This window comes from Rhincodon typus, chromosome 11 (assembly GCF_021869965.1).
Source record: "Rhincodon typus isolate 14 chromosome 11, sRhiTyp1.1, whole genome shotgun sequence".
In the NCBI taxonomy this organism is placed as follows: Eukaryota; Metazoa; Chordata; class Chondrichthyes; order Orectolobiformes; family Rhincodontidae; genus Rhincodon; species Rhincodon typus.
The window spans coordinates 17,706,904-17,757,917 of NC_063342.1; the positions used below are offsets into that span (position 1 = coordinate 17,706,904).

Sequence of the window (51,014 nt, forward strand, 5' to 3'; positions counted from 1 at the left end):
CCGGGTAACAATCGATATTTCAGAGCAGTACTGAAGGAACATATTGAATTTCTAGTAATGTTGAGAATTTATTTTCTAGTAATGTTAGTTCAGTTGAGAAGTTAAACCTAGGGCCTGACTGCCCTGTCAGATGGATACAAAAGATCCCATGGCACTATTTTGAAGAAAAGTACAGGAGTTAGCCTTGGTGTTCTGACCAATATTTATTTATCTATCAAACAACATCACCAAAACAGATTATTATGTTCTTACTACATTGCAGTTTATGCAAGTGCTTTGTACTTGAACTAACTGCCACATTCCCTCTCTTACAATTGTGAGTATGTGTCACAAGTATTTAATTGTAAAGCACTTTCAGACATCCATAAGATGAAGGTCTTTCCTACCTCAGGTCTTCTGCACAAACATTTCAACACATGAAAACAATCTGAAATATCCTATGTGACTTTCGCTATGATGAACTATTCCTCCTCATACTTGTCAATCTGTTCGCATTCTTTGACATAATTGATTACACTATCTTTCTCCAGCATCTCTCCTCTGTTGTCTAGATGGACAGGACTACCTTCACCTGGTTCAATTTCTATCTATCCAATTGTAGATATGAACTCTTCAATGATTTCTATACCAGCATTATTACCGTTAGAATCCCCAAAGGATCAATCTTTGGCTCTGCCTATTTTTTCCTCCGAAGGTTTCCCCTCACCTGAAAACATGACAGGTTCCACATTTGCACAACCCTTCTCCCAAATTCACTGCCTTGAAATGCTACTTGACTTTTCTGATGCTCAAATGAGCAGAAATTTTCTCCATTTAAACTGGTATTCCTCCTGACCTTGCCTTGCCTTATCGGTTGCTGAAACCCTAACCATATCTTTCATATTCTAGTCTTGCCTATTCTGATGCTTTCTAACCTGGCCTCCCACGGCCACCATGTGTGAACATCAACCAACTCAAAAATCTGCAACTGGTGGCCTAGCTTGCATCATGTTCTATTCACCATCACCGCCTATTCTCAACGACCTACACTGGCTCCCAGAACGTTCCTCAGAACTTTCTGAGGAAGGGTCACCAGACCTGAAACGTTAACTCCGATTTTTCTTCACAGATGCTGCCAGACCTGTTGAGCTTTTCCAGCAATTTCTGTTTTTGTTCCTGATTTACAGCATCCGCAGTTCTTTCGGTTTTTACTCCCCAACTCTTACCTAGCTGCCGCCTTTCAAACCCCTGCCCACCTCCAAATCCAACTCCTGATTCTTTTTGTGAAACCATTAAGGGCTTGTATTTAGTTGCCACGACCTCCATCTGCCAAATTGTCTTTGCAAAACTCTCTTCCTCTTTTCCTGTAATGTGCTCCTTTAAAACATGATCTGTTTTAGCAAAGCTTTTGGAATCCTTATCTGATATTTCTTTGTTAGATTTTGTCTGATGACGCTACTGTATTCTGGACATTTTAAGTAAATCAAAGGTGCTACCTACATGTAGTTATTTTACAGACTCACATGTCCTTTTCAATCTTAGTTTGTTTGCTGCTTCAACTATCTATAGCGCCCAACAATTTTAAGTCAGTTGCCTTATATTTTGCAACTTTACAATCTCGACTTTTAAAAAAATTGTCGGCCGACAAAAATGTGACTTTTCCACCATCTCAACTTGTTGATAACCTTTTACCATCCACCTTAGCCAGTTTTCTGCTGAACTGGCTCACCTAGTGTAAAGTCCTGGTGCTTTTTCTTTATAATTTGAATACAGTACTGGCAGATGTTTTATATATCTTGATTTATCAATCTGCCCGCTTCCACGATAAGCCCCATTTCACCAGCTGGAAAGGAAATTGCTTGCTTCTGTTTTTTTTCTATCGATAAGCTAAATAAATGCATCCTCGAAAACCTTTACTGTTGATATTTACTCATCAGGGACAAAACTTTAGATGATTTAAAAATATATTCAAACTGCTCTAAAGTTGCACTAACTACACCTCTGCAGTTGCGGTCCTACGATCTTATTGGTTTGTGCTGTTCACTTGCCATATAGGGGAGGGTGCGCCACTCACACACGGCTGGGGAGCGGCGACGTGGGTGGGAAGGGGTATGATTGATGGGACGCTCAGCCACTCGTGAGCCGGATTGCCATCCATGCGAGAGCATTTGTGGTCGCTGGCAGCCAATCAGCGCGCGCCTGATGGGGAGGGCGGGCCTTCGCTCTCCTGAGTCGGGACTTCCCCCCGCCCCCCAAGCTGCGCTGAAGCTGCTTGTCTGTGCATGGGTGGGAACTTGCCAGGTTAAATTCGTTGCAGATATTTTCGCCTCCTTTGCTTTTTATTTGTTTTTTTTCCCCCTTCTACTTCTTTTGTCGGAGGTGTTGTTGACGTTGAGAGAAGCCATGGTTATCAAGGTCTTTATAGCAAGCCAGTCCGGTTCCACCGCGGTAAGTGAGACTTATTTTAAGTTTTTTTTTCCTCTTGTCTCTCTCCATTCACTGGAGGAGCAGCGTTTATTTTTATCTCCAGCACAGCTGATAACACATACCAGACCCAGACCAGCAATCAGTCAAACCCAGGCACTTCCCCACGCAGATGGTGCACAGCGAATCTTCCAGAACCTAAAGCTACATTTTTACTTTCTCATACTTCCGACGAAATATTCAACTAAACGATACTGCATTAACTTATAAATTTTCTTTCATTTAGAAGGCATTGCGTTTACTTCAAGACGGCGTGTTGTAACAAGGCGAGAACTGTCTACAATCCGTTTCAGGGAACAGCTCTAGGCTTCCACGATGCATAAGACAATGGGTGACTGAGCTGTACAAGGTTTCGCAATGTGTCATTGATCTCTGAATTGGTTGACCTCAGCACAGTTGATTCTGCGGGTGTTGCAAAAACTTTCAGTATTCCAGGGTTAGGGAGGAAAATCTCGTCTTTAGCGGGTCCTTATCCAGTGATCATTTTTGGCAGTGTATCTGTGTAACCGTGCCGAGTTATTTGATCTCAGCTCAAGTGATGTTACAGGGGAGAATGATGGCTTGGTTCAGGCAGAGTTTCTGTGCCCAATGATCACCTGTTAACCCACTCTGAAAATGTATATTCGAAGAGCTGGCTGTGGTAAGTTGGCTCGACAACTTGCACTGATCGTATTAATACACAGTGGCATTGGTAAATCATAGGATCATAGAATCCCTACAGTGCGGAAACAGGCCATTCGGCCCAACAAGTCCACACCGCCCTTCCGAAAAGCATCCCACCCAGACTCATTCCCCCCACCCCTGATTTCCCATGTCTAACCCACCTAACCTAAACATCCCTGGGCACTATGAAAAATTTGGCAGGCCAATCCACATCTTTGAACTGTGGGAGGAAACTGGAGCACCCGGAGGAAACCCATGCAGACATGGGGAGAATGTGCAAACTCCACACAGACGGTTGCCTGAGGCTGGAATCGAACGCGGGTCCCTGTGCTAACCACTGAGCCACCGTGCTGCCCCGTGCCTTGTATTCCATCAAGCAGGGAATAGTTTCAGAAGAGGAGGGAAAAATTGAGGTAAAACATAATTTTTAAAGCATTTTTTCATCTGTAAAATATCACTTGCGTCAAGCTTTTTCGGTTAATGGCATAAAGAACAGAATCCTTAAGTGAAGGATAAAGGATAAAACTCTTTTGCTGCTTGGATTCAACAGGATATGAAACTTCTTCTAAATTGCACAAGAAATTGCACTTGAACTTTTAAAGTCTTGGCTATGAAAGTGATCAGAAGGTGCCCAGCCTAAAAACTACATGACATCTGGTTATTGGGTTTGAGAGCAAGTTTGGGAAATTTGAAATAAACACAGAAAATGTTGTATAAACTCAGCTGGTCTGCAGCATCTATGGGGAGAACGCAGAGTTCATGTTTTGTGACTGATGACTCTTCAGGTTCTGATGAGAAACTGGACTCAAAATGTTAACGCTGCTTTCCCCCCCCATAGTTAATGCCAGGCCTGCTGAAGTTCACCAGCAATTTGTTTTTGTTTCAGATCTCCAGTTTTTTGTATTTAATTTCTAAAATAAAACAGTCCAGTCCTCTAGTTTCTCATCAGAACTCAGAGTTGCCAGTCGCAAAACGTGAACTCTGCTTTCTCCCTACAGATGCTGCCAGACTAGCTGGGTTTCTCCAACAATTTCTGCCTTCGTTTCAGATTTCTAGCATGTGCAGTTCTTTGTTTTATACTAAACTGTGGATATCACTGGCTGGGTCAGCATTTATTGTCCATCCCCAATTGACAGTGAAGAGTTAATTACAATGCTGTGGGCCTGCAGTCATTTGTAGGCAAAACCAGCTAAGGATGACAGAATTACTTGCTTAAAGAATAGTGGAAGCCTTTATAAGTCTTTCTGCAAGTTAATAATTTTTCCTAAGTTTGAAAGTGTAGCAACATGAGGACTCAAATTTGAATTCCTGATCCAAGACTTTGTGACTTCCAGACTTGATCTTGTTTGGCCTATCACTTTACGCCGTCCAAATAACAATGACTGCATTTTAAGATAGTTTACAGCCAATGAAACTATGTTGGTATATCCTGAGATCAGGAAAGTCTCTGTTTACTGACTATCATCTACCTTACACTAAGTCCCAATCACACTGTTCTCTGGCCTATTTTGGCTCCCAAATCCATCCCCAATTTTCACTGCTGTTTCAGTATAAGCCATAAATTCATCAGCTAATGCCTCAACCTATGATTCTCTCATTAAATACCTCCACCTCTCCCTCCACCTTACCTTCGGTCATTACTTCTATCTCTTTAACCATGTTCCTATCCTCATAATTTCTTTTGTGGCACAGTGTTGTAATTTCTTTAGAAGCCAATCCATGAAGTGTGATGGAATGGCTCACCATGTTAAAGATGTTATATACAATACAAACTGTTGCTGTAAGATTATGCTGTTTGTGGATTTTTATGGCAAATGGTGAAATTGGAATTTCAAAAAACTCTGGTTTAAAATCTAGCCTACTGTAGATCGTGCAACTACTAACAATTCTGACCCTTTCATGATCTCAGGATGTACCAACATAGTTTATAGCCAATGAAATAATCTGAAAATGCAGTCACTGCTGTTTTGATTATGTAAAGTAAGAGGCCAATCAAGATCAAGTCGGGAAGTCACATAGTCTTGGGTCAGGAATTCAAATTGAAGCCCCCACTTTGCTACACTTTCAAATTAAGGAGAAATTATTAACTTGAAAAAAGGCTTTATAAGTCTTTCATTTTTTTAGCACTGGTCACAACCATTGGCTGTAAAGCACTTTAAGACATCCTATGAGGTACTTCTGAAGTGTTGTCATTGTTGTAACATTGAAATGTGGCAGCAAATTTGCACTACAAAGCACCATTAAACTGGAATATGGCCATGACCAGATAATGTTTTTCTTAATGAAGTTGATTGAAGGAGGGGAAAGAAAACGCATAATGTTTAAGTTACTAGGAAACAGTTTTTACAAGCATTAATCTTCTCCATAAAGTATTTTTGGGAAGGGAATAAGGAGGATAGTGTTCCTCCATTTTGTACTCCAACTGTCAAACACTCAAATTTAGATGTTGCATGCAAATACAAGACTCAATTGCTGCTTTCTGACTACTTTTATGATATATTTTCAATGCAATTTATGCAATGTATTTGTTCACATTGGTGTTCCAATTATTAAAACAAGACAATGCTATAATAAGCATCAGCTCTTCCCTAAAACAAGCCTCCTGTAATCTCATGATTTCTTGAGGGAAGTGTGATCATTGGTATTGAATTTTGCAAAAGGGACCCAATAATCTGTCATATCTGTATCTATTTTATGAAATAACTATTGCTGAGGCAGGAATGATGAGCCTGTTTACATGTTTAAAAGTATATCCTTTGGCTTTCCTATTATGTTGATTTTTCACTCTTGAGATCTATTTTCTCTTAGATAAAGATAACCTGAATAAAATGACTTGCAGGCTGTTATAGTTTCGGAAGATGATTTACCACTATCTGCTTAAGGATGACTTGCATTAAGTTATACATGTAGTTTCTGGTGTCCGTGAATGCGGAGGGAGAAATAAATTGGTTTTAAAAATGTACTTTGTGTGTATTGGGGGAATGGGGTTAGAGAGAAGAGAGATGTAATTAACTAACAGTTTTTTGTTTATATCTTCAATTCAAACTGCAGTCCATAATTAGGCTCATTGTAATATTGTAATGTGATTGCAGAACAACAGAATTATTTCAGCACGGAGAAGGCTGTTTGGCCCACTAAGTGTACACCAATTCTCCAAATAAGTATTTCACACAATGCCAATCGCTTTCCTTCTCCCTGTAACCCTACACATCAAGTAAGTCTAATTGACTTTTCAGTAGCGTCAGAGTCATACAGCAAAGAAACAGACCCTTCAGTCCAAACAGTCCATGCCGAACATGATCCCAAGCTAAACTAGTCCCACCTGCCTGCTCCTGGCCCATATCCCTCCAAACCTTTCCTATTCATGTATGTGGCCAAATGTCTTTTAAATGTTGTAATTGTTCCCACGTCCACCACTTGTTCAAGAAGTTCATTCCACAGGTACCACCCTCTGTGTAAAAACTCCTGTACTCAAAGGATTGAGCATTGAAGGCAAGTGTGCCAAATTCCTTTTTAACTGTATGTGATGCAAGCTTCAAAGAATTATGTACCTGCATTCTAGGCCCCTCTGTTCTACAACGCTACCCAAGGCCCTACCATTAATTGTATAAGTCCAACTCTTTTTTTTGTCCTACCAAAATGCAATACCTCACAATTATCTAGATTGAACTCCACCTGCCATTTTTCAGCCCATTGACCCATTTTGTGCCCATCTCTTTCATCCACAAAGACACAAAGTAAAAGTTGATCTGTTTCAAAAGTTGATCAAAAATCAGTTGTTGTAAGATTTAAAAAAAAATTAGTATACTTCATTCAGTGAATTTATGGTTAAACTCATCACATGATCTACCTAGCACTGCTTCATAGACCAGGAAGTTCCGAGGTTTATTAGCTATTAAATTAGGTGTTTTAATAGCAGAGGTTTGTTTTGATCTTAGGACCCTGAGCCAGGGAGCAGGAAATGATCTGCCATTGTTCCTATATCCACTTCCTGTTCAGAGGTCTCTGTGAAAAGTATTCACTTAAACGTTGAGAGAAAGCAGAACCAGGTTTATCTTTATAAGTCTAGTTTATGGATACTTTATCTGTTCTCAGTGGTTACTGTGTAATGCTGTTTAATGAGATGGAATGGAAACTTAGTTAGAGACAAATAAAAACCTGCAGATGCAGGAATCCAAGGTAGACAAACAGGAGGCTGGGGGAACACAGCTGGCCAAGCAGCATCTGGAGGAAAGGAGCAGTCAACGTTTCGGGTATTGCCCTTCTGCAGGACTGGATCAGAATTTCTGAAGAAGGGTCCCAACCTGAAATGTCAGCTTTCCTGCTCCTCAGATGCTGCCTAGGCTGCTGTGTTCCTCCAGCTCCATACTGTGTTATCACTAAAAAGTGTGGCTTTTGTAAACTCCCAAGCTGCAAAAAAAATGGTCTGTTATTCAGACCATTTAAACTAAAACTAGATAGTCTGAATCAGTGATGAAGGCAAAGAATTTAGCTACAAATCATTGACATATATATGAACCCAATAGAACACACAGTGCTGGTGAATCTCACTAGGCCTGACAGCATCTGTGAAGAAAGAAACAGGTAATGTTTTGAGCCAAATATGAGCTTTTGGAATTGAACAAGTTGATTTTTTTTTTTTAAAAAGTCTTAATTCTGTCCTTCCTTTGGCACCAAATTCTGGCCTGTTGGCATTACATCCTATACAGAATACACGGATCTGCCTCTTCAGGTATATCTTAACATTTTCTCATTACAACTTATTCTGGAGTGGTGAACTCAAATGGGTGACGTGCATTTTAAATGATTTGAACAAATTTGGTGATTGTTGTGAAAACTGAAGCACCAGAGCAGAGGAAAAGAAGACGTCAGTGAAATATGGTGTTTGAATTGTGATCTAGTTTCAAATTGAGCTGATTTTGCACCATATTTCTCATGGTTTGTGATTGTTTTGCTTCTTTTCATTCCTAACTCCTGCCATAGAAGCTCAATCTGTTTCCACGTCAGTTAAAGATTGACTTGATGTTTATCTAATCAGCTTCCCAATCAACCTTAATATTTTTAAACTTCAGCTCAGAGGTGTGTTTAGTTCAGTAGTAGACCATTTGACTGCAAATCAGGATGTCCCAGGTTCATATCCACGTGCTCCCTTTCAATTTGTATTTTAACCCAAGATGTTTAGAATTGGGATTTGCTCTTCAACCTATTTAAATTAGGCAGGACATTTCAGATGAAAGTGTTCTACTGAGTTTAATGTCCCTACCTCTGGTTTAGGAGGCCTGGGTGCTAGTGCCACCTGCTGCAGAGGTGTCTCATAACATCTCTGAACAGGTTGGTTAGAAAATAAATTTCAGTTCATCTAAAACTTTGCAACTCAAGTTCAGATGAGCACACTTATTACTGTTGACCATGTTAACCTTCATTAATTCCCTGTTCCCTAACCCATCAACCTTCACAACTCCCATCACAATCTTGAATAACTTCAAGAGAAAGGATCATGTCTCTGCTTACTTTAATTTACAGGTCTCTTGTCACAAAGCACTTGAGCCTTCAGTTGTATAATATTAGAAGGTTATTGGTTTCCAAATAAAGAAACTGCAGTGCAGTTTGCAACACAGCATTTATTCCCAGAGTCAGGTTTGAGAATCCCTAAAGATTTAGCAGTTTGGCAAATTAACTACTTGGGCACATTGCCACTGACTCAGACATTATTCCTGTGTTTATTGAGTTAAAATAGAGCCACGCACTCCTTCGGCTCGCAAAAGTCATTTGCTACTTAATGATAACTCATTATTGTATTAAATATTTCTGTCTCTATTTTTACTGTGTCTGTGGACACTGAAATGTACAAGCTTAAAACAAATGTGTCACTAATGAAGATGAACCAGTAGCTGGGTATGCAGTGAAATTCTTGGATATGTTTCTCATTATGCAGCTGAAGTACTAGTAATATAACATCAGTTTCCTCTGCTAGTTATCACTTTTTCTGTAAAATAATTGGTACTTCTATTTTGAATGAGGTAGCATGGGGGAGATAAATATATATAGGGCTATATATAATACAGATTGAATAACAATATAGAAATAATGAACTGAATGGTCATTTCTCAGATCGCAATATATCATCTTAGCATATTGTTGGCACTGTTGCTTTTGAGTTGGTTGGTTGTGCAATCAACCAGCAAAACTTGAGCGCATAATGTAGGCTGACGTGCCAGTGATACATTTGGATATGGCATCCTTTGGTCTTATGATCATAATTAACACACAATGTAGAATCAGGATTAGGTGATTCAGCCTACTGAGTCTGTTCCACCATTTGATTATGGCTACAAAAACAGAAGTTGCTGGAAAAGCTCAGCAGGTCTGGTAGCATCTGTGAAGGAAAAAAAAAATCAGAGTTAACGTTTCGAGTCCTCAACGCTACCTGTCCCTCAACCTATCCTTGTGTCATTTGTAAATGTAGCTAACATGCCCTTAGTTTTGTCCAGATTGTTAATGTATAATATGAACACTTGTAGTCTCTACACAGACCCTTGCGGAACTCCACTATCTGCCGGCTGTCATGCTGAAAAAGCACCCTTTATCCCTACTCTTTGCCTTCTGTCAGTCAACCAATCCATGCCAATACCTTGCTCCTGACACCATAGGCTCTTATCTTACTTAGCAGCCTCCTATGCCTCACCTTGTCAAATGCCTTCTTCAAATCACATCCACTGGCTCGCCTTTATCTAACTTGCAAGTTATCTCCTCAAAGAATTCTAACAGATATGTTGGCATGACCTCCCTTGATGAAGCTGTGTTGACACAGCCCTATATTACCATACACTCTGCAATCTCATTCTGAATAGATTCTGAAATCTTACCAATGACCAAGGTCAGGCTAAGCAGCCTGTAGTTTCCTGTCTGCTGCCTCCCTCCCTTCTTAAACAGGGGTCTTACATTAGCCATTTTCTGATCCTCTGGGACCCTCCTTGACTCCAGTACTTCCTGAAAGATCACCACCAATGCCTGTACAATCTCCTCAGCTATCTCCTTTAGAACTCTGGGGTGTAGTCCCTGTGGTCTGGGTGATTTAACCACCTTCAGACCTTAATTTGATTGAACCTAGTCAGCATGACAGCATGCATGGGAAATCATGTCTGACAATCTTAAGAGAATTATTTTGAGGAGATAACAACAACCAGGGTTGTATTTGTATTTGTATTTGTCCCATTATGTGGGATTGTGCTGTTCTTTGCATTTTTATTTGCCTTTTTAATTTCATGTTACAGTAATGTAATTAATCTAGTCATATTGATCATTCTGTGCAACAGAGTCTACAGTGTCTTGGGGGACACTGAAAAATGACAGCCAAAGGGAAAGTAAAATGCACTGAAGTTGCTCATCAGAGATGTACATAAACAATGGCAAAATAAATAAAGTGGCAACAATTGGGTGCAAAAAGTTAGTACTATTGCAATGACAGCACTGTGGGTCAGTGGTTAGTGCTGCTGCCTCACAGCGCCAGGGACCTGTGTTTGATTCCACCCTCGAAGGGGACTGTGGAAACTCCACACAGACATTCTCCCCATGTCTGCATGGGTTTTCTCCCACAGTCCAAAGATATGTGGGTTAGCTAGATCAGCAGGGTTACAGGGATAGGGGTGGGGTTGGGTCTGGGATGGGATGCTCTCTGGAGGGTTGGTGTGACTCGATGGGCTGAATGGCCTGCTTCCACATTATAGATTCGATGATTCTATGAATTACGATGATGTTTAAGTACAGTAAAAGTATTTTGTACAAATCTGTCATCTCTCTCACAACTTGTTGCTTTAGCATCTCATACGGTGGTGTTAGTGATATTGCAAGAGTGTCTGTATACAGTAGCTACTAATTTGTTGGAGGATCAGGAACACTTCTTGAGTCTTTCTTAGCAGTTGCTGCAATCCCGTTTTATTGCTTGGAACCATTCCATTTTTGTGTGTAATTTAACAGCTTTGACTTTCTTTTTGTATAGTTTTGTTTATACTGATTAACAGCAGAACAAAATAGGTTGACATTAGTTCTCAATCCTGAATTTGTAACAGTGCTGAAATACTAGAATGTTTATAATTCTGACACTAATGCACTTACCCACAGGCTAAGTAGCTATAGGACAGGCTGTCTTTACATGTTCATTAGAACTGTGATAAATAGTGTCATCAATACTTTTGCTGCTTTTACAGAAACAATAGTAAATATGTTCAACTGAAAAGATTCAGGGGCTAATATAAATTAATAGTTGGCTGATCTCCAAAAGGAAATAAATTAGTGGTTAATAGTTGATCATAATAGTGTATTTTAAAAAAAATTTATTAAAAATAGAAAATCAGCCAATTTACAGATCTTTTGCAACATTCAAAATACTACAAGTAAAGGGTTTGATAGTGGCAGCTTGACTTGGACAGAAGAACTCCTTGACTGCTATATTTACTAATCTGGTAAAAAATTATTGCTTCAGTTCTTGCAAGTTGTTAGAATAGAGGGAGCATTCTTTTCCAGTCATAATTCAAATAGTCACAATATTGAGTACGAATACTTTTTGCACTTAAAATGGGGGAGAGGAAAAAGACACCAACTATGCTCTGAAGCTAATTCTACACCTAAATCTTAATTGTCATTTTGACACAACCTTTCTACACTTTGGCTTACAATAATCCAACCAAGCTCAAGACATACTTGAGGAACAAGAGCCTATCTTTACTTTTGAGGACTTTGAAACTCGTTGGCCTGAACATTTACATTGTCTCTTACAACTTTAGGCATTTGTGCTCACCGTCTTCATGATAATGCTGGGATACGTGGGCTGTAATCCATGCCCCAACTAGGAAGGAATGAAATATACCTCTAAGTAAACTCTGTCAAATCATGTCCTGAGAATTTTTTTACAAAGCACACTTTGATCAACTTTTTTTAAAAAAATCTTTGAATATCGCAAATCGCATTCCTAAACGAGAGGTATAAAAATGTTTAGTGCGCTCTCAGTTATAAATAACTATTGACTTGGTGGGTGAATATAGAATTTAATAACATTTAGATCGATAACATAAAGGATCTTTTAAAAGACAAATATGAGGGAGAAAGGACTTGCTGATAAAGTTTAATGAAGTAAGGTGGATGAAGGCTAATGTCAACCATAAACATTGTTATGGACATTTTGGGCTGAAGTAGACCTTTTTGTGCTGTAAATTGTTTGTTTATTGTTATCTTAGACAAGAATTCTAGCTTTTGTGGATTCCTATTTGCCTTCATTTGGCCCAAATCCCTATATGCCTTTCCTTAAATGTTGTAACGTTACACGCCTCTAATAATTCCTCTGGCAGTTCATTCTACATGTGCTCCCTGCAGTACAATCCCATCAAGATGATCACCCGCTTCTGACCTCTCAGTTCCACCCATATATCCTCCCTGGAAGATCCCCCAGGAATATCTCTCCAGGTACAGCAGTGATGTTTTCCCCGATCCAAAAAAACCTCCCCCCTCCTCTTTTGCCTCCCTTTCTATTACATCTAAATCCCAGAATATTGAGCTGCCAATCCTGTCCCTCCCTCAGCCATGTTTCCAAAGTAGCTATGATATCCCAGTCCCATGTTCCCATCCATGCTCCGAGTTATTGTAAAGACTTTTGCAAAAACAGCAAATTTGAGGTGAGAAAAAGCTTTCTCACAGTGAGTGATCCAGGTTTGGAAATGCATTGCCTGGAAGTGTGGAGAAGATAGGTGTAATTGAGGCATTCAAGAGGGCATTGTATCAATTTAAATAATCATTAAATTTGCTGTGTTGCTGGGAAAAGGCATGAGATTAACACCAAGTTCAAATACTCAGAGTCAGTGCAGTCATGACGAGCCAAATAGTGTCCTCCTGCTCTTTAATGATTTTGTGACTGTTCCTACTTTGCTGTTTCCTTTTGTTCCACAAAATACCCTGAGGCACAAACTGCAAATATGCATGATGCCCCATCTCTGGAGGAACAGGCATCATTAATCCAAATTACTTAGAGGGAAAATATGGGTATGGGGAACAAGCAGGAGATTGGGACTGGAAAATGGAGCTTGTGGAGAAGAAATCTTTGCCCAAATGATCTTGTTCAGTGCTGCAACATTCAATGTCTAAACAGGACAGCTTCATTCTGTAAGAATAGTGATGAAAGATTTTCAAGAGTAAATTCTTAAATAGATTTTGCTGAGCTTTTGCTTCAGTAAGATTAATAGGTTGCCATTTTGGCACTTGATCTCCAATTGATTGTGTGACCCAGTATTTATATACTGTAGAGAATGGCTTGCAAATATTAACACGCAGAAGTATTGTGATCTATCAAAATGCAAACAGTGCTGTCAGAGCAGAAAGATCTCTAGCTGCTTTATATTTGTATTTTGCAATAGAAGTTGCATGGTAGTCAGTCACTGATTACGGAACAATTCAGATGTCCTCATGACTTGAGGAATCCATTGGGAATCTGCAACGTCCAAACAATCAAGCTCAAATGCCCATTTGCTTCACTTCCATTCAGTATCATTCTAATTTCGAATCAGGAGACGTTCACTCCATAACTTGAGGGATGTGCATTTATGTGGCATCTTTAACAACCTTGGAACATTGCAAACACTTTAAGCCAGTGAAGTACTTTTAAAGTAAATATTTTGAAATCAGCATGTTCAGAGATGATAGTACACATCTCTGGATCTGGTAGGACTTGAACACAGGCCTCCTGGTTCGGAGGTAGGGACACAACTGCTGCACCAGAAGCGTCCCTTAGTGACTTTTTGAAGCATGTCTGAGCAGGTTCATTTAAATAAAATATCTGGCACAGGTGGGACTTGAACACAGGCATCCTGGCCCCAAAGTAGGGCTGTTGTGGTGTGGTGGTAGTTTCCTTATGATCTTTTGAAGTTGATTTTTTAAAAAAATCAAACTCAGATGTGCTGTTTTACACACTTCTGGAGCAGGTGGGACTTGAACTCAGGCCTTCAGATCCAGACATAAGGGCACTACTACTGTGGCAAAAGAACCCTTCACTTTTGAAGTATAGTCACTATTGTAAATGTAGGAAGCCCTGCAACTAATTTGTGTAACTTATTGGTTTAACTTGAGACAATTACCTCTGCAGGCCTCCTGACCAGTTTTGGCAGTGTCATGTGAGGCAGTATTTATAATGGTCTGTACTTAATGAGGCCTTCTAGGCATGGAACATTTGCATGTCTGTCTTCCAATCTACTCTTGCAGCTTCATTAACAAAGCACTTTGTGATCTTGTTGTAAAGTAAAATTATAAATGATGCCGACTTAAAATCAGGCTATTTGATCCAATCACTGTATTTATGTCCATCATTCCTCATCTAAATCTATTAGCATCTCCTCTATTCAATTCTTCCCCCAAATGCTTATCCAGCCCCCATTTTTAATACCTGTATGGTAATTGGTTTAACCATTCCCTCTGATGGAAAGCAAAAAATCCATTTTATGTTAGATTTGAATTTGGTATAATCTCCTTCAAACGTGGAGTGTGGAAGAGCGATCCCAGGTTAATACACGGTAAATGGTACTTATACCTTTACCCTAAGAATAGCTACTGAGCATGATGTCAAATCAAATGGAACTGCAGCCTGAGTATGGAGTTCCAGAATGATGTCCTCTATTATAGTGCCTAGTAAACAGTTGTGCTTGTCAATGCTCATTCTCCGAGCAGAGACCTCATTTCCCTACAAAGAAGGGTGTAGTGATTTGTGATGCAGAAGAGACAAGATTGGCATTTTGTCATTCTTCAACAGAAATCCCAGTGAGTGACTTTTGTATTTTCTTGCAGCATCCTTCTATCCAGTCTATTTGTGCTGCAGCATTAGTTCAAGCATAAAGCTGATTTGCAAGTAAAAATTCAGTTCTCTGTAAGGTTGTGTTCTGTTTTCTGTCCTTGTTCTAGCCACTTCCTGATATTGTGGCTTTGTATCAGATAAAAAGCAAGGCAGTTTAACGATACACAGTTATGAGATAAAAGTTCTTTCAGTCTACTTAACCCTTTGGTACATTCATCATAAATATACTGTGTTCCTTCCCCCTGTGGTACTTAATCACCTGCTTTATTATCTTGTTTCTGTGTTCGTGTAACAGCACTGGAAGAATCCCATTTTTATAATTTGTAAAACAACTTAAAGCTAAGTTCAGCAAATATCTTCTCTGCCACAAAACAGCTTTTTTTTTTGTTTTAATTAAGGTGCCAATTCCTTACTGTTGGAAGCCAGTAATTTATACTTTGATATTCTCTGCTTTTCTTTCAGCAGTACAGGTTTTGCTTGAACAGGATTGGTAAGATCTTTGTGCATTGAGCTGACCTACAGGCACTGCCTACAACAGTGCAGCCCTTTCTCAGTATAATGTGCAAGTGTCAACTTAATTTATGTACTTGTGCTAATGTAGTGCTTGAAGTCACGGTTTGCTGTGAGAGAGCGGGTTGAACTGATACACTCCGTGAAAATGCTATGGATTTACTTGTGAATTAAGAGTAACTAGTTATTCAGTCCAATCTTAACTTGGTGTTTATTCCTTCTGTAGTTTTAATTGTTGAAATATTTGTAACTATAAATTTAATCATTTTCTACCGTAGAGTGCGATGGACACTGGGGCATTATATAAATTTGAGGAGATAGCCAAAGCAGATTTTTAGTTAATAATGGGTCGTGGGGAGTAGGCAGGAAAATGGAGTTGAGGCCAAGATGAGATCAGCCATTGTTGTAATAAATGGTGGAACACACTCGTGGCTGAATTGCCTGTTGCTACTACTTGTTCTTGCGTCATCTCTGTTACTATGTATCATTGGTTATTCCCTGGTCAAAAAATATTGTAATTCCTCCAGATGACTAATTTTATACACGATAATTTGTTGCATTAACCAAGGTTTGAAATGGTAAATCTATTTAATAACTAAATATTAAAGATCGGCATGGCAGTTACGTCAACTGGTTCGGTGTTGAAAAGCAATTATGCTTTATTTTTGTGAACCCAGTACCATGTTGAGCTATCCTACAGGTCAGTATCCCTCGCACTGTGCTATCTTTGTATTGTGATCAGATGTATGCTAGTGGTACTGATTCCAGATTATTTGGCCTTGCGCATCTGCCTCTATTATGGAAATAGCTATTTGTTTTTAAGCTGTACATGCTCAATCTTTGTCTTTATCAAACCCAACAAATTCTTAATAAAAACTGAGAGATTTGCAGACGCTGTAAATCCGGAACAAAAATGGAAGAACACAGCTGTGCAGTTCTGAGAAAGGGTCACCGGACCCGAAACGTTAACTCAGTTTTTTCCTTCACAGATGTTGCCAGACCTGCTGAGCTTTTCCAGCAACTTTTGTTTTTGTTCCTGATTCACAGCACCCGCAGTTCTTTCAGTTTTTACAAAAACAGAAGTTGCTGGAAAAGCTCAGCAGGTCTGGCAGCATCTGTGAAGAAAAATATCAGTTAATGTTTTGGGTCTGGTGACCCTTCCTCAGAACTCTGTTTCAACACAGCAGAAATTTACCACGGCCCTTTAGATAGGTTTGGAAGGATCTATGACCACTCTAATTTAGAACAAGGAGAGTAGCGACATGGGAACCCCACCACCTGCAAGTTCACCTCCAAGCCTCTCCCCATCCTGACTTGGAAATATATTGCCGTCCATTCAGGGTTGCTGGATCAATATCTTGGAATTCCCTCCCTAATGGCATTGTGGGTCAAACTGCAGCGGTTCAAGAAGGCAGTTCACTACTGCCTTCTCCAAGGCAACTAGGGATGGCAGTAAATGCTGCCGAGCCTGCAATGCATGCAATCCTACAAGTGAATTAAATGTAAGTTCTGTCTTTGGGCTCCATATTCACAAGTTTCAACAACTTTGTAGAGGTTATTAATGAAATTACTATCAAGATCATGACATCAAGAAGAGGCTCCTGCAGGCTAGTCTCCATTCCAGTAGCAGAATAGACTGAACAGAGATGGTGACAGTGTTATATAGTTGGCGAGATGGTGACCTGGCAGCCCTCAATATTGACTGTGGATCCTGTGAAATCTCCTGGCATCAGGTTAAAACTGGGAAGGAAATCCCTTGCTGATTACCATGTTAATCTCTCTTTCACCTCCCCCCATAACTAACTGGTGAGATTGTATTCTGCCATGTGAGCGCCACTTGAAAGAAATGCTGAGGATGGCAAGGGTGCTGAATGTATTCTGAGTGGGGACTTCACTGTCCACAACCATGAATAGCTCAGCAGCTTCACCATTGACTAAGTTGGCTGTGTCCGAAAGGACATGGATGCTAGACTGGATTGGTGCCTGGTGGTAAGGGAAAAACGTACTGGACATTGTCCTGCCATGTATGCATCTATTCATTAGTATTAGTAAAAGTGACCTCTGTATTGTCCTTGTGGAGATAAAATCCTGCTTTCACATTGAGTATACCTTCCATTGTGTTGTGTGGTAGTATAATCATGCTAAATTGGAGTACTTTGAACAGATTGAGCCACTGGGCATCCACGAGGTACTATGGGCCATCAGCAGTAGAGGTATTATAGTCTTGACACAAATTGCAACCTCGTGGCTTGGCACCTCTCATACTGTACCATTACTTTCGAGCCAGGGGATCAAGCCTGGTTCAATGAAAAGTGCAAGAGGTCATGTCTAGAGCAAGCAGCACCTAAAAATGTCAATCTAATGAAGCTACCGAACAGGACTACTGGCATGCCAAACAGCATAAGAGCAAGTGATTGTCAGAACTAACTGATGCCACAATCAAAGGATCGTATTGAAGCTTTTCAGTCCTGCTTATCCTGTCATGAATGGTGGTAGACCATTAAACAACTCTCTGGAGCAGACTCCACAAATATCCCCATTCCCAATAATGGAAGTGCCATCACATCAATGCAAAAGATAAGGCTGAAGCATTTGAAACAATCTTCAACCAGAAGTCTTGAACAAAACTGGAGTAATTGGAAATTGGGGAAGTTCTCTGCTGATCAGAGTCATACTTGGCTCAAAGGAAGATGCTGTGTTTGTTTGAGCTTCGTTCCAAGACATCTCTGCAAGAGTTCCTCAGGGTAGTATCCTTGGCCCAACCATCTTCAGCTGCTTCATCAATGATCTTTCTTGCATCATATGGTTAGAAGTGGGGATGTTTACTGACGATCACACAATACTCAGTACCATTCACCACTTGTCAGGTACTGAACAGTCCATGTTCAAATGCAGCAAGACCTGAACAATGTCCAAATTTGGGCTGACAGGTGGCAAGTAACATTCACACTACACATGTGCTTGGCAATGACCATCTTCAAAAAAGACTATCTAACCACTGCCCCTTGACATTCAGTGGTATCACCATCACTGAATACCCCACTATCAACATCCTGAGTGTTACTGATGAGAAACTGAACTTAACTGGACTGGTCACATAAATACCACAGCTACAAGAACCGGTCAGGATAGGAATCTCTGAGAATAACTCTCCTCCAGAATTCCCAAAACATGTTCATGATTTACAAGTCAAGAGTGTGATGGAATGCTCCCCACTTGCCTGCAGCGGCTACAAGAGCAGGTCAGAGGCTAGGAGTATTGTGGCCTGTCCACCATCTACAAGGCACAAGTCAGGAGTGTGGTGGAATACTCCCCACTTGCCTGGATGGGTACAGCTCCAACAAAACTCGAAGCTTGACGTTTCCAGGACAAAGCAACCCGCTTGATTGGCACTACGTCAAGTATCCACTCCTCCATCACTGCTCAGTAGCAGCAGTGTGTACTATCTACTAGATGCGCTGTGGAAATTCACCAAAGATCCTCAGATAGCACCTTTCAAACAGATGACCACTCCCATCTAGAAGGACAAGGTCAGCAGATATGTGGGAACACAACCACCTCCAAGCCACTCACCATCCTGTCTTGGAAATATATCTCTGTTCCTCCACTGTTGCTGGGTCAGATCCTGGAATTCCTTTCCTAATGGAATTGTGGGTCAACCCACAGCAGGTGGACTGCAGTGGTTCAAGAAGGCAGCTCACCACCACCTTCTCAAGGGCAACTCAGGATGGGCAACAAATGCTAGCAATGCCCACATCCCACAAATGAATAAACTTTTTAAAATTCCTATATTCGCAGTATGCCAAGCGGAAAAAGATCCAGTATCTCTATCCTCTGCTCCCTGTTAGCTAATCAGTTTTCCTGGTAAGCACCTCTGTTTAATTTTTCCAAGATGTCAGCTAAGAATTTGCACCACTTAAGGCAACTTTTCTAACCTTTTTTCCTTGTTGAGGTTTGCCTTCAACTTAATGTTGGAGCTCCAACATGCAGTCACACTGTGGCCAAATCCTGATTCCCATCTGTCCATTACTGCCCAAGTGTGACTCTGTGTAGCCCACACTGATGTTTTTGCACCTTTCCCTGTGGGTTTGCCTGTCCTTTTGCCTCGGAGTGCAGTTTCTAGCTGTCACAGCTTGTGAGTCTCTGCCTGCTGACTGTTTAAACTTTCTTGGCTAATGACTAGCTGCTCTTTCTTAAAAGTGCACATACCTAAAAGTAGTAACACAAATTTACACGTTTTTGCAGAATTTTCTGTTCCTTTCTTTTCAGATTCTTCCGAGTTCTGTTCACTGTTGATTTTCTCAGGACTTTTTACACAAATGTTCACTGCTATCAGCATGCCAAAAACAGTGGTGAAAAATCTATTGTTGCCCCATGTTTATAAAATTGTGGTGTCTGGGAACCAATCACTGGTGGCTTGTGGTTGGGGTAGAATTCTATCACCAATCCTCCTCATCATGTTAGTTCATTGAGTTGTTCTCTTGTTGTGGCAAGGATGGACCACAAATACAGTTCCAAAAAAAGTCTTCTCTTTATCAAGATGCAATTTATTGTATCTTGGCAACTACATACATGTTGCATTAATTTGTTGGCATAAATACTGCTCCCAGCAAAAATCCAAGTCTGTCCCCATTGAGAGACCATGCCAAAGCCCATGTTGTCAGCTCAAACTTCTGGATTGCCTGATGCTGCACCAGGTACGTCAGAATGGGCAGAGCTTCAGCTAAGCTCTGATTAGCCTGTTTGTATCATTACTTTATGTAGCATCCATTAAGGGCTGACACCACTGGAATAGATTTTGTGCAGAATAAAATGTGCTGCCATTGTCTGACTGAAAGGTAGAGAGTCTCATTTCAATCCAGGTCAATTTAGAGTGAAGAAACAACAATTAGCTTTTTTAACTGTTGCTTCTTCATACATTGTTAAAGCTTAGTATCTTGTACAAGATAAATATTTCTGTGCAGCAAAACTTCCAAAACTGTATGAGCCTTTGTTACAACATTAACACAAACTATACCTTGATAACATGAGCAGTGCACATGGGACTAACAATGTATATTTTTTAAGTTATTTATTCATGGGATGTAGACATTATTGGCTGGAGGTTACAGTGAGCTGCTTTTATAAACTGCTGCAGTCCATATGACCAGCACTGACTTTGTCATAGGTTTAATACAACAGGCCATTTCACAGGTCATTTAAGAGTCAAATACACTGCCGGTGGCCTGGAGTTACATGTTACAGGCCAGATCAGGCACAGAAAGTATATTTCCTTTCCTAAAGGGCACAAGTGAACTAGATAAGTCTTAGCACAATCATCAGTGTTTTGTTTGGTTCTTTTATCAATTCAACTCAAATTCCACTAGTTGCTATGATGGGATTTAAATCCCCAAAACATTAGCTTAGGCCTCTGATCAATAGTCCAGTGATATTAATGCTACTCCTTCACCTCTTTGCTAATTCTTTGCTAATGTAGTACCTGATCGATGTATAAGTACTCTACAAAAAGTCCAGGCCGAGAAACCATATGAACAGATTATGGCAATCTCATGTTTCAGTCAGTGCTGTGGGGGAGGGGGAGGAGGTCAATTGGTGATGGCTGTAGATCTGCTCCATCTTTACAGGGAGAGAAGCGGGCTTGCATTCTTGTGTCATAGATACAGCTGTATCTGCTTTTTCTGAACTGAATTAAAATGAAGTAGGATTCCATTTGCCAATTGATTCTCTTTTTAATAGCTGTAATATGCAAATCAATGTAATTTTAGCTCCAAGAAAATTGAAGGTGTAAAAAAATTAATAGTGAAGAGTTTAAGATTTATTAGATGGCAAATGTAGAGCAGTCTACCATGACTAAGTATGACTGGGTTTATTCCAAGAGCATGTAATTAGATTTTTTTTTTTGCGTGACCTTATTAAATCCAGTAAACCCAAATTACCAGTGTGCAAAGTTAAACTGTCCTGCCCATCCCAGTTTGGGAACTGAGTTTAGAACACCTCAGTTTATAATGTATATAGAATTAGTGAATCATTGTTAATCTTTAAGACTGTGTTTTAAAAATATGTGGAGGTGCGTTGAAGAACGTTGAGTAAAAACGTAAAATGTCATGACCATGGTGGGGATGTTGAGATGAAATTGTGAATTGGTTAGTTTTCACTTTTTTTGCATTAAAACTCTGATATTACAGAAACTCCAATTCATTAAGACTCAGTTTTTGAGATTTGATCCTAAAACTGCATTTATGTTAGCTATTGATAGTTCTAGTGAGTGCTATGCATAAATTTATTGCAGATGGCATGCCATCAAGGTTATTAACAAGCTGGACAGTTGAAAAGGTTGCCGTGCCTTATCCCATGTTAGTAACCTTTCCTAAGTGAATTGCTTGTAATAAATTAATTTTAAATCCTGAATGTTGTCTTGGTAAATGCAGCTACTTTGCGTGCGGTAAGGTTGTACAAACAGCACTGAGATGAATGATCAGCTGTTCCCTGTTGATTAAGGGAAGTATATCAAAAAGGACATAATGAAAGCTCTCTGCTTCTCTATTGAACTGTGTGAATCTTTATTTTGCTGAAGGTGAGGTGATTAGATAACAGCCCTCAGTATTGCATGCAAAAACTGCAGTGACATTGCACATTTTTCTCATCATTAGTTCATATCTTGATTCACAGATGAGAATATGATCAACACTGACTTTTACTTAGATTTCTTAATCTTTATGTTGGTGATGGTGACCAAAACTGCCTGTTTCACTTTTCATCTATAAAAATACATGTTCGAGCAAGGTGGTTATCAAACAGGAATTTCACGTCTTGGGTCAAATTATAAATATCATAATTTTATCCCCGAACACTTTTAAAATTAGAAATCGTTGTAGTTGAAATGGAATTTTGCTTACTATATTGGTGTAAAACAGTGGCCTTCTAAATAGTTACATGATGAAGGCTCCACTCAAGTTTCAAAAGTCCTTTTAAACTAAAATGTTATGAGAAGTTGCTAATAACTGTATTAAAAAGGACAGTTCAGTTTACACATGAGGTTATCATAAAAGATTTTCTGTCTTTGCCCATGATTTACTAGTATTCATTCTTTGACCTGCCAGTGACAGCCACGCCGCGCGTTTATTGTCCGTCTTTAGTTGCCCTTGAAGATGGTGGTGAGCTGCCTTCTTGAACCACTGCAGTCCATTTGCTGCAGGTAGACCCACAATGCCATTAGGGAGTGAATTCCATGATTTTGACCTAACGACACTGAAGGAACAGTGGTATATGTCCAAGTCAGCATGATGATTGACTTCGAGGGAAACTTGCAGGTGTGATATTTCCATGGTGTGTCCTTTTTAGATGGAAGTGGTCATGGGTTTGGAAGGAGCTATCTGAGGATTTTTGGTGAATTTCTGTAGTTCATCTTGTAAATGGTTTACACTGCTGCTACTGAGCATCAGTGGTTGGGGGGAGTGGATCTTTGTGAATGTGGTACCAATCATTGGGCTGCGTTGTCCTGGATAGTGTCAAGTTTCTTGAGTGTTGTTTGTGGCTGCACCCATCTAGCCAAGCAGGGAGTGTTTCATCACACTCCTGACTTGTACCTTTGTAGATGGTGGACAGGTTTTGGGGAGTCAGGACGTGAATTCGTCACAGAACTCCGAGCCACTGACCTGCTGTTGTAGCCACTGTGTTTATGTGGCAAGTCCAGTTAAGTTTCTGGCCAAAAGTAACTCTAAGAATAATGTTAGTAGTGGTATTCGATGATGGTAACACCATTGAATGTCGAGGGGCAGTGGTCAGATTTGGCTCTTGTTGGTGATGGTCGTTGCCTGGCATTTGTGTAGTGTGAATGTTACTTGTCACTTGTCAGCTCAAGCCTGGGTATTGTCCAGATCTTGTTTGTATTTGAACATGGACTGCTTCGGTATCTGAGGAATCATGAATGGTGCTGAACATTGTGTAATCATCGGCAAACATCCCTACTTCTGACTTTTATGATGGGGAAATATCACTGAAGAACAGGAGATGGTTGGACCTAGGACACTCCCTTGAGGAACTCTTGTAGAGTTGCCCTGGAGCTGAGATGACTGACCTTCAACAACCACAAACACCTTCCTATGTGCCAGGTATGACTCCAACCAGTGGAGAGTCTGCCCCTGATACTCACTCATTGATTTCAGTTTTGCTAGGAGTCCTTGATTTCACACTCAGTCGAATGTGGCCTTGATGTCTCTCCTCCCCTCTGTAATTCAACTCGTTGGTTGATGTTGAACCAAGTCTGTATTGAAGTCAGGAGCTGAGTGGCCCTGGTAGAATCCAAACAGGGCGTCACTGAGCAGGTTATTGCTGAGCAAATGTAGCACTGTTGATGACACCCTCCATTATTTTTACTGATGATTGAGCGTAGACTAATGGGGCAGTATTTGGCCGGGTTGGATTAGTCCTGCTTTGTGTGTATAGGACATATTTGGGCAATGTTCCATTTTGTAAGATATCAGTGTTGTAGCTGTGCTAAAGAGCTTGCCTAGGAGAGTGGCAAGTTCTGAAGCACAAGTCTTTAATACTATTACTGGAATGTTGTTAGGACCCATAGCCTTTGCAGTACCCAGTGTCTCCAACCGACGGTCCCTTTTCCTGAAATGTACAATAGTGACCAAAATTATTTGCTATCTGCATTGTGAATTCATACTACTTAAATCAGACAATAAACAACTTCATCTCTCTTCCATTGTCCCAACCCTTGTAAAGTTACTGTATAATAGTGACCATTTGTGTTTGAGCCACTTTGGAAATCTTATTTATTGCCATTTTGTATCTATTATTTTTAACTGTTGATTTTATATTTTTTCTTAGTCTCTCTGATACAATTAATTTACAATTTTTTTTTTTCCTTTTTTTAACTACCCATCTTCCTACCATGCTAAAGTTTTGATAATATTTTCTTTGATCTTCAATGTATCAGATCATTGCAGGAATATAAAATGATGTATAATTCCTAGCACCTGACCTTGATTCCACTGGCAATAGTTTCTGTTCAGATTATCTGATCAGAGCTTGTGTTGTTTATAGAATGTGACGTTTGTTTGGATCAGCACGCTTGAAGTCTGCTACTGGACGTGAAGTGGTCTGGAAATTATTAATTTAGGGTTTGGCCCAGGTTTGGGAGATTTAAGTACAATACTGTAACTGATACAAATCGAGGAAAAAGAAAATTTCCGTTCGGACATTTTGGGGCTCCTTAGCTCCTCACTTGTCTAACTCAGGCAGACAATAATCAACTTGCTGTCTCTTTCCTGGTCCTTTTTTGCTTTGTAAAGGCTCCTTAGCTGAAGCTCCTTAATTTGGAATGCTTTCCATCTGACTGGAAGGCAGACCTGATAATAATAGGTTTACTTGCAGGAAAAATCCAATACCCCATCCCCTTGGCAACTACCAAACCGAGCATTTTAGGTAATTTGAAATATGCATCTACTGTCCTTTTTAATGCTGCCTCATTTACCATCTACATGAACATTTTGTAAATTCTTAACTGTGCTTAGAGAAGGAGTGGCGATCCAGTCATAAACTGTTCATAGAATCCTTGTGTTTACATTGTAAGTACTTGCAGAGATTAGTATTTGAAATTACAAAAGGACTGTGTGACCTGTTCTTCCTCTGCTTTATTTATTGCCTCACTTGGGCTTACGTGCACAACTCAACAGTGATCTTGTTCACAGATCAAGAAAAAACAACAGGATGTTCTGGGTTTTCTAGAAGCCAACAAAATTGATTTTAAAGAACTGGATATAGCAGCAAATGAAGATAACAGAAAATGGATGCGGGAAAATGTTCCAGGAGAAAAACGCCCACAAAATGGCATTCCCCTCCCTCCACAAATTTTCAACGATGAACTGTATTGTGGGGTAAGTGGTTTTTTTTTTTATTTAGTTTTCTTTACTTCCTCTGTTTTAAATTCTTAGGAGTTTGTTCTTCCACCCTCATCTCTTAAATGTGATGCCTTTTCGTTTACATTTATCCCTGAGCCAAGTTATTAAACTACCTTTGCTTGCATCTTTATTGAATCTCATTGTACAAACTATATAAACCATGTCTTCACTGCTCAAGAGGGGCAAATTGATGCCATAAAGCACACCATTCCTGGACCTCTGCTTGTGGCCTGTCCTTTTCTTCAGCTATCTTGATAACTAACTGAAAAGATAACTGATAGCACCCTGCGAGTGCATTTGACGTGAATGAAGTGATGGTGTGTAGGAGTCTGTTGTGTGTCTTTGTTAATTTTTAATGCCTTGACTCCAAATAAGAATAGTGTGATCTGTTCGCTTTATAATTGTAAAATCTCTGTGGGATGTCAGTTTGTTCAGTTGGCTGGTTTGCAATGCGATGACACTGACAGCTCAGGTTCATATCTTGTTCTGGCTGAAGTCACCATGTGAGGACCTTGCCTTCTCTGTTTTTTCTGATGATCCTCAGGTTAAACTCCCTGCCAGTCATCGCTCTATAATGCAAGAGTAGTCTGTGATGAGTTTTAGTGGTGTTATGATGTTATTATTGCATACCTCTCATTTGTAAGAAGCACAATTGTAATGCTATATTACTGCTTAAATTTATTCATTTTATACATTGAATGTTTAGTGTTGAAGCGTGATAGTTACAACTGGGTGGAAATTTCCTGAAAAAATACCTAAAAATGGAAACTGCAGCCCGGTCGTCTTGTCGTTATGAGAGGCAGTCCTCGTTACTAAGTTGGGTAAAAGAATAGTCATTTCAAGTATTGCGTCTCCCTTGGCAAGTCCAACATTAAAACTTATTCCATGGATCACCCCCGAAACATCCAGGTCTAAGCCAGCCTTTCAAAGATATGGCATTTTATGCCATTTGCTGTTTTTTGGCAGTTTTCATCTGGTTACATGAAATTGGGCAATATTCTGTAGAAAAACAAATTGAACAAAAGGTTAAGATTAAACGAATAAAGCAGTATGATTTTCTGGTTTTCCACTTTCTTTTAATATGGGACTTGGGATAGCTGGCTAGGCCAGCATTTGTTACCCATCCTTTAAGAGTCACCCATATTGCTGTGGGTCTGGAGTCATGTGTAGGCGAAACCATGTAATGATGGCATATTTCCATCCCTAAAAGACATTTGTGTTTTTATGTCAATCAACAGTGGTACATGGTCACAAATAGGCTAGCTTGCAGGCTTTTTAATTGAATTCAAATTCATGTGCCATGTTGGAATTTGAACCCATGTCCCTAGATCAAAACCAGAAATTGCTGGAAAATCTCAGCAGGTCTGTCGGCATCTTTTGGAGAGAAAACAGAGTTAATGTTTCAGATCCAGTTACCCTTCCTGCTTCAGAGCTGATAGTAGCTAGGAAAAGGATGGTTTTTATGAAGAAGATGGGAACGGGGTTGTAAACGATACATGGAGGTGGAGCCCAAAGAGACAGAAAAAGTTAGACAAAAGAGTGGTTAAAGGTCAGTTTGGGAATGAAAAGCTGCCAAAGGGGTCTATTAGTGACTTACAATGGGTAGTGCATGGTAGCAGCCCATGTGAAGACAAGACCTGGTATGTTGGGGTGGGCGTAAGCATGGGCAAAGGTGTTCAAGCCCTAACATTGTTGAACTCCACTTCAAGTCCAGAAGGCCGCAAAGTTCCCCAGCAGAAAATGAGGTGCTGTCCTTCCAGCATGCACTGAGCTTTGCTGGAGCACTGTAGCAAGCCTGAGACACAGATGCTGGCTAGGGAACAAGGTGGTGTTGAGGTGGCAGCCAACTGGAAGCTTAGGGTCTTTTTTGTGGACAGAATGTAGGTGTACTGCAAAGTGGTCACCCAGTCTGCGCGTTGTTTCCCCAACGTAGAGGAGGCCACACTATGAGTAGCAAATACTGTAGACTAGATTTCAGTGAAGTGCGGGTAAAGCACTGCTTCACCTGGAAGGTGTGTTTGATACCTTTGGATAGGGGGGAGGGAGGAAGTAAATGGGCAATTGCTATACCTTCTTTGATTGCAGGGCAAGGTACGGTGGGGCTGTGGGGACTTGTTGGGAGTGAAGGAGCAGTGGACCAGTGTGTCAGGAGGAAATGGTCCTTGTGGAAGGCTGACAAGGGAGTCCCTGCTTATAACTCATCCTGGGACTTGCACATCAGGTCTTATTGTAATGATGTTGTGTTGATATTTCCAATAGTATTTAAAAGGAGCATTGTTGATGCGTTACAAACACATCACAAATTTCTAAGCCATTGATCATTTTGATACTGTAGGACTTCGAAGCTTTCTTCAATGCCAAGGAAGACAATGGAGTTTATGCATTTCTTGGTCTGGATCCTCCTCCTGGTTCAAAGGTAAACCCTCATACTATACACTGAATTGCACTCAACTTTTTTAAAAAAAAATGCCTACTTAATGTCATAAAACTGTGTGGAAATGAATGTACAACTTATTGTTAATAATGTTTACCTTAATTCAAACAGTCTTCAGGGATTGAGGAGAATAGTGGCCTAGGACAAGTCCTTGAACCTTGAGATTTATCAGTATAAATAAACTGACTGATGTGAAGAAATCTCTCTGCGAACCTTTCTTGGGCTATTGTGAAGTTGAATACTCTGCCAAATACTTAGTATGTCGAACTCTATAGAAGATAAAAATAAGTGCCTCGTGCTAACCAAAGGTCTTTAGGAACAGGAATGGCTTTCTTTATTTTTTTGTTCACTTCCCAGATGTGGAAAATGTCACCAAGACTACATTTGATGGTGATGTTCAGTTGCCTTGCTGGTGTTGTCTTTTATCCACGTGTACTATTTCAATCAATTACTTTTTTTCTGTCAGTCAGAAAGGAATTACACAATACAACTTCATGGAATGTGGACATTTCTGCCTAAGTCAGCATTTATATGCCCATCCTAAATCCTGTTTGAGATGATAGTGGTAGTGAGCTGTTTTCCTGATCTGCCGTAGTCCATGTGGTGTAGAGACACACACCCAAAGAGGTGTTGGGGAGGGAATTTCAGGACTTTGACCCAGCGATGGTTAAGAAACAACAACATAGTTCTAAGTCGGGATTGCGTGTGATTTTGAGGGGAGTGTATAGATGATTTATTTATTCACTTGTGGGATGTGGTCATCACTTATTGGCCAGCATTTATTGCTTGTCCCTGGATGACCTTGAGAATGTGGCAGTGAGCTGCCTACTTGAACCACTGCAGTCCATTTGCTGCAAGTTGACCTGCAATGCTGTTAGGGAGGGAATTTCAAGATTTTGACCCAGTGACAATGTAATTCCAGGTCAGGCTAACGAATGGCTTGGAGGGGGACTTGCAGACGGTAGTATTCCCATGTATCTGCTGCCCTTGTCCTTTTAGATGGAAGTGGTCATGAGTTTGGAAGGAACTATCCGAGGACCTTTGGTGAATTTCTGCAGTTCGTCTTGTAGATGGTACACACTGCTGCTACTGAGCATTGGTGGTAGAGCAAGTGGATCTTTGTGGATATGGTGCCAATCATTGGGCTACTTTGCCCAGGATGGTGTCAGGCTTCTTGAATGTTGTTCCTGCACCCATCCAGGCAAGTGGTGGGTATTCCATAATACTCCTGACTTGTGCCTTGTAGATGGTGGACAGGCTTTGGGAGTCCAGGAGGTGAGTTAGTCATGATGTGAGAGATGCAGAGTTGTTCCCACAAGTGCATGGTGTAGGAATTTCTAGGATGTTGATTCAACTAGATGAATGGTGTAATTTACGTATGGATTAGATTTATGCAATGCTGGTATTCTCAACCAGTGATTGTGTTCAGGCAATGTATCATATCCTCTAGCTTGTGAATGTTGCAACTGCAACGTGTCAAAGACAAGAGGGAGGAGACAATATTGAATCCAATCGTAGAAAGACAGACCAGCCTGTCCTCTCTGTACTAAATTCTGTGTGTGCTGTTGAGGCTGCATTCATCAGATGAATGGTTAATGTTTCATCACCATTGTGACTTGAGCTGAACCAAACTAGAAGGCATAGGTTTAAGGTGAGTGGGAAAGATTTAAAAGGGAGCTGAGGGTGGTGCATATGCGGAATGAACTGCCAGAGGAGGTGTTAGGGGTAGGTACAATTACAACATTTAAAAGATATTTGGATGGGTACATGAATAGGAAAGATTTGGAGGGATACGGACCAAACACTGGCAAATGGGACTAGTTTAGTTTAGGAAACCTGGTTATCATGGTCAAGTTTGACCAAAGCTGTCTGACTCTCTGGCAGTGGCAAAACCTTTCGGGGTCAGGATACAAAATAGCCAATTTCTGCCTGACTCTTGTAGATTGTTGATGTGACTGGTCCAGTTCAGTTGTGATTGTTAATTGTCTGAGAGTTGTTGATGTTCATTACTGAACAATGTTGATTGCGTTGTTGGTCAAGTTTTGATGTCCATTTGAGCTGGTCATTGCCTCACTTTGGACCAGGAGGAGTCAAATTGAAATTTGAGTGTGGTTTCCAGAACTTTGTGGAAAACTAGAGAAGAGATTTCTGGGCCCCTTGCTAAGATATTTGTCATGTGTGATTTGCTGGAATCCTGGAGGTTGACGAATGTGGTGCCGTTATTTAAGAAAGGCTGTAAGGAAAACCGGGGAACTTTAGACTGGTGAGCCTTATGTCAGTGGTGGGTAAGTTGCTGGAGGGACAGAGTTTACAAGCATTTGGAAACGCAAGGACCGATTAGGGATGGTCAACATGGTTTTGTGCATGGGAAATCGTTTCTCACTAACTTGATTGCTCTTCAAAAAACTCTTACAAAGAAGAATGATGAAGGCAGAGTGGTAGACGTTGTCTGTATGGACTTCAACAAAGTGTTCAACAAGGTTCCACATGGTGGACTGGTTAGTAAGTTTAGATTACATGGGATCCAGGGGGAGCTCGACAACTGGATATAAAATTGGCTTGAACGCTGGGGATGTGGAGGGTCGTTTTTTTTGGACTGGAGGCCTGTGACCAGTAGCATGCTACAAGAATTGGTGTTGGGTCCACTGTGTTTTGTCACTTCTTTAAATGATTAGGATGTGAATAAAGGAGGCAGATGACACCAAAGTAGGTGGTGTAGTGGACAGTGAAAAAGATTATCTCAGGGTACCACAGGACCTTGATCAGATGGGCCAGTGGGCTGAGGAGTGGCAGATGGAGTTTAATTTAGATAAATATGAGGTGTTGTATATTGGTAAAGCAAACCAGGGTAGGATTTATACAGTTAACGGTAGGGCCCTGGGGAGTGTTGCAGAACAAAGAGACTTAGGGGTGCAGGTACATTGTTCTTTGAAAGTGGAGTCACAGGTAGACAGGGTGGTGAAGACGACTGGCACACTTTTATTGATCAGTGCAGAGTATAGCAGTTGGGATGTCATGTTGCTGCTGTACAGGACATTGGTTAAGCCACTTTTAGAATACTGTGTACAATTCTGGTCACCCCTCTATTGGAAGAATGTTGATAAACTTGAGAGGGTGCAGAAAAGATTTATAAGGATGTTGCCAGGGTTTGAGTTTCAGGGAAAGACTGAATAAACTGGGGCTTTTTGCCCTGGAGCGTCAGAGGCTGAGGGGTGGTCTTATAAAGGTTTAGAAGATCATGAGGGGCATGGATGAGGTAAATAGCCAAGGTCTTTTTCTTAGGGAGGAGGAATCCAAAACTAGAGGGCGTAGGTTTAAAATGAGAGGGGAAAGATTTAAAAGGGACCTGAGGGTTAATTTGCTCATGCAGAGGGTGGTGCACATATGGAACAAGCTGCCAGAGGAAGTGGTGAAAGCAGGTACAATTACAACATTTAAAAGGCATCTGGATGGATATATGAATAGGAAGGGTTTAGAGGGATAAGGGCCAAATGCTGGCAAGTGGGACTAGGTCAGATCAGGATGTCTGGATGCGGAGGAGTTGGACTGAAGGGTCTATTTCTGCGCTGTATGACTCTATGAACATTCAGGTGGGAAGCTGCACAATGGACTGCATCTTAGAATATGAAGGAAAATATTGTCTTGAAGTAAATTTCTTGAAATATTTCAAGTCCTGGAACTCCCCTCCTAACACTACTGTGGGTATCTCTCGATTCCCAGGGCTGCAGTGGTTCAAGAAAGCTGTTCACTGCCACCTTCTCCAGGTAATTAGGGATGGGCAATTAAATGCTGGCTTAACTATGATGCACAGATCCTACAAACAAACAAAGGTTTTGGTGGGGTGGAAATCAAGAGTGGTCGTAGTCCAGTTTGATACAGCTGAAAAATTAGTGTGCTGTAAGTTGATCCACAATGCCCTTAGGGAGGTAATTTCAGGATTTTGACCCAGTGACAGTGAGGATGGTGAGTGGCTTGGAGGGGATCATGTAAGTCATGGTGTTCTTAATGTATCTGCTGCCGTTGTCCTCGTAGAAGGAAGCTGTCCTGGGTTTGGATAGTGCTGTCTAAGAATCTTTGGTAAATTTCTGCAGAGCGTTGTACAGATGGTATATACTGCTGCTACTTCGTGTTTGTAGTGGAGGGAATGGCTGTTTGTGGATATGGTGCCAATCTTGCAGCCTGCTTTGTCCTGGATGGTGGGAAGCTTCTTGTGCTGTTGGAGCTGCACCCATCAGGCAAGTGAGGAGTATTCCATCACACACCTGACTTGTGGCTTGTAGATGATGGACAAGCCTTGAGTCAGGAGGTGAGTTATTCGCTGCACTGTTACTAGCCTCTGACCTGCTCTTGTAGTCACTGTTTGTATTTATTTGGGTTTCTGGTCAATGGTAACTTGTAGGATGTTAATTGTGAGTAATTCAGTGATGGTAACACCATTGAAAGTCAAGGGGCGGTGGTTAGATCATTTTTTATTGGAGATGGTCACTTCTTGGCATTTGTATGGCTTGAATATTACTTGCCATTTGTCAGCCGAAGACTGGACATTGTCTAGATCTTGTTGCATTTGAACATGAACTGACAGTATCTGAGGACTCGCAAATAGTGCTGGACATCTCCCTAGGTGTCCTGCATGGAGGCAGCATGACCTTGTGCTCTAGGGCCTGCAGGCATGGAATGCAACTCGAGTACTTATGGTCACTTATTATCATTCTGGACTTTTTCACTGTTTCATGGTAATCTATATTATTTTGTACTTTGTAACAACAGTTCATTTTTACTCTAAGATTTGTACCTAGGTACTTGTACCTAAGATAGGGCCATTAAATGCAGCCATTATTAAAACTTTTCACTGTACTTCTGTACTGGAGTACATGGGACCAAGGCTATTCTGTACTATCCTGTACTATTCACTTCTGACCTTATGGAGGGAAGGTCATTTAATGAAACAGCTGAAGATGTTTGGGCCTGAGACCCTCCTCCTGAGGAACTCCTGCAGCGATGTCCTGGAGCTGAGGTGACTGACCTCCAACAACCACAGCCATCTTCCTGTGTGCCAGAATTGACTCCAACCAGCAGCCTCCTGATACCCATTGTTTCCAGTCTTGATAGGGATTCTTGTTGCCACGTTTGGTCAACTGTTGCCTTGATGTCAATGGGTGTCACTCTCTCCTTGCCTCTGGAATTCAGCTCTTTTGTTCATATTTGGATTAAAGCTGTGAATTGATCAGGAGCTGAGTGGCCATTGCAGGACACAAACTGGGCATAAGTCAGCAGGTGGTTGCTGAGTCAGTGCTGCTTGATAACGCTGATGACACTTTCCATCGCTTTACCAATAATTGAGAGTAGACTGATGGGATGATAATTCACTGGATTAGATTTATCCTGTTTTTTGTGTACAAGACATACCTGGGCAATTTTCCACATTGTCAGGTAGACGCCGGTGCTGTAACTGTACAGGAAAAGCTTGGCTAGGGGAACGGCAAGTTCTGGAGCACAAGTCTTCTGTACTATTGCCAGTATGTTGTCATGGCTCATAGCTTTTGCATTGTACAGTGCCTTCAACTATTTCTTGATGTCAGGTGGAGTGAATCGAATTCACTGAAAACTGATGCTGGGGACCAGTGGAGGAGGCAGAGTTGGATCATCCACGTGGCACTTCTAACTGAAGATGGCTGCAAATGTTACAGCCTTAACTTTTGCACTGATATGTTAGTCTCTTCCATCATTAATTATTTTACTCCTCCTCCAGTAAGTTGTTGAATTGTCCACCATTATTCAAGACTGAATGTAGTAGGATGCAGAACTTAGGTTTGATCCTTTGATTATGGGATCGCTTAGCTCTGTCTGTCAATGGCTTCTTATGCTGCTTGGTGCGCAAGTAGTCCTATTTGGTAGCTTGACCAGGATTATACCTCATTTTTAGGTATGCCTGGTGCTGCTGGCATGTCCCTCCCCCTCCACTGAACCAGGGTTGATCCCCAGGCTTGATGGTAGTGGTTGAATGGGGGATATGCCAAGCCATGAATCTGCAGATTGTGCTGGAATGCAGTTTTGCTGCTGTTGACAGTACAGTGCCTTGTGGATGCCCAGTCTTGAGATGCTAGATCAGTTTGAAGTATGTCCCATTTAGCATGGTGTGATAGTGCCATTGCAACATGATGGAGGTTATTCTCAATATGAAGGCGGGACTTTGATCACAGTCCTTGTGGAAACATTCTTACTGATGCTGCCATGGACAGATGCATGTGCAACCAGCAGATGTGTTTCCTTCTTGTTTGCCTATGATGATTATTTTATTTTAGGGAATGTGGTCTCAGCATCATTACTTCCACTTGAGTACAGGATTAGTTGGATGCAGCAGTATGCTTTTTCTATCTTGGCCTTAGGCCCAGCCTTGAAGAGAATCATCTTCTGCACCAGTATAATTGATTTCCATTTAAAATACCAGTCATTTTTATGACCTGTCTGAGTGGAGTTGCCAACAAAGTGCCAGTTCAAACACTGGACCAGCAACCATAATGGCACTAAACTGAGAATTGCAATGCTCCATACAGTTCACTTGGTAGCAGGAAAAAATAAAAACTTTCGTGTCATTTATGTAATATACCAATGAGACTAATTTTCAGAAATGTGTCCTGTACCACCTCCATAGCAGGTTCCGCATGCGTGCTATTTTAATTGGTTATTTTGTATGTAATAATCAGAATGAGGTTGAACAATTAATTCAGATCAAAATGTCATTGGAATTCATAAAAGAACACAAAGTAGGACTGAGCAGATGATATAACCTGTTGAGCTGCTCCATCTCAATATGATCAAAGCACTTCAACTCCACTTTCTCACCCACTTCCTACATCCTTTAATCCCCTGAGTCCAATAACCTGTCTATCTCAATGATAGAATTCTATCATTGATAGAACATCTGTAAGCCTTTGGGTACAGAATTCCAAAGATTCACAACTTTGAGCGAGGCAATTTCTCATTTTTAGTCTTAAATAATCTGCCACTTATCTGTGCCCCTATGTTTGAGATTGGAAATAATCCTTCACATTCTGTATTTTAACCTCTGTAAATTCCTGTTAATTGTAGATGTAAAAATGCTATTTTTCTTTTGGAGTGTCAGCTGGATAAATGACTTCCCTAATGTAGATTATCTTTGCTTTCATGTTTTCTTTGCACATTATACTATTTCAGATACAGTGTATTGGAAGTATTGTGATAGGTTTAAGCACATGAAGAATTTAAAAGTTGCAGTGAAAATTCAATATCTGGTTTTTGAACTGTATGAAGACTTACACTTTTACTGGATGATGACCAATGCTCAAACTGAGTGAATATCAATTTTGTCATTTTTATTGCACTGAATCTGAAGTGGTGAATTTGTTGAAATCATTTCCTCATGTTTATTAATTATATGCAATTCTGTGTTTCCTCTTTTTTTGGTTTTGCTCTGCTTCAGGAAGCACATCAAGCTGCAATCATCCAGAATGGTGAAGTTCCAGAAAATGATAAAGCAGATGTAACTAAGCTTTGTTTGTTTTTCCCCTCTTGTCCTCCTCTACCTCATAATCTGAACTAACCCATTCAACTGATGTTTTTGTTTGGTGTTTTTGAAGCATGCCCTGTGGATTGTTGATTAGACCGCTGCTTGGAGCTGCATAATCACTACTTTATTGGCACATATCAATTGGACAGAACCTGAATCAGTTTGGGGTGTGTTTCACAATTGTAACTCTCTTAATTTAGTTGTTTGAAGCTGACCTTATCCAAATGTAACAGTGTGCAGCCTGACAGTTTGCAGTTTTACAAGTTTTGATTTTTCTCACGATGATCATATTTATAGCCATGTTTTATAGCAGTATAGAGGAGACATGTTACTTTGTAATTTAGTCAGTTTAGGTTCAGTAATGGTGCAAGAGGATGTAGAATTGTGAATGCAATTGCGCAAAGAACTGTGTAAAGATAAGATCAGCAACTACATAGCAACCAGTTTAACCATAGTGGTGTGAACACTTTTTTTTTGCTAATCTAGGACAAAATTAAGTCACTTTGATGAGGAAAGACAAAATTAATCTTGTCAAGGGCAAATTGTATTTAAACTGAGTCTTTATAGGCAACAGAGTATTAATGCAATTATTGCAGATGAAATAGTGCACGTGTTCCTTATCGCAGACTTGTCAAGACTCCATGGCGTATAAAGATAATAGCATGGATGCGTCAATGGGTGAGTGACAGGAAACAGAATATTGAATAGTTGCTTTTTATACTGGAACAAAGCATACAGTGGTTCCCTAAGGATCCATGTTAGGAACCCGGCATAGTTTTTTTTTGATGCATATTAATGATTTTAACTTGAGTCTATGGGACAAAATTTGATAGCACTAAATGTGGAGACAATCTTCAGAGAGAATAGCAATAAAATTTTCAGACAAGATTGGGCCACATTTTTGTAATACTGTGTTCAATTCTTGTTTGCCCCCTTTAGGAAGGAGGTTGTGAAACTTGAAAGGGTTCAGAAAAGATGCCAAGGTTGGAGGGTTTGAGCTATGGGAAGAGGCTGAATAGGCTGGGGCTATTTTCCCCGGAGCGTCTTAGGCTGAGGGGTGATCATCTAGAAGTTTATAGGATCATGAGGGGCACAGATAGGGTGAATAGCCAAGGTCTTTTCCCCAGGGTAGCAGAGTCCAAAACTGGAAGGCATAGATTTATGGTGAGAGGAGAAGGATTTAAAAAGGGCCTTAGAGACAACTTTTTCACGCAAAGGATGGTGCGTGTGTGGAATGAGTTGGCAGACGAAGCGGAGGAGGCTGGTCCAATAACAGCATTTAAAAGACATTTGGATGGGTATATGAATAGGAAGGGTTTAGAGGGATATGGGCCAAATGCTTGCAAGTGGGATTGTAGGAAGGATGTGAAGGCATTGGTGGAAAACGAGATGTTACAGGGATATAGAACCTGTCCATGGATAACACGGAGCAGTTTGGTGGTTTGCAGCAAGTGGTCAGGACCTAGAACACTGCCTGAGAGGATATTGGAGACTTTCAAAAGACATTTGGATAATTTTCTAAGGTCTAAACAGTTTTCAGGGAAATGGTGAGGATTACGCCGAGTTGCTCTTGCAGAGTTCTAGGACATACGTGACGGATCAAATAGCCCCCTCCTATGCTGTAACCATTCTATGATAGTGAAAGTAGGTTGCAAAAGTTGGTACTGATCAGGCCTGCTGAGATCTAGAGTAGTTCAGGACTGTTGAATTAAATACTAATGCAATTGGGATATGTGCAAGCAAACAAATATTAAGATGATTTTCTCTACAATAAAATTGCTTTAATTCCTATTCCAAATGTGGTTTTAAAAAGAAAATGAAGAGAACAGTAACCAACTTCAGGAGGACATAAACTGGCGAGATGGACAGAAATGGCAATGAAATTTAATGCTGAGGAATGGGAAAGGATTGTTGGAAGAATGTGCAGGGAATATTAATTAAGTATCTACATTCAAAGGGTTTATAGGAGCATTGAGACCAATACACCAATGTTTAAGGTGACCGAGCAAGCTGATACACTATTTTAAAAAATGTGAGATATTTAAGAGTTGGTCACTCTGATCTTCTGCATTGTAAAAAGAGATGGGGTACAAAAGAAAGGAAGTTATGCTCACCCTTGTCATAAATCACTGGCTCTCAACTGGCATTATATCCATATATCCAGTAATTTTCAGAAACCTGTCAAGAACTTGCAAAGACTGCAGTGAATATATATCAAAATGTGGGACTTCAGTTACATGGAGAGAATGGAGCAGCTGAGGTTGCACATGGAGCAGAGGATCTATTCAAACTCCTAAAGAAGAAATTGTTTCCATTGTCAGTGGGTTGCTAACTAGAGGATATGAATTTTAACATAGTTGGTGAAACATAAAATTCCCATTTCGTCAATGTTTGTTTATTTTCACATCAAGTTATGATCTGGAATGCGCATAAAAGTTTATTGGAAGCAAGTTCAGTCATACCTTTCAGAAGAGCATAGGGTGTATACTTAAATAGGAAATCATGCAAATCTGGGGGGAAGAATGGATGAATTAGTAATTTCATGGTTCTTTCAAAAGAATGACATATCCACAATATACTCAGTGCTTCTATGCTACAAGATCCCATAATTCTACCAACAGATTTTCCTTTATCATACAACAGAGATGACTAAAGGGTAAGTTGATGCGGGTATGTGTAAAATTATGTAGGAATAGAGTAGGTAGAAATCTACAGCTTCAACTGATGAATTAATGGGAATGTATATGGAGATGAAGATTAAATGTCGAAGATGTGGGAAAGAGGCATGAAAATCTTTTTACATATGAGTTTGAGGCTGTGGACACTCAACTTTAGGACAGGAAGGCAAAGGAACAAGTTCATTGGATAGATGTGGAGATGGTAAATGGGAATTTGGAAACAGTACCACAAAGAATGTGTTGTGCCAGGGCTTTAGGCCCCTGAAACAACCTTGTGATAGTAAAAATCTGCTCCTCACTAGATACTGTGTGGTAGGGCTAAAGAAGTGAGAGAGGAAAGCATACGGTGAGCTAGACAGGAGCCTGAAGTTTTGCCATGTGGATGTCAGAAATCGGTTTCAAGAAGCATCAAGAATACATCCATTAAGATTAGGCAATAGCTTTCATGGAATTGTCTTTCTATAATGTAAACAGTAAGATTAGAGCTGATTTCTCTGAATACCACATGTTGTAGTATATAATGTTTTATATATAATGTTTTAAAAAAAGCCCAAGCCTGGTGACAGTTCTTGACTTTGCCTTCCACTCAGTCTGTTTTGAACCCGAACTTATGGATATGGGTGTAAAATCACACCAGAAGAATTAAGGCTGTTACTTACTCAGAAGATAAATAGCAACATTAGCAAATCAGACCATTGGCCTGTTTCCAGGTTGTAATTTCAATGCAGTCTCCAAACCTAGTCTTGGATAACAAAATCCTAGAGAAATAAGGAGGTATGTGCATTTCAAATTCGGAAGAAAAGTAGCTTTAACCAAATCATTAGCCACACAGAAATGTGAAATAAGTTGTGATAATTTTTAATGTAATTACCACCAACAATTTATAATTCCAACATAATTCCAATCACAGGTATTTTCTATGTCACAGTGCATTTTTTTTTATGTCTCTAACTTTTTTTAGCTTGGGTTAACAGAAAAGAATGTTGCCTGTCAACGATATTCTTTCTGCCTCTAAAACTTGTCCACAACATACTTGCATGATGCAACTGCTTTCCCTCATCTTGATGTTTCACTTTGGTAGGGCAATGAGCTGCCTGTAGCTGCAGAAGATCAGCCTGAAGAAAATATTGAAATGTTGCATAATCATTTTGAACAGTCAACAGATATAAATGTAATTATGCATTGCTTGTGTTGCTTTTATTGTGTGTGATATAAGTTTTGTGCATGCTTTCTTGCTCTTTTTTTTACACCTCTTTTCTATAATGGTATGTGGAGATGGAAGTAGTAATTTAGTGCAAGCACAGTAATGGGTCAGTGTGAATTTAACCTAAAAATTCAAATTTGCCATTTTGATGTGAGGTTTAAAGCATACATTTTGTAGAAATAATACATCTTAACAGCTTAATTGACAGTAGCAGAGATGAAACTCCTTGGGAGATGTAGCAAATGATTGAAGGATTGTCAAATATTAGTTCTGCATTAATACATTTAATACATTATGCTGGATTGTCAAATTTATATCTTAATTTAGTGGAGCAAAATATTAGTGGTATTTTATGTAGTTACCTAAACTGTCTCAGGTATTTACTTAAATACTTAACTTAAATACTTCATAACTGCCTTTTTAGTTGAACTTTATTTTTTACAGACCTTTGATATAGCATGCTAAGTGTGGGCCATAACATTTACTGAAGATGTGACTTTTGCTGTTGGATTATATGATTTCTATCACTTGCATTTCACTTTCAATCGACATATACGTATACCATTATACAAATTTGAACATCAAGGCACCAATCTTAATTTGGGGGCTCAGATTACATGTGTTACGTGTTTTATTCATTTAAATTTCTGTCTAAATTCTTTGATAAAATTGACTGATGACCATTCCTAACTATTAATTGTTTTTGCATTTAAGATTTGTCAACCTGCTTTATAACTCCTGGAAATAAAATTTAAAATGATGGAGCACTGAAGTACATCAGAATAAAGAACATATGTGTTGACTTCCTGTGCTCACATCTCGCACATAATACACAGAGCACATGTAGACCACTTAGTTTTTGTAACCTGTTTGTTATTTGGTGAACTCAGAGCTGATTTGCAGCCCAACTCTACTGGCATGTTTTCTACCATTTTGTTTAACAAATTTCTATCAATCTCCACTTTAAAATTAGCAGTGGATATGACATTGATTGATCCTTCTTTTGTGGGAAGGAAGGAATAGACTGAGACAATAGGGTCATAGGTTGAAATTTTCTTTTCCTTTCATCAAGGAAAGACATGATGCTAATATCTGCCATTTAGTCATCATTTAGCATTCATATACACTTATATTCTGAGTATTAGTTTTCATCCTTTTCACTTTTTTTTAAAATTGGTAATAAGTCCTAACTTTGAAATATCGGCATGTTTGTTTTCTCCAGCGTTTGCTTGTTTAAATCACTTTGCAGTTTTTAGTGTTTGTTTTCCATTTGAACTTTTAGAATCTGTTAGATTTTGTGTACATTGCTTTCCTTTGAATATTGATATTGGCATGTGCAGGAAAACATTGGTGAGAATGAAGCTGACAAACATGAGGAATCTGTTCATCAAACAATTGAACCAGAAGAGACTGTAAGAGAATCTTTCAAATTTATTAACAGTCCTACATTTTTCATTTGAGTGGCTTAACCATGTCATTCTCCATGTTACTTTCTATCTTAAATTAAATCAGTTCACAGGACAAACTAATAATGTACATGCCACTTGATAACCATCTAATGTTCAATTCAGCAATCATTTTAATTCGAGATAGCACGATCAATTTGAGCATTTTCAGATAGGATTGGGAAAGAAGCATGAACATTGCTCTTTAATTTTAAAGTTGAGGTAGGATATGCAAGAGGGGACCATGGAGACTGTGTGTTTTATAACATATTGTCCTATCTCTAATCATTAACTTGGTCATCTGAAAATAGTAGTTAAGGTATGTTGTACCTTGTGGATAATTCTGAGTTACAACCTGGTTTACTGGTGACTTGAACTTGCCAAGCTACCAAAATAGATTCCTTGCACATTGAAAAGGCATCCACAACACCCTGTTTTGGGTAGTGAAAAAAGTTCTCTGGTCATTGATTGACATTATCAATTTGATATTTTAGATCTGCAGTTAGTGTCAATGATCCTAATGACCCCAAATTATCCAGGCACTTGTGAATATTCCCAGCTGCATTGTACAGGGATAATTGTTATAGTGTGACAGATCTACCTCTCCTCTTTCAGTTCCAGATTTAACATGGTGAAACACCATTCATTACAGTGGCTTATTCCTCCCGGTTTTGCTTCCAGTAACCCTCCAGAAATAACCTGGTTGTAATATCACATATCCATGTGAAAATATGAAGGAATATCTCTGTCCAATAAAAATACCCTAGGTGCTCATCCTTAACCAAATTCATAGGTTTATTTTAAGATCAAGGCTCGACTATTTCCAATCAGTGTTATAGTGGTGGGCTGTGTAGCTTTTCATTGTAGCAAGGGCTTGTTCTGTCTGTTATCATACATTTATTTACAGAGTGCTTCTATTAACTCTTCACCTTTTTCAGCTGTTGTGGAATGAATTTCATTTGGATGTATGCATAGCTATTTATCCATTATCTAACATGTTAATCTTTGTTCATCTCACTTCCATCTTGCTATTTAACAAATACAATTCTTCGAAACATCTAGGGTGTTTTGAAACCTCTTGTCATCAAATTTGTAATAAAAAAAAGTATGCTTTACATTTTAGTTTCATGCTTTTGTCCATTTCAGTTTCTTCTAAGGAGACAAGTCCTGAAGACAAATGTAGGGGAGAAAAGTGATACTTAGTGTGAACTGTTTGTACTGCACTATTTCTGAAACAACAATTTTATATAGAAAAATATTTTCAAATGTTCTACAGACAGCTGTTTGAAAACTATTTATGAACATTAGGCTGTAGTGGAATAGTATTGGCAGGCAATGGCCTAGTGGTATTATTGCTAGACTGTTAATCCAGAGACCCAGATAACATTCTGGGGACCCCGATTCAAATTCTACCACGGCAGATGGTGGACTTTGAATTCAGTAAAAGATCTGGAATTAAGAATCTAATGATGACAATGAATCCGTTGTCGATTGTCGGAAAAACCCCCTCTGGTTCACTAATGTCATTTAGAGAAGGAAATCTGCCCCCCCTTACCTGGGCTGCCTACATGTGACTCCAGACCCACAGCAATGTGGTTGATTGTCAACAGGGCAATTAGGGATGGACAATAAATACTGCCGAGCCAGCGATGCCCTCATCCCATTAATGAATAAAGATTAAGAGTAAGGAAAAGGTAGACTTTAAAATAGCATTTAACTGAGGAGAGGCAAAATCGGGGAATAGGTCCAATGCTTCAACTGTATCCCCACAGTGAATTAGGGCTTTGCATCTAATAATTTTAAGCATGTTGTAGAACATAAAGTTATAGGAGCAGAATTAGACTATTCAGACCATTTGAGTCTGCTGCACCATTTAATCACATCTGGAGTTGAGAAACACATTGTTTTCCTACTTCATTTCCGTAGCCCTTGATCCCCTTACTAATCAAGAACCTATCTAGCTCTGTCCTAAATATCCTCAAAAGTGTGGTCTGCACAGCCTTCTATGGCAATGAGTTCCACAGTTAACCACATCTGGCTGAAGAAATTCCTCTTTGTTGGTTCCAAAGGGTCTTACCTTTGCTCTGAGGCTGTGCCCTCAGGCCCTAGCCTCTCACTAGTGGAAACATCTGCTCCACGTCCACTTTATCCAGGCCTCTCGGTATTCTGTAAGTTTCAATTAAATCCTCCCTCATTCTTCTAAACTCTATCAAATGCAGACCCAGAAGTCTCAACTGCTCCTCATATGACAAGCCCTTTCTCACCAGGATCATTCTTGTAAACCTCCTCTGGACCCCCTCAATATCAGCGTCCTTCCTTCGATACAGGGCTCAAAACTGCTGTCATTATTCCAAATGCAGTCTGTCCAGAGCCTTACACAGCCTCAGCAGTACATCCACGCTGTTGTATTCTAGCTCTCTTGAAATGAATACTAACATTGCATTTGCCTTCCTAATTGCTAACTGATCATGTGTGTTAACCTCGAGAGAATCGTAAACTGGGATTCCCAACTCCCTTTTGCGTTTAAGATTTCAGTTTAGAAAATACACCTATACTTCTGACTAGATTGCATAACCTCACACTTGTCCACATTGTATTCTATCTGCCACTTATTTATCACTCTCCTAGCATGTCCAAGTACTTCTGCAGCCTCCCCACTTCCCTCCATCTATCTTTGAGTCTTATGCAAACTTAGCAACAATGCCTTCTAGTTCCTTTATTAATGCATAACGTGAATAGTTGTGGTCCCAACACTGACCCCTGCAGAACTCCTAATTACCAGCACCCATCCTGAAAAAGTCCACTTATTCCTACTGTCTGCCTTCTGCTAGTCAGCTAATCCAGTATCTTGCCCCTAACACCCCATGGGCTCTTATCTTATTTAGCAGCCTCCTGTGTGGCACCATGTCAAAGGCCATCTTGAAATCCAAATTGATCATGTCCATTGGCTCTCCTTTTGTCTCTTTACTCCAAAATAGCTTTGAGCAATGCCATAGGAAATGAACTGTTTTTCTTTCAGTAGAAAAGCCCTAACTGTTTTGAATGAAAATGAGTTTTTGAAACAATGGTTTAACTATACACGTATGCAGGTGTTTGTTCATCCCTACTCTTTTTTTCCTATCTCATCTTTTGTTTTCATGCCACTGCCAGACAAAGGAAGAGAAGGAACCAGAAATAGAGGTTTGACCAGTCATATGTTTTATTTCGTCACAATTTTGTGAATGATGAATGTGTCTGCGTGTGCATGTGATTCTACATGTCATGAAAGGAAACTATAAGGGTTTGGCGGGGTGGGTGAGTGGAACTTGCCAATTCAAATTTTTCATTAGGTAACTTTTGTCTAATCTTCCCTCCCTGTCTCTGATTTTCTTGACTTTGATTGCATTCTCTTTCCATTTCCTCTCTGGCTTTACATTTTAGAATCAATGTGACATATTGTCTTTGTCACTTCCTACCTCTACTGCATCTGTATGAACTCTCCTCCAAAGCCAGCTTGTATTTTTTTTAAAGAAAAGCAGAATTTTGACTTGAGATTCTTTTCTGAACACACATGGTTAACATAGAAAAGGCTTCATGACTAAGGGAAAAAAGAATACTTGGATAAATGGAGTAGTTGCAAAGCTATGGCATGAGTGTTGCAATGATTTTTGAGCAGTTGTGTGCTTTTGCACTTACCTGCCATGTGTTCTTATTTATAATTTCACTAGGATGAAGAAGCAGAGCCAGTTACAGAGGTTCGATCAATAGATTCTATGGACACCTACAAATCATTGGTGGTTTAGAAACTAATTCACAGAATTTTTGTATAATAACTACAGTTTTCCTGCATGCCCTGGTTGTGACTTTTTATTAAAAAAATCACATTTCTGATGCAAACTGCTTGAAGGTGTTTCATTAGGTTTAGATTGATAACATGTCTCTTTGACTTTTATCTCACTGACTAATCCAAATCTTTCACTTTTTTGTTAATTGCAATTACTTAGCCACTTGTCTATAATTTCCTTCTCTAGGATGAAGAAGAGCAACCTGTTACTGAGGTAGATAATCGGTTAAATGGGTCATTAGTTTTCATCATCTCATTAATCATTTTTTTGTTTCTGTCTCATCTGTACTTCATGACAGATACTTTATTGAACAATTATTGGTTCTTTTGAATGGAATACACTGTTGCCAGATAGCATCTAGACTTTTGAGCAATTTGTTGCTTTTGTGGAGTAGTGCTATGTACACACACAGTTCCTGAGTTACAAGTATCTTTAGATATAAGAAAAATTTGATTACCTATTTGAGTCAAAAATTATTTTTCTCAATCATCTGACAATGGCATTGTTCCATGGATTCTTTGAAATATACTTTTGATAATACATGTGTAAATTGTTAGCTTAATTATGCATTAATGCTTGTGATGAGTTTTACTTAAGAATTCTATCTGAAGAATGGGTCTTGTGGCATTGGCTGTTGCTAAATTTGATAAAAGTCGGTTATAATTTTGAGTTAAATCAGGGATCAGATAGCAGGTGATGAAGCCTGGGTTTTAGATTGCATCAGGAAAAGATTGAGTCTCTTTAAAAGACTAAGTTGGAATAGACACAGCAAGGAGTATTCATTTCAGTACTCTGAAAATGCATGACGGAGAAGAGCATACTTTGTTTTTGGCTTAGTAGGAAGAATTTTTTTGTTTGTAGTCAGTCTAGATGTTCAGTAGGCATATAGACACCTGAGCATGTCAGTAATGTGTAAAGTCACAAGTCACTGATTACCTAAGGAACATTCCTTGAAAATGTTGGAGTCTCGTATGTATAATTATCCTTCAATGGAGAAAGAATGGGATTGAAATTAAAGTTTAAGGTTCCCTGATGATTGCTTAACAACATGGATTTAAATCCTACTTCATACAGACTAGCAAGGATTACATTTCCATGTCCTGATTGCTCAGTAAGTCACACTAAAAGTGGAAAAAAGTATCAATCCTGAAGAATCCAAGTACTGTATCTCAAATTATTCCATTTCAATGATGAAGCTTGCACACCTGCCTCAGCCACCAGTCTATCACAAAAAGTGTTTTAAATATACTAGGATAGAAATCATTGACTTTCCTATTCTGGGATAGCTAGGAATTGTCTGCCTTGTGTTTGTAACTTTGTAACTTTCATTCCCCCCCCAATATTATCAGCTTGCAAACTTAAGTTAATTGCAAGACTAGACTTGTAGGAATACTTCAGGAATACTTGAGTATTCCTGAACAATGTGCTTGAAAATCAAAGCAGAGCCATAGTTAACAAACCATTCAGTTTGTTCAAATCTTTTCTTTTACAATCAAATACTTTTAAGCATTCATCTGAGCCCTACCTTTCCCTGTTTGCAACATGGAAAGTTTGATTGTGCTTTTGAGGGAATTAGATGGAACTAGATGTTTGTGGCATCAGTCTCTTTCTAAAGCGAATATTAGAATACTCTATCCACATCCATTATCTCCTTTTTATTGCAGTTTTATTCATTACTTCCTTGCCTCTGTTCTTCACATTCTGAATTCTTCTTTGGTTCTGTTGCAGGATGTTTTCCACACTTCATTGTTTTGTGTTTTTTTTAAATTAAGACATGTCCTTCTTTCTTTCTTTCTTTCTTTCTTTCTTTCTTTCTTTCTTCCTCTTCCACTTTCTTTCTCATCCTCCACATGTACCCCTCTAATGTGTTAGGAGGAGGATGAAGAACAACCAGTAACTGAGGTACTTGCATAACCTTCTCCAATTATAACAAATAGAAATTTCAAAATGGTTATCAAACTATTTTCATAACCTTTTGTTGTGTTGTATTTCAGAGATGTTTATTTTAAATGATTAAAACCTATGTATTGAGGAGAGTTTTGACTAGCACTAATAACCTCTTTAATTAAATTCTGCAGAACTATTGTCCACACATCTACGTCTCTCAAATTATGTCAATAGATGGTGCTAGTGATTATGTGCTCCTTTTTATTGTGATTGTGAAATTAGTAGAACTTAAAGCAGGTAAGGCTGGTGAGGTAAATAGCTAGGGGGCAAGTCTTGGACTACAGGATGATATAGATGGGCTGGTCAGATAGACTGAACAATGGCAAATGGAATTTAATCCTGACAAATGAGAGGTGATGCATTTTTGGAGGATTAACAAGGCAAGGAAGTGCATAATGAATGGTGGGACCCTAGGAAGTAGAGAGGATCAGAGGGACTTTGGCGTGCATGTCCTTGAAGGCAGCAGGACAGGTAGATAAGGTGCTTAAGAGGCATGTGGGGTACTTGCCTTTGTTAGTCAACACATTAATTATAACTGCCTTGCTCTTGTATTCAGTTAGGCCCCAGCTGAAGTACTGTGTAATATTCTGAACACCATACTCCCTGTGCGAGAGTGATTCAGCTATGAGAGAGAGAGAGAGGGGCTGGGTTTGTTGTCCTCAAGGCTGAGGAAGGGTGGGGGGAGGATTGATGTATACAAAATTGAGAGGCATGGATAGGGAGAAACTTGATCCATCTACTGTGGAGAAAATAGTCAGGAGGGAACAGTTTTAGGGCAAGGAGCAGGAGCTTTGGAGGGGAATTTGAGGGTGGAAACTTGTTTTCACACAGTGGATGGTGGGTATCTGGAACCCACTACCTAAGAGTGGGCAGAGGCAGGCACTCCCATAACATTTAAGAATTATTTTGTTGAGCACTTGAAACACCATAACATACCATAACTACAAGTGCTGGAAAACGGGATTAGGTTACTTAGATACTGGATAATCGATGCAGGGACCGTGGGCGGAAGGGTGTTTTCTGTGCTGGTGTTGTAAAGTCTGTGATACTGCAATCATTTGCCTTGTGCTTATTTTCACTTTTTCTTTATTTGTTAAATAGGAAGAGGATGAAGTGGATGAATCTTAAAAAAAATTTTATGCTTCTATATCATTTCATCTGTAGGGGTTAAGGTAACCAGAGTGTATACTTAATTCAAGCATTCAGACCAAGCATGCAAAATTATTGATTTGCCTGTTGACATTGCTTTTTGGACCTGAGATGATAACTAGCCTTAGTGGGTGGTATATCAATTTAACTGTAAGGCCACTAACAAACTGAGTGTAAAGTTTACGTAATATTGACTAATCTCACCAAACGTCCTCAGTTTGAAGAGTTTTGGTTTCTGAATTTGTATTGTAGATGACTTATTTTCATTGAGTTTCATCATTATCACCAGGGATAATCTGCTGGAATGGAGTTTTTGGACTTAATTGGTGCTTATAGCTATTTGGCTGTCAATTTTTCTATTTCCCTTCATTAATAATCACTTGGATATTTGAAGAACTTCTTTTTGTGTGAAACATTTAAATTGGGCTTTGCACAGCATGTTAGCACTTGTATTGCATATTGTGCCTGTACTGTACTCACCCAAGTTTGTGCATTTACTTTCTCTGTTTCGTTTCCAAGCTTCCTAGCGTCATGGGCTCCAGATATGTAGTACTGAATAATGTAACTTTTGTTCTTCAGCTACCTATCTGCCTAATAGCTCTATTTTAATAATCTCTTAAGATCTATCACTGCTGGAGCTAATGACATTTGACTTTTAGGTATAATTATTGAATCCTACTTTTTTAATCCACATAATGATTTCCCTTACTGTAAATAGTGTTTAAACTGGATCTTCACAAGGGTTAAAATGGATAGCATGTAAAAGCAATTTTTAAGTTGTCCATTTGTGAAATGCAATATATTTCAATGTTATTTTACTTCAAATGGGAGCAGTCTCTATATTAATCAATACTTTCAAGATTGTGTAGGTGTATCTATATAACACTGAAGAACCTTTTTGCTGGGATTGAAGTATCTGGTCAAAGGATGTTGCCCCCTCTCTATACATCCTATTGTGCCCAGACCCAAATATTGCAATTATTAGACTGGATGTTTGGATCTAATTAAATGTGAAATTTTTAAATGTTCACTGTTGTTTTCACACAGCATACAATCAGAAGAATTTATTCACAAATTAAGAATTGCTCTCCATGACAATAAGTTTGGATTCCTGTTCTGCTGGGAGAATATACTTGTTAAATGTATTGATGGGCTTACTGCATAACAAGTGGCTGCAGTGGAAACTGCATTGATATCTTTGATATCAATACTGGTGTTTAATTAACCATTTTTTTCTTCTCCCCCTCCCCCATCCTCCACCCCTCTCTTCTTTTAGGAAGCTGAAGCTCTTGCAAAAAAATCATAAGTGGAAGAACGTGAACATTACACCACCTGTGGTAACCTCAATAAAAATGTTGGCATTGCCCAAGAAGTTCTGCAGTTCAAAAATAGACATGGATTTCTACAAAGGAGTAGCCTTGGAACATCTACTCTTTTTCTTATAAATATTGATCCACATCAACCTTGTCCTTCTGTTTGTAGTTGGTTAGCTGATTATATGCTTGAACAAATGGACTTTGTAGAAGCAAAATTTGGGTTTTTGTAAGCTGATCTAGGCACTCCCCACAATATGGCATGGTTAAACGCCCCTTTAACACCTGAAACTTTCCTCCCTGAAGCTGCCAGTTGAAGCTTTAAATCGAAGCTTACCTTCAGCATAAGAACTGCCAATGTTTGCGAAGTTTTGCCTCATTGTCTCAATTATGCCAAGTTGCCTCTATTTCCTTCTTTTTTGCCAGTGTTCCTTTCACTGAAAACAGTTACTGTGAATGTTGGAGAGTTATTACTGGTAAATGATGCAATGAATTTTTGTAAAAAAAAACTCCTTGTTTTATTCTTTTCTCCCCTCGCCTGATTTATTTCATTTTAGTAGAGCATTTTGGTGTTACATCAGTATTTAAACAGAAGAAATCGGTTAAGTTAAACTGCAACTTCCCTGGAAAGACTTGACTGACTCTCAGTTTCTTAGGGGTTCAAATGTCCATCCCGAGATCCAGAACTAGTCATCAGATACCATTTCCATCTTAAAACACAAATCTGGGTCGCTCTTTGTTCCATTGTGTATTGTGTGTACTATTCTAATCAGTCTCATGTGACTGTTGTGAATTGAAGTCTGCTTATTTGAGAGAAGGACACCTGGAATACAGTTCTATCCTTTTTCAGGGTATGAGCTAAATATCTCACCGAGTATTCTTACCAGACAGTTCTTATTTTTTTTAGTTTATATTAAAGGAAGGATGAGCGCATAAATTTGATTCACCAAAATACATGGTTGCTTGTGCACATGCCCCTCATCTAGTTTTAAAGTTGGCAGTGTTGGGTGATGATTTAACTTGATATTTTGACTCGCGTTGGTGGACAATAACCACAACATTGTGAATAGCTTGCTGGTTGTGTCTCTTGCTGGTTTGTTAAAATCAGACCTTCACTTAATGAATAGCAAATCTACAAGACTGAGCTTACTACCCAGCAAAGTTAGGATTATCCCTAGATTTGCTGCCTCTTGTGCATTTTTGTATTGATTTAGCCTCCAACCATAGAGTCTTGGAGAATAACAATGCAAACTGGGAACTAACATTACTCAGTTTGAAGTCCAACATCATGCATATTATTTCAGTTTTCTCCACAGGATTCTGAGACAAATGGCTGTTCATCCACTTTCAGTTATTTTAAATCAGATTGAAAAGGAGAATGCATTAGTGCTATATACCACGGAAGTAATTTGATTGCTGTCAGTTTTCTCACGACCTTTCAACGTAGATGTTTTGGCCATTCTTGAATCTCTCTCCCATGGAAGATAGCCCATGTTATATTACCACTTTTCATTAGAGTGTAACTGGTGCTCCTTTTGGGAGGCTTTTGCCTGGCACACACATCAATTTGAATTGGTGGAATGATGCGACTGTTAGCTGCTTCTGAAATGTAGCCATAATATTCTTTATTCCCATGTCTGAAAGCTGTAATAACCAACCTACTCCTTTGCCCTGCTCTGTTCCTAAGTGCTTATCGCCAAAACATTTGATCATTCAAAGCTTTACAAATACCTTTGCACCCAGCAATTATATTTATGTTGTACCCATCAGTGTGTTTCCTTTCTGTGTGTGTTTAAAAGTATTTAGATAACACAGTTACAAATGTAAGCATTTTTCAATAACTTTAATTCTCTGGGGTCTAAAGAGTCCCTGACCACCAGCAGAATGTTTTCAGATGCACCTCTATTTGTGGTAACAGGCTTGTTCTGTGGATTCAGATCAATATTCTCATTGCGTCAATATGGGAATTATAGCAAAATGAAGATGGGGAACATCTAACGTTTGCTCATTCTAGATTCAATTCAGTTCGTCCTTTCATTTACTGTTTCTTTCAGCAATTCCAATTTAATGTCATGTTCCATTGAAAGCATCTTAAAT

General features: G+C 39.5%; 1 protein-coding gene across 1 annotated transcript; it reads left to right on the plus strand.

The window, feature by feature from the left end:
• The first annotated feature begins 2,192 nt into the window (after nt 1-2,192).
• Nucleotides 2,193-47,598, plus strand: LOC109917528 (SH3 domain-binding glutamic acid-rich-like protein). Its single transcript, XM_048602776.1, has 10 exons — nt 2,193-2,427; nt 25,168-25,353; nt 27,713-27,793; nt 35,271-35,330; nt 39,117-39,206; nt 40,580-40,651; nt 43,835-43,864; nt 44,392-44,418; nt 44,695-44,721; nt 47,557-47,598. Exons 1-10 carry the CDS (start codon nt 2,383-2,385, stop codon nt 47,581-47,583), a joined length of 645 nt encoding a protein of 214 aa, XP_048458733.1. The 5' UTR covers nt 2,193-2,382; the 3' UTR covers nt 47,584-47,598.
• The last annotated feature ends 3,416 nt before the right edge of the window (nt 47,599-51,014 follow it).

Coding starts and splice junctions, on each gene's coding strand:
- LOC109917528 (XM_048602776.1), top strand. CDS start 2,383: ATGGTTATCAAGGTCTTTATAGCAAGCCAGTCCGGTTCCACCGCG. Junction 25,354..27,712: donor ACGATGAACTGTATTGTGGG/GTAAGTGGTTTT, acceptor TTGATACTGTAG/GACTTCGAAGCTTTCTTCAA. Junction 43,865..44,391: donor AGAAGGAACCAGAAATAGAG/GTTTGACCAGTC, acceptor TAATTTCACTAG/GATGAAGAAGCAGAGCCAGT.